Source organism: Lactuca serriola, chromosome 4 (assembly GCF_051521515.1).
Source record: "Lactuca serriola cultivar US96UC23 chromosome 4, Lser_US96UC23_V15, whole genome shotgun sequence".
NCBI classification, from domain to species: Eukaryota; Viridiplantae; Streptophyta; class Magnoliopsida; order Asterales; family Asteraceae; genus Lactuca; species Lactuca serriola.
Window position 1 is genome coordinate 355,275,796 of NC_136411.1, and position 72,089 is coordinate 355,347,884.

Here is a 72,089-nt window from a genome sequence, read left to right on the forward strand (position 1 = left end):
CACAAGCTCAGACTCCATATCTATGTCTACAACCTCATTTTCCTCTCCTCAACCTCAACCTCATTCTCAATAACCTCAACCTCAGTTTCCTTTACCTCAAGTCCAAACTCCATGTCCATATACATAGCCTTATTCTATTTCTCCTCAACCTCAACCATATTCACCTCAACCACAAGCTCTTTCACCTAAATCTAAGTCATTTTATCATCAACTTAAGGTGTATTCATTAAGATGTCATTAATGAATTCTTCACAAGTAATGGAAACATCTTCTAGCAACACCTTTTACTCCCCCTAATTGACTTTCAACTTTATTCTTTTCTTAGGAGTAACTAAGATCCTTTTATTAGCCACAACCTCCCCCCCCCTTCATCTTGCATATGTTGACTCCCCATATTCTCCCCTTCATCTTGCATATTGGGAGTACCCAATTTATGAAGGTTTTTGAGCATTCTAACACTCTTATGGTGTACGTGTAACCCTAGAAACCTTGGATCTATGTTTTCTCTATTATACATGCAAATTCGATTTTTTCAAGGTTCTCAACCTAACTAGCATGTTATGGGGTACTTGTAACATGAAATCTAGTAGAAGAACATACCTTTGGCTTGTGGTTGATTGGATGGAGTTTTGAGAGCCTAGAACCAATAATGTGGATGCCTCAAGTGGAATCAAAAATCACCATATCAACTTGGAAGACTTTGACAGAATAATATGCACACTACAAATCGCTCCACTCTTGTTCACTTACACACTAGTGCAATTTCATGTGCCAAAGACCTCTTTATATAGTATGGTGGGGTTATATCCATGTAAACCCTAATACCCATGACCTTTCATTTCCATAGGATCCATGGGTTAAAAACCCCACGGACTATCCATGCAAGCTTAGCCCATACTAAATGAACATTGGCCCATTCTCTCTCTCTCTCTCTCTCTCTCTATATATATATATATATATATATATATATATATATATATATATATATATATATATATATAAGGGTCCATATTTAATTAGTTTATTTTGATCACTAAATTAATTCCAAATTAATTCTTGATCAATACTAATTAAATAATATGATTTCATATTAATATATTATAACTTATAATATATTAATATATGATTTCATAAATATACTATTCTCAAAAGATTATCCATACAAATTGTTTCAGTGAAGTGCAACTCAAATGGACAATACCGGGTCAGGTCAAGTACATACCAAATATAGTTACGGACTAAGACACCTTATCCAAAAGTCTCCCACTTGGATAAGTCTGATAACTATAGTTGCAAGTATGAATTCAGGAGCCGACCAATAATCGTAGATCTTAAAACTATGTTGAACTATGAAGTAACATTATAGATAAGTGATCATATAATCCTCCATTCTAGATATCAGCCGGAAAAATACATGGAACAATGTCATACTTATTGTCCAACAGTTTGTTTCCCAATTTCCGATTTGTTTGACATAGACCTAAACTAAACACATCAATTTGGTTTTGACCGGGCTCGACACATAGGTCAAAACAAAATCATCGAGGGGCCCATATATTGCTTTTAATCCTACAAGGATTAAAAGGAACAGATAAACTTTGTCTCATATGCTTGTACTACTACTTGCTGAATCATACACAAAGGCATGTTTTATAACATCAAGTTACTGATGCGTTTTCGTGCAATCAATGCACAACCAACTCATAGTCAACAACTCATATCTCTAGGTTTGAAGACTTATATGATTTTACCGTCTCACGATCACTCGAGATAAATTCCATGAAGTGATACAAGTGAGCGTGGGTTTAAGCAAATACTCAGAACATATGAGCACTCATGAATAATGTAGCAACTTTTGCTATGTCTAACACCTTAGACATCTACAAGCCCAATTCATGACAGTCTTCATTCATACCTACTTCCAAAGTACGACTGACTGTGGAGAGTTTGAATAAAATAATTATTCTGGAAGTCAAAAGATGCAAAGCTGAAACAATAGTAAACGATTGACACAAGATAGAAACACCTTATTTATAAATAAACAACAACTTCTATTTAATAATCAAATGTCAATTACATTTTACATGTTTCAGAAATAGCTATCTAATCTGTAAAACTAATATCGTCCATCAGCCCGATGCGCCTCGCATACTACAAATGCCTAACCCTAGGCAGTCCCTTCGTTAGGGATCTGCTGGGTTCTCTTATGATGATACCCTCTTTGCCACGAGGAGTCCTTCTATCTTGTGTCTTGTGAAAATTTCTATCAATGTTTCTGGATCTGCCAAGATCGCTGGGTTCCATAGATAAGGCAACCGCACTATTACTGTCACAGAAAATCTCCAGAGGCCCCTTTATAGCTAGTACAACTCCAAGGTCTCTGATGAAGTTCCTCAACCATATCGCCTCCTTCGCTGCTTCACTCGCTGCTATGTACTCTGATTCACACGTTGAATCAGCTACCATCTCTCGCTTGAAACTTTTCCAAGTGAGCGCTCCTCCATTCATGGTAAAGACCCAACCCAACTGAGAGCGGAAATTATCCCTATCAGTCTGAAATCTAGCATCACTATACCCCACTACTCTCAAGTCATCACTCCCACAAAGGGTAAGGACCCAGTCCTTAGTCCTCCGCAGGTACTTGAGAATGTTCTTTACCGCAGTCCAGTGAGCCTTGCCAGGATTCCCGTGATATCTGCTGACCATGATCAAGGCAAAGGCCACATCAGGGCGGGTACAAGTCATAGCATACATGATCGAGCCAAAAATGGAAGCATATGGTAATCGACTCATCTCAGCTATCTCAACCTCTGTACTTAGACTCTGAGCCTTGATCAATTTGGCATTGCTTTGGATCGGTAAATCACCTTTCTTGGAATTCTACATGTCGAACCTTTTCAATGCCTTATCCAAGTAGGTATTAGTCTTTTACTCCTATCTCTCAATATCCTTCTCCCTAGGATATGGGCAGCTTCTCCAAGGTCCTTCATAGCGAAATACTTCCCAAGCTAGGACTTAATCTCCTGCAAAGTTGGGATTGTTGGGTTTTGAGCATTCTAACACTCCTAAGTGTACATGCAACCCTAAATACCTTGGATCTATGTTTTCTCTATTATACATGCAAATAAGAACTTCCAAGGTATTATCCTAATCTAGCATACAAAAAACAATGAATGTAACAAGATAGAATACATACCTCTTGATGTAGAAAGTCTTCATGAAGCTTGAGTGCCTAGTGCCCCAAGTGTGACACCTCAAATGGAATCACAATCATCAAAATACTTAGAATAACTTGAGAGAATTCTACAACTCATGAAATCGGCTAGCCCTCTCTAGAATGATACTAGTCGCCAATTTTGTCAAGAATAAGATCTTTATATAGTGTTACAATTAGGGCAAACCCTAATTGTCATGACTTTCCATTTCCTTGGATCCATGGGTTCAAATACACCATGGAGCATCCATGGACCATCCTATGGGTTTTAGCCCAACTTGATTATCCATAGAGCATTAGCCCACTATACAAGTATGGATGATTTACACAATCAACCCATATATTTAATTAGTCTTCTTTTGATCACTTAATTAATCCTAGATTAATTCTTGATCAATACTAATTAAATAATCTTATTATTCTTATTATTAATATACTAGAACTTATAATATATTAATAACCATAAGTGTCTTATTTCTCTCATTATAGTCTATCCAAGTGCATGATGGTATGCAACCCAAATGGACCATGCCGGGTCGGGTCAAGTCTTACCAATTATAGTTATGGACTTAGACATTAATCCAACAGGGATGTCATTACCTATGAGTAGTTTGTCATCCATATACAGTAACTATACTCCCACTAGCTCTAACATATACACAAGACTCATCTTCGCTTCTCGAAAAACCGCTCTTTGACTTTCTCATCAAAACAAAGATTCCAACTGTGAGATGCTTGTTTCAATCCATAAATGGATTTCTCAAGCTTGCACACTCTATCAGGGTACTCTGCATTGACAAAACCCTCTAACTGACTCATGTAAACTTCCTCAGCCAACTTTCCATTAAGGAAAGCGGTTTTCACATCCATTTGCCATATTTCATAATCATGAAATGCAACAATGGATAGCATAACTCTAATAGACTTAATTTTTGCTATTGGTGACAAGGTTTCATCATACTCAACTCCTTGAGTTTGAGTGAAGCCCTTCGCAACCTGTCGCGTCTTATAAGTGTGCACTTTCCCATCCATGTCGGTCTTCTTCTTGAAGATCCATTTGCACCCGACTATCTTACGACCCGATAGATTGTCAAACAAATTCAAAACATGATTGTCATACATGGACTGAATCTCGCTATCCATAGCTTCTTTCCATTTAGTAGACTCGGGGCCTGCCATGGCTTCCTTATAGCTGTTAGGTTCATCCAAATTTACCAGTGTACTATCAATGATAAATGTATCACCTTCCGTAGTAATATGGAAACCATAATAATGCTCATGTGGTTTCCTAACTCTAGTTGAATGCCTCAGAGGTACAGACTTGTCAGTTGGTTCAACAGGAGTTTCTTCCTCAGGTTGATTGTTAGGGTTTGAGGTTCCTTCACCACTTGCCTCTTGAATCTCTTCAATGTTAATTTTCCTCCTATTGTTTCCTTGGCTTATAAATTCTCTCTTGCGAAAGACCCCGACCTATGAAAACCCGAAATTTTTTTGCTTTGAAAGCTCATTCAGTTAACTCAACTCAGTGACACACTCACTCCTGCTTTCATTTAGCACAATTTGGAGCCTTTTTGAGTGTTTTGAGCCTAATACACTTAAGGAATAAGTGTTAGTAAGTTCCTGCTAGAACCACAGTGTAGCAAATCAAACCATAACCTCATCAAATTGAGTTCACAGCCACAAGACCATGAGTTTATAGTTGTAAATTCACGTGGCCATAAACTCAAGGGTATATAGATGATACTTGGTCATTTTTCTCATTCTTTCCTTCGTTGGCCAATTTTCCTTCAAATCCTCTCAAGTATCATCAAGACTTTCTTCCTAGATCTTCAAAAGATGTAAGTATTCTTCCTAGATTTGTTGATACATCTCTTAATCTAGTATCCTTCCATGATTTCATCCATAGAAATCACTCTTTTCTTAGATCTTCAAGTTTCACCAAGAACACCAAGAACACATACTAGTGTTCTTGGCCAAAACCGACCATTTCAAGCTTCTAGATAGTAAGTACTCTTCCCTATACTTCATATCTAGTTAGGACTCATGCTTATAGACTTGAAAACATCAAGAACACAAGGACAAAAGGAGTTTACGGCCAAGCCATCTCCCATGGCCGTAAACCCTTTAAAGGGTGCCATTTTGGCCATCAACCCTCCTAGATGCAAGGCTTGTGACCGAGAACCCTTCATTGATGATTGTAGGACCTTAAACTACTCTCATAAACATAAATGGTCATGAGTTTATGGATGTAAAATCCTTCGGGCCATAGACTCATCAAAAGCCTCATTAGAAGTGGTATTTCTCATACTAGTGTAAAGCAAAAGTCCCTAAAGCTTCCCTAGCCTTCAAACTTACACTTATACATGAGAGTCCATGAGTTTATAGCCGTAAATTCACTTTGGCCATAAACACATGGCCGAAAACTCATGTTGGTGTCATTCTACTCTCGTTTGATGAATCACATGTGATTCCAACACTTCATCAAAGTGTTTCCTAGTCCCAGAAGGCGTTTCCTTTCATATAGTTGCTTATAAACACTATGTTCATGCCAATATGTGTCATTATATGTCATTTAGTACTTGTTGTGTCTCGCAACTTTATTCGTGGAACTTCTCATCCTTACACACATACCCGTTTGAATCACCCACATCAGGTGAGTTCATACCCCGTAATGAATCTTTTAACTATTTTAAATGCTTTTAAAGGAAGGGGGGGGGGGAATACAAGTTGAGCACAATGATAATTGTGTAAGTGTTTGTTATATATACTTTGCTTATGTCTTCTATAAGTGATCAAAGCATTTCAAAAACTCTTTTAAAGTTATGTTACTTCATAGTTTAACAAAACTCCATTTTTAAAGTACAAGCATAACTTGGTAGTAAAATGAGTCTTTTCAATAACAGTCCAAGTAGAATACTATAACAAGAATATACTAAGATTGTATAATGAGAAAATACTAAGATACTATAGCAGAACGATCATACTAAGATGCTATAGCATGGAACACTTACAGGATCTAACTATACCAATAATCACTAACACATTGTTCTAAACAAAAGGTGATAACTTATTGGGTATACATGATCATATAACGTTAAAGTGAATTTAAACGACCTAGCAATTTGTTTGCGTAAGTCGCGTTTGGTCCCTAAAATCTCTTGTAGGGAGGGCGTATAGTATGGGTACTATTCATCAAATTATGACCTTAATAAATATCCACGTTTTAACGTAATCTGTATGTCAGGATGTCAATTCAAAAGACAACCGGGTACTTACACTTTCCCATTACTTTCATATTGTGACAGTACCACTTGAAAGTGAATGCAAACTATTTTCGAGATAAGATTGTTATAAACTAGAAAAAATTTACATTTTACAAACGACAAACATAACAGTCGGGTCTAGTACATTCAGTAGAAAAGGACCATAATGCTAACCTTATGATTCTTTAATGTATACATCAAGATATATATATATATATATATATATATATATATATATATATATATATATATATTAATAGGATCCGACAGGTAATAAGATGTGTGCTTTCCACTTCAGTTCCTGTTCCTTGTTTGGTTGTGGGCTTGGAGAAGATTCACCCAACCTATTATCTATTCAATCTTACTTATATATATATATATATATATATATATATATATATATATATATATATATATATATATATATATGTTCCGTATACATTAAGTCATCATAAGGGGTACTAGGTATGTGTGAAGTCATAGGACACTAATTCAATGCACAGTTTCTAGTACAAAGCATACTTTTCAAATCAGAACTTACAAAACTAGAAACTTACCAGTAAAGGGTTTAATCCATTTTATTAAACTAGTATAAACTTAAAGGAGTTTAGGTGATTGACTCTAGTTATATATCATTAATACCCAACAGGTAGTTGGATGTGTGCATTCCGCCTTATTTCCTGTTCCTTGTTTGGTTGTGGGCTTAGGGCAGATTCATCCAATCAACTATCTATTCGATCTTAGATTATATATAGCCAGTATAAGCTAAGGGATTATAGAAGTAATCACTATGGTCACTATTTTATTATAAGAAATAAGGATTTTCTTAAGGGATCTTTTCATTAAATATAAAGGAACTATTACAATTAACTCCATGAGTAACAAGTGAATACACCAGGGTTATATACAACGAGGACCTAACAAACAATGGGATGTGTGCTATCCGCCTTACCTCCTGTTCCTTGTTTGGTTGTGGACATATGGCAGATGCGCATAATCGATTGTTTATTTACTCAGAGTTTTATATAACATGTATCTACTTAGTATTCATAGAAAGGATTGTAGGATCATTTTTACGTATCTTTCATCAAATTAAGAAATATAGGATTTTCTAGAGGAACTGGCAAACTTTTCTAAAAACAGAACTTATAACTTACTACGTTCGAACTACATTTTTCAACAACTTCTACAACTTATATACATCACTAAAATCTTATGAACTCACCAGCTTAATTGCTGATAAACTCTTTCAAATAACTTGTATTCTCAGGAGACTAGTAGACAGGTACTCGCTCTGGGAATTCAGAAGATGGAGCAGTATAGCGTCAAGTCTTGTTTTGTTATTTGCTTATGTATTCTATGTTTTGTGAACACATATTTTGTAAACACTTTCTTTCTAATGAAATGGTTGTTCATTACTCGCTTACTATGATACATGTCTTGTGATACTAAACATGATGTCCTCCACCCCCGAACGTTTCCGCCGTTCCGGTTTTAGGGTGTGACAGATTGGGATCAAAGCATTGTTTATAGTGAACTAAGTATATCAACCGATAAAAGATATACAACTATAAATACAATGGGGCTTAAGTGCTCAGGATAATGATATATTTTAAGAGTATAACGATAAGTTATAAAAATATACCTACTTGCTTATACACGTATGCATACTAGAAGGAGTATCACAAGAAGAACAGAACTAAAGTATTTAAAGGTTGAACACTGTCGTCAAACCTGAACAGTTATGTAATCATAGCTAGGATCAATACATCCTGATCACATATATTCATTCGAGATGTGACCGACATGTGTTTGGGAGTGATGTAGTGTTGCAACAGTCTTAAAACTTACGAAATACTAAGTCAACAGAATACTAGAACAAGTACATAGAGTTAGAATACTATAGGAGTATTCTATGATACTATAACACGATAACAAGTTTGAAACATACTAAATACGTTACAGTGAGATACTATAGGAGTATTTTAGGCTCAATATAAATAATTTATGTGATAACTTTTAAAGACCCTTACGAATAGGTCTATAATCTTGCAATGTATACTCCCAAGGTTATATATAATTGGGGTTTTATAGACTTAGAATTTGTGATCTATGCTTCATTACCTATTCCTTGTTTGGTTGTGGTTTTGGAGTAGGATCACTTATTCGAAGGTCTATTTAATCTTGAATTATATACAACTTTTATACATTGTAGAATTATAGAAGGACTCTGTAAGGATCACCCCATAAAGTTACCCTAAAACTCATAAGATTCTTTAGTCACTTCCATTCTCACATGACAAGCACAGATAGATGTAACCACTTCCTAATAGTAGACAACAGAAGAGTCCAGGAGGAACAAGAGCAAGTTCATGAGAAGCTTTCAAAAAAGGATCAACATAAGTAACCAAAACGTCTTACACGTCACACTAATAAATAATAATCTTGTTAACTTAATGAGCGAGTGGAGACACTGCTCACATTATATGTTAGGGTTATTTTCTTAGATGCAGCTAGTAACAATTATTCAGGCAGCATATATTCATTCGAGGATAGCCATTTCGTATTCATAGAGTTTATTAGGTATAGACTCTTTTATGATTTGTTTCTAGAACCCTGTGGAAGACAGGACCCAATACACCCAAAATTAGGATACTCTTGTCTTTTCAGCTTTCGAATTGTGTCCATTGCTTTAGACTTATTTCGTCCAATCTTTATATTCTTTTAGCAAATATGCCTCCTTGCAAATCAAACAGACGCACTACTCCGATAACTCCAACGACACCTTCTCCACAAATCGATGCGACAACTCTAAATGTTGTAGTAGCTGCGGCTATGGCAATAGCCATGGCTCAATATCATCCTACCAGTTCCAGCAGAGGTGGAACACCTGTTCATGCTACTCACAGTGAGGTCCCTGTGCGCTCGATAAAGTGCTCCTACAAGGACTTCATCAACTTCAAACCCCTTTCCTTTAACGCAAATGGTGGATTCATCGCTCTGATGCGATGGTTCGAGAAAACAGATTCGGTCTTTGAAATCTGTTCGTGCCCAAAAGGGAGCAAAGTGAAGTTTGCTACCTGCACCTTCTCCAACAGAGCCCTTACATGGTGGAACATCCATGTTAAGTCAATGACCCTATTAGTGGCTAACTCAATAGGTTGGGAAAATCTAAAAGAGTTAATCCTAGAAGAGTACTACCCAAGGGGCGAAGTACAAAAGCTAGAACAAGAACTATGGGAACTTAAGACTGTCACCTCAGACATAGTGACCTACACTGATAGGTTTTGCGACCTGGCAGCACTATGCCCTGGGATGGTTACACCGGAGAGCATTAAGATAGAAAGATACATCTGGGGTCTTGCTGACCCGATCCAAGGAGATTTATTGTCTTCTAACCCAACCACATTTGGTAGTGCCAAACGTTTGGCCCAACGAGTCACTGACCATGGAGTCCACCATGGTGTAGAAGTCCTCGTTCCCGAACCATCAAAGGGAAAGGAATATAATCAGAAGTTGGGGAACAAGAAGAAGAGGAAGCGAACAACCCAGGAAACCTTGCATGAGCAACAAGCGAGTACTATGTACGCCGCTATAATGCCTGCGAATCCAGAACCTGCCAGTCGATATGCTGGAACCCTCCTGAAGCGTGGAAAGTGAAACTACCACCACACCGGAGTATGTCGGGAAATGCAGTGACAACCCGAAACTTTTATCTTGTGCAATTGGTCCACATATCAATATTAAACTCGAATTTATCATCTTTTAATGAAATTGTGGGTCCATATGAGTGCTCTAGGCTTAGTATAACCTAGATATGAGTCTTAAGAAGGGTTAGAAAGTGTGTAACATCACAAAATCAGGCCAAACACACCAAAGAAGGTGTGTGCGGCCATACACCCGCGTGTGCGGGCAGCCAGCCGCACACCCAGCTGCACACACCCTACAGCCTCACACCCGACCCTATATATTGGAGGAGACCCCCCTTCATTCACTCTTTTCTTCTTTTGGCTGCACTCTACTCTCTCTACTTTCTCTCTCTAGAAACATCATCCAAGAACACTCTAAGGGCCTCAAGAACATGAACCACCCCATCAATCAACTTGTTATACTAGTAAAACCCCTGAATCTAAGCTTAAAACTCATAGTGTTCTTTGTGTTCTTCATCTTTTGAAGGTGTACGACCGCAAACCTTCATAAGGTGACCGCACACACACTAAAACTCTCCAAAGTGAAGAGTTTGGCCTCCATATACTAGATAGACTTGGTATTAGCACTAAAACACCTTAAAATCGACATTTCGGGCACAAATGAGGAGTGTACAACCGCACACACACTCTGTACGGCCGCACACTCCTGTGTGCAGCCGCACACACAGTCTGGCCTCACACTCACTCTAATGGCCATACACCTCCCTTATTTGATCATATAGGGTCCCGGCAAGCACTTCCAAGTCTTTAGGGTGGTTTCCCATCATGTTTAGTCATAAAATACCCCAATCTAATATATATATATATATATATATATATATATATATATATATATATATATATATATGTGTGTGTGTGTGTGTGTGTGTGTTATCATATGCTAATAGGGTCCACTTGCATACGAAACATCGGTTGACACTCAACATTCGTAACCGATCATACACCCAGATCCTGCGTCAAACCGTGAGTTCATACCCCTACAGTTTTCCGAGTTTTTCATGTTTTCAAGTGGGGGAATACAAGCTAAACATAAAAGTTTTCCTAACTTAAAAACTGATGCAATTACAACGGTTTTCTATCAAACATTTAGATACAATTATCCATTTTGTAATATTCGGAGCATAAGGGATGTTTTCTAATCATAATTGCATAGTCCTCAAAACCATACATGAACGTAACAAAACCATTCAAACTATAATAGGTATAGTTTGGTATTTCGTTACCAGTCTTACAGATTCAAACTTCATACAAAGTCAAACACATAAACTATGTCAGATTTAGTTTATCCATTACCACGAATACAAAACAAGAGTATTTTGCTAAATAATTATTTTATGTATAATTATGTATACTCTACACCGTTATGAACGATTCCGAACTCGAGAAGAACCGAACATATGTAAACTAGTTAATACAAGATTATGAGACTTATCTTCGTTATGCCCTTTGGGGTACCAATAAATCCTCTCCGGTAGTATAACCAGAGTCTCTTGGAGGGAGAGCATGAAATTTGTGAATAGATCTATTCGGGATTGACAATCCTACACCTGAACTGTTACCTACAGTTAGGCAAGCATGCCTGGGCCGACAAATATTGGTAAACGTGCGACGCCTGGAGAAACGTCAAGGAGGAGGTCACCAGTCAGATTAGTATGGCTATACGAACTCACAATAGTATCAACTAACCTTATACATGGGATTTCTTTCTTCTATAAGTTTTATTTTAAGTAATAAAACTACTATCCATACTGGTGGTTGCCAGGGCTTTCAAACAGAACATACTTTTCATAATATAAACCAAAAAACATATTAGAAAATATTGGATTTTCTTGGCATGCATGCATACATATTTCAAAACCTGATAATAATGGATTTGATACAAACGACATTTACTTATAATGAAAAGAAACCATTTGTACAAATTCAGTGACTAGCTTTTAATACACAAAAACATGCTTATGAACTCACCAGCTTTATGCTGATACGTTTTCAAAACCGCTTGTATATTCAGGACAACGATAGACAGGTACCTTGCCAGCTTTTGGGAGTAGACAGAGCATTTTTGGAGTCTCGTCTTTATCTTTTGCTATACACTGATATGTATAAATCATGCTTTTGAACAATGTATATATTCATATTATAATATAATGGTTGTGTTTACTTCGCTTACTATGATACAGCTGTTGTGATACTACGCATGACGTCCTCCGCCCCGAAATGTTTCCGCCGTCGGTTTCGGGGCGTGACAGATTGGTATCAGAGCTTTTTTTTTTATAGTGAACTAAGTATACCGAACCTTACATGGTATACAACTATAAACACTAGGGGGCCGAAGTGCTCTGAACTCAAAGTATACTTTAAAATATAAGTATTTTGCAAGAAGTATACAAGTATACCTATATACCAGAAACAATAACCACAAGTAGAACAAAACAAAAGTAATTGGATGTTGGACATTATGGTTAAACCTGGGCAGTTATGTAATCATTTCTAGGGTCAATATAGCCTGATCAACTATATTCAATCGAGACATGACCAACATGTGCTTGGGAGTGACTGTGGTGTGCAACAGGCCTAAAACTTACCAAATATCCATACAACAAGATGTCGGTACAAAAAAACATAAAATACTATAGGAGTATCTTGTTAGAGTCAAATTCTTTCTAAAGACACACTTCCAAATGTTGCTACTCATTCTTCTTGCGATAAATTCTTTGCATTAGTAGTTTTTCCTTGTTTAGCGCTTAGTAGAACACTCTAGCTATCATACTGAGATATTTCTTGTTTCATATCTCTTGATTCAACTCAGAGGACTTACCATCCTCTTCTTCCTGATCATTTATAGAGCAAGATGCCTCCAAAGAAGAGACCCAGTGCAAAGAACAACAATCCCCCGCCGCCACCTCCTCAGTTCGATCCTGTTATGTTTCAGGCAGTCGTTACTGCCGTTGTGGCTAGCGCAATGTCACAGATGAATCCTGGCGGTTTTGGTCGGTCGGGAGGTGGTACCCATCTCCAAAATCAGGAAGGTAGCCAGGGACACCAGAAGGAGTGATCCTATAAAGACTTCATGAACGCGAAACCCGACATCTTTCAACGGCACTGGAGGTGTTATTGCCTTGACTCGATGGTTCAAGAAGATCGAATCAATCTTTTAAATTTGTTCCTGTTCGGAAGCCAACAAGGTGAAATTCGCTGCTTTCACTTTCACTAACAGAGCATTGACTTGGTGGATTAGTCAGGTCAAATCCCTAACCATTCCAGTAGCAAATGCTATGGGTTGGGAGAGCTTGAAAGAGATCATGCTCGCTGAGTACTGCCCACGAGGCAAAATGCAGAAATTGGAGCACGAACTCTGGAACCTAAAGATGAAGGGTTTCGATATTGTTGCCTACACTTCTAGGTTTGAAGACCTAGCACTTCTTTGCCCGGGAACGGTCACCTTGAAAATCAAGAAGATAGAGAGATACATTTGGGGATTGACGCCCCCAACTCAAGGAAATGTCTTGGCTGCTAGGCCAATCACTTTTGATAGCGCCAAATGCCTGGCGCAAACCTTTATAGATCATGGGGTTGATCTGGATAAAGTAACAGTTACTCATGAACCAGCAAAGGAGAGTTGTGAGAATAAAAAGAAATTCTGGAACAAGTGAAAGGGTCAGAGTTCACAAGGGTCCTCCAAGAAACAACAAACAGTGGTAGTCTACGCTGTTACTACTCCTACTGCTACCCCCACCACTCAAGCACCTATCGGTAGGTATCCTGGTACCCTTCCTCAGTGCGAAAAGTGTAATTTTCATCATCATGGGCAGTGCTGTGAGATGTTGTGCAAAACCTATGGCAAGAGGGGGCACACAACTCGATTATGTAGAACGCCAGCCCCACCAACCAATCAGATGCCTGGGGCAGGTGTCGGTCAAGCCTGTTATGGTTGCGGAGAAGTCGGGCATTACAAGAGAGATTTCCCCAACGCAACGATAGCTAGCAACACTAGGAGAGTGCTAACAATGGGTTAGGAGGAAGTAGTTGCAGATCCCACCGTTGTTACGGGTACGTTCCTCCTTGACAACTCTTATGCATGCATTCTTTTCGATTATGGTGCGGAAAGATGTTTTGTTAGCCATTCATTCAAACATCTTCTTAAACATAAACCTCAACCATTAACCGAAACATTTACCGTCGAAATGGATAACGGTGAGAAAGAGAGCACTAACGATATATTCTGCGGATGTACCCTTACCCTAAACGATCATTCTTTTCCCATTGACCTTATGTCAGTCTCCATAAAAAGCTTCGATGTCATCGTTGGCATGGATTGGTTAAGCCCCAATCATGCTGATATCCTTTTGTTACGAAAAAACTATCCGTCTTAATCTCCTCTCTGGCGAAACCCTCATGATCTATGGTGATAAACTTAGCTCCAGTCTTCGAATCATCTCATGCATCAAAGTCCAGAAACTTCTACGAAAAGAGTGCCATGCATTCCTAACCCATGTGATAAATGAGAAACAGGAAGTTAAGGACCTCGAGAGCATCCCTGAAGTCTGTAATTTTCCTGATCTCTTTCCCGAAGAGCTTCCGGGGATTCCTCCCGAGCGCCAAGTCGAGTTTCGCATTGGCTTAATTCCCGGAGCTAACCCCGTAGCTAAGTCCCCATATCGCTTAGCACCAGCAGAAATGCAAGAGTTATCCAGTCAGCTCAATGACCTGCTCAACAAAGGATTCATCAGACCGAGTTCCTCACCCTGGGGAGCCCTAGTTTTATTTGTGAAAAAGAAGGATGGATCTTTTCGGATGTGCATTGAATGCCGCAAGTTGAACAAGCTCACCATCAAAAACCGTTATCCTCTTCCTCGGATCGATGACCTTTCCGACCAACTTCAAGGAGCCAGCTATTTCTCCAAAATAGACCTCAGATCAGGGTACCATTAGCTACGAGTCCACGAGGATGATATTCCTAAAACAGCATTCCGGACTTGATATGATCACTACGAATTCGTAGTAATGCCCTTTGGCCTAACCAATGCACCTGCAGTATTCATGGACCTGATGAATGGGGTATGCCGTCCTTTCTTGGAAAAGTTTGTTATCATGTTCATAGACGATATACTTGTCTATTCCAGAAGCTAGGAAGATCACAAACAACACTTGATATTAGTGCTGGAAACTTTAAGGACAGAGAGGCTGTAAGCGAAATTCTCCAAGTGTGAAATTTGGATTCGAAAAGTAACCTTCTTAGGTCACGTGGTAAGCGAGGAAGGCATACACGTGCACCCGTCCAAAATCAAAGCGATAGAGAATTGGTCAGCACCGAAGACACCCACAGAAATCCGTCAGTTCTTGGGTCTTGCTGGCTATTATCATAGATTCATCCAGAATTTCTCCAGAATTGTCAAACCCCTAACCACTCTGACTCAGAAAGGTGTACCCTTTTGTTGGAATGAAAAGCAAGACACTCCATTCCAAACAATAAAGCGAGCCTTGTGCAACTCACTTATCCTGTCTCTGCCCGAAGGGACGGAGGACTTCGTTGTCTACTGCGACGCATCAAACCAAGGCTTAGGCTGTGCGCTTATGCAACGAGGAAAGGTTATTGCTTATGCCTAGAGGTAGCTGAAAGCACACGAAGTCAATTATACAACTCATGACCTGGAGTTAGGAGTAGTGGTCTTCGCACTAAAGATTTGGAGACATTACCTCTACGGAGCCAAGTGCACGATCTTCACTGACCATAAATGCCTGCAACACATCCTCGATCAAAAGGAGTTGAACATGAGACAACGGTGATGGTAGAGCTACTCAGCGATTATGAGTGTGAAATACGCTACCATCCCGGCAAGGCCAATGTGGTAGCAGATGCCCTCAGCCGGAAGGAATACTCAGGTCGCAGTGTGAAAGCACTTACCATGAGCATCCATTCCCACTTATCCGCACAAATTAGAGAGGCTCAGTTGGAAGCCTTAAGGGGGATGGAGAAAAAATTAGAGATCAAGGGAGACAGAGTCTACTATTTCATGAACCGGATCTGGACCCTAAAGTTTGGTGGATATAGAGAGGTTGTCATGAACGAAGCTCACAAGTCTAGATACTCCGTTCACCCAGGATCGGATAAGATGTACCTTGATCTCAAGAAACTATATTGGTGGTTAAATATGAAAGTAGAGATCACTACCTTCGTGGGCAAGTGTCTGACTTGCGCCAAGGTGAAAGTCGAATATCAGAAGCCCTTGGGTCTGCTTCAACAGCCGGAGATACCTTAGTGGAAGTAGGAGAGAATTACCATGGATTTCATTACCAAATTACCCAAATCTCCGAGTGGGTACGACACCATCTGGGTAATAGTCGACCGGTTGACGAAATCCGCTCACTTCCTACCAATCAAAGAAACTTTCAAGATGGAAAAACTCACACGAATCTACATCCAAGAGATAGTTCGACTGTACGGTGTACCTGTACCCATTATATCCGATCGAGATTGCAGGTTCACTTCTAGATTTTGGCAGTCCCTGCAGAAGGCTCTTGGAACTAAGCTAGATATGAGTACAACTTATCATCCTCAGACAGATGGACAGAGTAAGAGAACCTCCAGACCTTGGAAGACATGTTGAGAGCATGTGTCATCGACTTCGGTAAATTGTGGGACACCCATTTTCCCTTGGTTGAATTCTCCTACCATAATAGTTATCATACCAGTATCAAGGCTGCGCCTTTTGAAGTCCTCTATGGCCGCAAGTGCAGATCCCCTCTGTGTTGGGCTGAGGTGGGCGACACGTAGCTAGCCAAGGGGAAAGTCCCTCATAGCACTCTCACTGGTCCAGAAATCTTCCGCGAAACCACCGAGAAGATCGTACAAATCCGAGAACGACTAAAGGCTTCACGAGATCGACAAAAGAGCTACGCTGATAAACGACGAAGACCCTTGGAATTCCAGGTTGGGGACCGTGTTCTACTGAAGGTCTCGCCCTGGAAAGGCATGATACGCTTTGGAAAACGTGGAAAGCTAAATCCGAGGTACATAGGACCATTCAAAATCCTTGCTAGGATTGTTCCCGTAGCCTACAAACTCTGATTACCTCAAGAGCTTAGTAACATTCATCTAGTCTTCCACGTCTCGAATATTAAGAAATGTGTGTCCGATAAAACCCTTACAATTCCTCTCGATGAGATTGAAATCAACGAGAACCTGAATTTCGTGGAAGAACCAGTCAAAATCATGGATAGAGAGGTCAAACGAACAAAGCAAAGTCGCATCCCTATAGTGAAGGTTCGCTGGAATGCCAAGCGGGGACCTGAATTCACTTGGGAGCGTGAGGATTCAATGAAACAGAAGTGCCCTCATCTTTTTCCAAATCCATGATTTGTATCTTTATTCTTGAATTTCAGGAAAAAATTCCCTCTAACGAGGGGATGATGTGACAACCCGAAACTTTTATCTTGTGCAATTGGTTTGCATATCAATGTTAAACTCTAATTTATCATCTTTTAACGAAATTGTGGGTCCATATGAGTGCTGTAGGCTTAGTATAACCAAGATATGAGACTTAAGAAGGGTAAGAAAGTGTGTAGCATCACAAAATCGGGCCAAACACACCAAAGAAGGTGTGTGCGGCCAGCCAGCCGCACACCCAGCCGCACACACCCTCCAGCCTCACAACCGACCCGATATATTGGAGGAGACCCCCCTTCATTCACTCTTTTCTTCTTTTGGTTGCACTCTACTCTCTCTCTCTCTCTCTCTCTCTCTCTCTTTCTCTACTTTCTCTCTATAGAAACATCATCCAAGAACACTCTAAGGGCCTCAAGAACGTGAACCACCCCATCAATCAGCTTGTTATACTGGTAAAACCCCTGAATCTAAGCTTAAAACTCATAGTGTTCTTCGTGTTCTTCATCCTTTTAAGGTGTATGGCCACACACCTTCATAAGATGGCCACACACACACTAAAGCTCTCCAAAGTGAAGAGTTTGGCCTCCATATACTAGATAGACTTAATATTAGCATTAAAATACCTCAAAATCGACATTTTGGGGACACACGTGGAGTGTACGGCCACACACTCCTGTGTATGGCCGCACACACTCTGTACGGTTGCACACTCCTGTGTGCAGCCGCACACACAGTCTAGCCGCACACTCACGCTAATGGCCATACACCTCCCTTATTTGATCATATAGGGTCCCGACTAGCATTTCCAAGTCTTTAGGGTGGTTTCCCATCATGTTTAGTCATGAAATACCCCAATATAATACATATATGTGTTATCATATGCTAATAGGGTCCAGTTGCATACGAAACATCAGTTGACACTCAACATTCGTAGCAAATCATACACCCAGATTCTGCGTCAAACTTTGAGTTCATACCCCTACACTTTTCCGAGTTTTTCATGTTTTCAAGCGGGGAATACAAGGTAAACATAAAAGTTTTCATAACTTAAAAACTGATGTAATTACAACGGTTTTCTATCAAACATTTAGATACAATTATCCCTTTTGTAATATGCGGAGCATCAGGGATGTTTACTAATCATAATTGCATAGTCCTCAAAACCATACATGAACGTAACAAACCATTCAAACTATAATAGTTAGAGTTTGGCATTTCATTACCAATCTTACAGATTCAAACTTCATACAAAGTCAAACACATAAACTACGTCAGATTTAGTTTATCCATTACTACAAATACAACACAAGCGTATTTTGCTAAATAATTATTTTATGTATAATTATTTATACTCTACACCGTTACGAATGATTTCGAACTTGAGAATAACCAAACAATACATAAACTAGTTCATACAGGATTGTGAGACTTATCTTCGTTATGCCCCTTGGGGTACCAATAAATCCTCTCCGGTAGTATAACCAGAATCTCCTGGAGGGAGAGCGTGAAATTTGTGAATAGATCTATTCGGGACTGACAATCCCACACCTGAACTGTTAGCTACAGTTAGGCGGGCATGTCTGGGGTGACAAATTTTAGTAAACGTGCAACACCTGGAGAAACGTCAAGGAGGTCATCAGTCATATTAGTATGGTTATACGAACTCACAATAGTATCAACTAACCTTGTACACGGGATTTCTTTCTTCTATAAGTTTTATTTTAAGTAATAAAACTACTATACATACTGGTGGTTGCCAGGGCTTTCAAACAGAACATACTTTTCATAATATAAACCAAAAAACATATTAGAAAATATTGGATTTTCTTGGCATGCATGCATACATATTTCAAAACCTGATAATAATGGATTTGATACAAACGACATTTACTTATAATGAAAAGAAACCATTTGTACAAATTCAGTGACTAGTTTTAATACACAAAAACATGCTTATGAACTCACCAACTTTATGCTGATACGTTTTCAAAACCGCTTGTATATTCAGGACAACGATAGACAGGTACCTTGCCAGCTTTTGGGAGAAGACGGAGCATTTTTGGAGTCTCATCCTTATCTTTTGCTATATACTAATATGTATAAATGATGATTTTGAACAATGTATATATTCATATTATAATGTAATGGTTGTGATTACTTCACTTACTATGATACAACTGTTATGATAATACGCATGACGTCCTCCGCCCCGAAATGTTTCCGCCGTTGGTTTCAGGGTGTGACAAATTAAGTGTTTGAACTGCCACAGAAAGGGGCACACAGTCCGTTTCTGCAGGGCACCGACTCAATCGATCTCCCAAGTCCCCGATGTTGAAGAAAACCTAGCATGCTATGGCTGTGGTGAGACTGGACACTATTAGAGGGACTGCCCGATAAAAATGAACTCAGGCGCGGACGGACAAATCCTGATGATCACTGCAGGAGAATCAACCCCAGAGTCGTCAACGAGCAGCGGTACGTCTTCGATCTAGTAATTACTTTAAAAGTAATTTATATTTATATAAGATTAAAACTAAGGGGAATACACTTAAAAGTAATCTTAATCACTCACATATTGAAATAGGTCACGATATCCAAGAGAACTAAAAGATCTGTTTAGAGAAGCTACGATGGTTTAGCATATACATCAAGGTTGTGCATAACTAAGATGTTGCAGACTTAGAGTGAGTGATTCCACCTTAATTCATGTTCCTTGTTTGGTTGTGGATTTGAGGCAGAGTTACTCAGTCAACTGTCTTATTCATCTTAGATATTCATAACTTGTATATGACAGGCGATCGTAGTGGTACCAAGGAGGATCATGATATTAAGTATCATCACCAGTTATCAAAGAACTTTCATTTGTATGTATACACACATAGCAGTACGATATGTCACACCCCAAAACCAAGAACGGCGGAAACGTTCTGGGGCGGAGGACGTCATGTACAGTATCACAACACAGTAAATGTAAATAAGCAAACAACATCATCCATTTCATTAAATATATAATTTTAATACAAGTGTGTTCTGTACAGTTTTAGACACCAAAATATAAGATAAATCAAAATAATAATATGATGAGCCTTGAATGCGCTCCATCTTCTCAAAAGCTGGCATCGGTACCTGTCTACTGATGACCTGAGAATACAAGTTATTTTGAAAGAGTTTATCAACATTAAGCTGGTGAGTTCATAAGTATTTTAGTGTCGGTGTTTGTTATCAAAACGTTTGAACCTGTCACAAGTATAAGTTGTAAAATGTATGTAAGTGTTTGTAAAAGTTTGAATCTCTCAGAAAATCCTATATTTTCTATTAAAGTAGCCTTCTACCAAGGCTTAGCTGTTTGTATGCTCGTTTGTTGTAAAAGTGTGTAATTTCCCCAAGTGTAACTATCATTAATTAAAATATAGTTTGTACATTAATGTTTAAGTGAGGTATTCACTAAAAATATGTAATGGGTAAATCAATGTAGTACTGTAGTTTTGTATTATAGGAACTACTGCTGTACTAACTACCTTAAACCGGATTTATATTAAGGTATAATGTGATAATTGCACCATGCTATCGACTGGTAACAACGACATACGAATGGTCGTAATAATGGAATGACGTTTGGCACCCGCAGACCTGGAGGTCCCGCTGTAGCTAGCAGCAAGGTGTAGGATAGTCAATCCAGTATAGATCTATACACAAACTCACGCTCTCCCTCCAAGAGAATTCTGGCTACAACTCAGGACATGACATTTAAGGCATGCTCCGATACAGTGGATCACAATTGTTAACGTATTCTCGTATATGTAATGTAATGTTTCTTGTTCTAGTATAGTTGTATATGTTCTCCTCCTAGTATAGTTGTATACGTTCTCGTAGTATAGTTGTATGTGTTCTCGTAGTATAGTTGTATATGTATGATCCTGTGTTACCCCGATGGTAACTAACTAGTGATGTGTCTAGTACGTATTAATATGGAAGTACTTTTATGTCTATATATCTATATTTGATATATAATTAATATTGAAACGACCTTCGGATGGTCACCCGAAATCCCACCAGACCACATCCAAATCGAGAAAAAGGAAATAGGGCGGATGGCCTTCCTAAGCCCTTTAAACATTATTTATATATCTATACATATATGGGCATGCAATTTATAAGAAGTAAAAGCATAAATAAGTTTTTATAAGACAATTGTAACATAAATATTATTTCAAGAAAAGATCGACTTGATGTCAATCTATAAAACAATTTGAAGGCATAAGTTTAATAAAACAGTTTAAGTATAAGGAACATTTGTTTGAATCACAGTTGTAAATGAGTTTGAAAAGTAAAAGAGTTTGTAAAACATTCAAAGTAAAGCAGTTTGATAAACAGTTTGAACAATGATAAAATCATTGGTTTCCTAGTTATTAATCACATGTGATTAAATGCAATCACATGTGATTGAAGCAATAACTATAAGTGTTTGACTTGTATTCCCCCCCCCCCCCAATAAAGTATTTAAAACATTTAAAATCATTTCAAAGGTTGATTAAAGGGGTATGAACTCACTTGTGGTGAGCTGTTTGAATTGTAGTGTCGGATACCATGCTATCATATAATATAAGTTGGGAACTCACTTGTGGTGAGCTGTTTGAACTCACTTGTTTACACGCACGAGCCTAGTTATCATATAATAAGCATATATATAACTAATTAGCCAAATAATAACTTAATAAAATAAGTTGGGACACTTAGGAACATGAAAACACTTTGTATAAATGTTATAGGTCCTAAGGGTTGCATCTAAGTCGATACGGGACAAGGCAAAAGGGTTTGAAGCTTCCAAAGACCTTGTATAAGAGTTCACCACCCAACAAACCCCACCTTTGGAGTTTACGGCCGTGAACTCCTCACTTGGTGGTTTTGGGTGTTTTGAAGTGTTATCTTAATCCTAGAATTAGCCTAGCATTGTTTGAATAATCCTTGAAGTAGTTTAAGGCCCTAGAATGCTCCATAGAGGAGTTTACGGCCTAAAGACCATATCCCCTAGAGTTTACGGCCGTAAACTCCTATGGGGTGTTGGTTTTAGTTCTTTTTGGTCACTTGCACATGTAGGATAGCTTCTATGTTTTTATCTAAGGCTAAAGGGGACATTAGGCACACATTTGTGCCTTTACTTGGAGTTTACGGCCCAAGTGATGTTCCTTGGCCGTAAAATCCCTTTAAGGGATGATTTTTGTGAAGTTTAATCCCCATTCAAGTCCTATGTATTCAAGGGTAATTGTCTCAAAGCATTATGAGTGATTTAGGGCACTTATAGCCCTTAAAAAGGGGTTTACGGCCCAAGAGATATCCTTGGCCGTAAACTCCTAAAACCTTATGATTTTGAAGTGTTTTGGTGTCCAAATTAGCTACAAGCATTAGAGGGTAAATGTCTTAAGCCTTAGGGGTGATTTAGGGCTCACTTTGGCCCTTGGAAAATGGTGTTTACGGTCCAAGAACTCTTGGGCCGTAAACTCCAATAACTTTGTGATCTTGGATGATTTATAGCCTCAAATGTTTATACATTAAGTCCTTAACTAGTTGTCTAACAAGGAAACGGGACTAGGTAGCCTTAAAGCTCCATTTTGGAGTTTACTCCCCAAGAACGTTCTAGGGCGGTAAACTCCCGGATCTTGCATTTTAGACATGTAATCTATGTTATAAAGCATATAACAAGTATTAAAACACATCTAGGAAAGTAGACTCACAATCTGGGATGAAAACCCGAAGATCCGTCAGAGAGAAAATGGCTTTTCTCTAGTTGGATTTGTGAATAATGAATTAATTAATTCAGAAATCTATTTATAGTCCTGAAATATTTTGGCAGAAAATATTTTTATTCGGGAGATTGGACTATGACATTATGAAACTTGGAATGTTCAAGTTTCACCAATCCAGGAGCATCCACTCTCCTGATATCTCCTGAAACATAAACCCTAATGTACACAAACTTGATCGGAAAAGTCTGAAAATCACTGAAACTGGACTGGCTTCTATTGAATAGATATTGTTCGTACCAAATGGAAATTTCGGGTTGTCACATCATCCCCCCGTTAGAAGGAATTTCGTCCCGAAATTAGAATTTAAGCAAATAAGAAGTTACAAATAATTAAGCGAAAAGATAAGGGTATTTCAGTTTCACATTATGACCTTAATAAAACACACACATTTTAAGGTAATCACTATGTCAGGATGTCAGTTCAAAAGACAACTTGGTACTTACACTTTCCCATTACTTTCATATTGTGACATTACCACTTGAACGTTAATGCAAACTATTTTCGAGATAAGATAGTTATAAACTAGGGAAAATTTACATTTTACAAACGGCAAACAGAACAGTTGGGTCTAGTACATTCAGTAGAAAGGGACCATAATGCTAACCTTATGATTCTTTAATGTATACATCAAGGGATATATATATATATATATATATATATATATATATATATATATATATATATATATATATATATATATATATTACTAGGATCCGACAGGTAATAAGATGTGTGCTTTCCACTTCATTTCCTGTTCCTTGTTTGGTTGTGGGCTTAGAGCAGATTCACCCAACCTATTATCTATTCGATCTTAGTTATATATATGTTCCGTATGCATTAAGTCATCATAAGGGGTACCAGGTATGGGTCAAGTAATAGGACACTAATTCAATGCACAGTTTCTAGTACAAAGCACCCTTTTCAAATCAGAACTTTTGGTATACAAAACTAGAAACTTACCAGGAAAGGTTTAATCCATGTTATTAAACCATTATAAACTTAAAGGACTTTAGGTGATTGACTATATAATACCTTAGTTTATACATCATAGTTATATATCATTAATATCCAACAGGTAGTTGGATGTGTGCATTCCGCCTTATTTCCCGTTCCTTGTTTGGTTGTGGGCTTAGGGCAGATTCATCCAATCACTATCTATTCAATATTAGATTATATATAGCTACTCTAAGCTAAGTGATTATAGAAGTAATCACTGTGATCGCTATTTTATTATAAGAAATAAGGGTTCTCTTAAGGGATCTTTTCATTAAATATAAAGGAACTATTACAATTAACTCCATGAGTAACAAGTGAATACACGATGGTTATATACAACGAGGACCTAACAAACAATGGGATGTGTGCTATCCGCATTACCTCTTATTCCTAGTTTGGTTGTGGACTTATGGCAGATGCACACAATCGATTGTTTGTTTACTCTGAGTTTTATATAACTTGTATGTACTTAGTACTCATAGAAAGGATTGTAGGATCATTTTTACGTATCTTTCATCAAATTAGGAAATATATGATTTTCTAGAGGAACTGGCAAACTTTTCTAAAAGCAGAACTTTTAACTTACTACGTCCCAACTACATTTTTCAACAACTTCTACAACTTATATACATCACTAAAATCTTATGAACTCACCAACTTAATTGCTAATAAACTCTTTCAAATAACTTGTATTCTCAGGAGACTAGTAGACAGGTACTCGCTCTAGGAATTCAGAAGATGGAGCAGTATAGCTTCAAGTCTTGTTTTGTTATTTGCTTATGTACTCTATGTTTTGTGAACACATATTTTGTAAACACTTTCTTTCAAATGAAATGGTTGTTCATTAATCGCTTACTATGATACATGTCTTGTGATACTAAACATGACGTCCTCCTCCCCCGAACGTGTCCGCCGTTCCGGTTTTAGGGTGTGACACTATCCTTGCCACAAAGACCATAGTATCACTGGGTTTGTAGAAGAGGTAACCAATGGATTTTTGTGGGTAGCCAATGAAAATACATCGCTCACTTCGAGGTTCGAGCTTGTCGTGAGTCTCGCGCCTCACGAAAGCATCGCAACCCCAAATCTTGATGTGGTTTAAATTGGGAACTTTCCCAGTCCACATCCCGTGAGGTGTTAGACAACCTTTTTGGTAGGGACTAGATTAAGGATATTGGCAGCAATCTCTAAGGCATACCCCCAAAATGAGATTTGTAATGAGGCTCGAGTCATCATGGAAAGAACCATGTCCAACAAGGTTCGATTGCGCCTCTCAGCTACACCATTAAGCTATGGTGTTCTGGGAGGTGTCTTTTGTGAAATAATTCCACATTCCTTAAGATATTCAAGGAACTCTGCACTAAGATACTCTCCACCTCGATCGGATCGAAGCATCTTAATGTTCCTGCTCAGCTGATTCTACAATTCATGTTTAAACTCTTCGAACTTTTCAAAGTTTTTGACTTATGCTTGATTAAGTAGACATGACCATATCTATTCTAATCATTAGTAAAAGTCACATAGAAGCGGTTAGCATCCCTTGTGGCGGTTCTGAAGGGTCCAAACACATCTGTATGTATGAGGTCCAACAAACCTTCACCCCTAGCACAAGTACTAGTGAAGGGTGACTTAGTCATTTTTCCAAGTAACCAAGATTCGAAACTATCATCCGACCTTAAGTCAAATGACTCCAAGACTCCAGCCTTTTGGAGTTGGCCTATGCGCTTCTTGTTGACATGTCCAAGACGACAATGCCACAAGGATGCCTTATTGAAACTAGTGGAAGAATCGATATACAACACATTATTTCCTATGTTGTCTACAACTGACACAGTTTCATATACACCATCATAAGGTAATGCTTTAAAATAAAGAACATTAGTATGAAAAGCATTATTACCATGACATTCATTATCAAATGAAAAAGTAAATCCTTGTTTGTACAAATTGTGAAAAGAAATAATATTTCTCGCCATTTCAGACGAGTAACAACATTTATTCAAATCTAATATTAAACCACTACTCAGCAACAAATAATAAACACCAATCTTGGTGACAGGTGAAGCTTTCCTATTCGCATGATCAAGTTTATCTTTCTGTGCTCCACATCCTCACTTCTTCTTAGGCCCTGCAAATCAGAACATATATGTATACCACAACCTGTATTAAGGACCCAAGAATTAGTATGATGCGAGTTATTAGATAATTTAGTGTAAATACCTGCATGGGTAGGCTTAACCTTCCCATCCTTAACATCTTGCAGGTACTTGGGGAAGTTTCGTTTCCAGTGCCCCTTATCATGGCAATAGAAGCATTCAACTTCTTTTGGGTTGGAAGAGGGAGTGACAGAACCACCTTTGGTTCCACTTGAGGAGGAGCCATCAAGAGACTTTCCTTGGTACCGTTCTAAGGGGTCTTCCTCTTTTTCCCTCTGCTTTTCCCGATTGCTAAAACAGGGGCGGTGTTAGGAGTAGGAGTAGTAACAACCAATTTACCTTTGAGACAACTTTCATCGGTCTTCAAAAGTCCTTGAAACTTGCTGAGTGTGACCTCATCCTTGTTCATATGATAGGTCATTCAGAACTGGTCATAACAAGTAGGTAAGGAGTTCAGTATGATGTCAATAGCCAACTCCTCAGGGAAGTTCACATTCAACTTCAGCAAACGGTCCACAAACCTTTGCATTTTCTTCATGTGGCCCGTGATGGGTTCACCATCCTTCATTCTAGTTGCTATCATGGAAGAGATGATTTCATACCTCTCTTGACGAGCACTCTGATGGTATCTGTCAATTTGGTCCACGTGCATGTCAAAAGGGTAAAATTCCTCATAAGACTGTTGGAGCTCAATATTGTAGCCAACATGATACATGCCACCTTGGTGGCATCTCTCTCATGAGTCTTAAAGTCAGCGATCTCTTGTGGAATAGCAGTAGACTCATCGATCTCCTTCAGCTCCTTGTCGAGGGTATATTCCTTGTCCTCGTAACGCGCGAGCATCCTGATGTTCCTGATCCAATCATTAAAGTTGGAACCATCAAAGATGACTCTCCCACAAAGATTCATGAGAGAGAAGGTGCCTGTAGGGTTTAAGCTAGAAACAACATTGTTGGAAGACACCTGAAAAAGAAGAAAGACAAGTTTATATTATATATAGAATCCTGAATAAGACACCCAAATGTAATATTAAGGTTACGACACAACACAATATTTTATAACTTGGAAGAGGGATGCCGTAATCTAAGCTATAAAATATTTGAAGGTAGCAAATGACGATTCACCAATTTCCACCATGAAAAACGAAATAGGTAATAGGTTTTAATTGGATTGAAACTCCTAGATCTTTTGAGATTCATTGAGCTTTTCAGTGGCATGTTTAAATCTAGATTGTGCCCTCTCAAGTTTGTGACTGTGACACCGAGGATCACAAACCAGGTGTGAATAACGATGCAAGTTAACTTGGTACCCTTAATTTTTTGTCACCTAATCAATGTATCAATTAACCACACGCGATCTACCGATCTATGATAAAAATTAAATCACCCTTTTCCACTCCTACTAGTCCATGTTAGTGTGTCGATTAACCACACACGCTGCACCAATGACTTGGTAAGGTACAGAGTGTAATTTCATGGGTTAGCACCAAATTCACATTTTCCTAAAGTAACTAAGATTGGGAATTTATAAAAGTTTTAGTTACTTTATCGTCATCATTATACTTTTAATGAGAATTATAGTCCTTGTTCTACCCGTCAGCTAACGACTCTCCATTAATCAAGGAAGAGGTGGGTGAGAGTGGACACCCATTAAGCTGCCAATTTAAAGTGTGTATGAGACCTTACAAATTCCAAAACTTGAGGGCAAGTTTTTAAACTATTCAAAAACTTTTCATTTCTATGACTTATGAGTTTTAATGGTTTTAAAGAAAAGACTTTTGGAATTCCATAACTTGAGGAGAAGTTATGGAGTCCATTAATTGGAATTTAGATGAAGAATTACACTAGAAACCAATTTGCAAACAATTCCTATGATCTACTAAAACTTATAAGCATGAACATTCATATCAAAAATTTCAAGAATCATATAAACATATATAAAACTTGAAACTTTGATAATAACCTTTGAAATGGATTAGCATAATCATTACCACATCAAAAACATATTTTATATGTCCAAAACAATTTAGGGTAATGATTCTATCCCATTTCCACCAAAAAAAACTCGAAAATCAGCACTCTGGGCCTCCTACTTGCTGAGTGCAAGAACCTACTCGACGAGTTGGATGAAGTTTCACTTGGACTCGTCGAGTCCCCCAATGGACTCGGCGAGTCCACTAAATATTGATCAGATTTTCGACATTTTCAAGCAATTTGCATCAAGTATAATGAAAACAAGCCTAGGCTCTGATACCACTGAAGGGTTTTGAGCATTCTAACACTCTTATGGTGTACATGCAACCCTATAAACCTTGGATCTATGTTTTCTCTATTATACATGCAAATTTGATTTTTCCAAGGTTCTCAACCTAACAAGCATGTTATGGGGTACTTGTAACATAAAATCTAGTAGAAAAACATACCTTTTTCTTGTTTTTGATTGCTTGGAGTTTTGAGAGCCTGGCACCAATAATGTGGATGCCTCAAGTGGAATCACAAATCACCAAATCAACTTGGAAGACTTTGAGAGAATAGTATGCACACTAGAAATCGGCCCACTCTTGTTCACTCACACAGGTGCCATTTCATGTGCCAAAGACCTCTGTATATATAGTATGGTGGATTAGGGTTACATCTATGTAAACCCTAATACCCATGACCTTTCATTTCCATAGGATCCATGGGTTAAAAACCCCATGGACTATCCATGCAAGCTTAGCCCATCTTAAATGAACATTGGCCCATTCTATATATATATATATATATATATATATATATATATATATATATATATATATAGGAGTCCATATTTAATTAGTTTTTTTGATCACTAAATTAATTCCAAATCAATATCAATACTAATTAAATAATATGATTTCATATTAATATATTATAACTTATAATATATTAATAAATCACAAGATACTTTTATCAGAAGATTATCCATACAGATTGTTTCGGTGAAGTGCAACCCAAATGGATCATGTCGGGTCGGGTCAAGTACATACCAGATATAGTTATGGACTTAGACACCTTATCCAACACTTTATCCCCTACATTTTCACCAATTTTAGTAGCGATACTACCCCCTAGATTTTGAGTAGTTTGAACATCTTCATGTTGGACATTATTAGTGCTTGTCTATTTACCATCCATCCTAGTTCAGGACCTTCTAGGTGGGAAGTGGTCTAATTATGGTTGACTGGTTCCATCTTTTCCTTTGTCTTCTAATCTTCATTTTTGAATAGTATCTTTAGGGGCTTCATTATTCTAGCAAGAACTCTTGTTATGCCTAAGTTGTTGACATCTTCCATATCTTATAGTCCTAGGTACCTTTGTCCTCTAATTTGGATATTTAGAGTCTTAAGATTCGGATGCATGCTTCCTTCTATATACTTTAGGTCTCCTAAGCATTCTCCTCACAAGGGGTGGTAGTGGCTTGATGAAATTAGTCCTTTGCCACATATTACTTCCACCAACAGGCAAGGCATTCTCCATATATGTTGGAATCAACTTGTCCTTACGGAACCAAGGGGAAATAAATTCAATGAGATTTTTGTGCACAGAGTTGGTTGCCACTTGACCATGAACACACGGTATTCCAGACACCATCCACAGTTTACATGTGCATGTATGATGATATAAATCCACTTTGTAACCATCATATTCATACTTTATCTCAAAAAATGACACCTAGTTGGTATTACCTTCCACAATCTACAAGAAACATCAGTTCATTAGTGACCACTTATGGCTAATTATATCCAATTAAAAAAAACTAATGTGTTAACATTTTACCTCATATATTTCCCAAATTCTATCATTTTTTCGAGGATATTTGGTCTATAGTCACGTCTCTATTGGTTGTGAAAATCTCCTTGATGATAAAACCTCACCATCAGGTTAATCCAGATTTCCTTAAGCATTGCACATAGCGGTTTCTTCCTCATGTGTCGTATCATAGAATTGAAGTATTCTGAAATACCATTCTCTACAACCTCATATGCAAATCATGTAGTGAAGAAGGTCTTGCAACTAGTCTTTGGTTGTCTTTCCATGAGATATTTATAATCTGAAATTGTGATGTTCATGATCTTCTTCATTGTAGCTATAGAGTCCCCTTCCACTATACTTTTAGTAGCCTCCCAAAATATATTCTTTAGTTCCAATCCTATGTATCTTTTCCTAAAATTTGCAAATATATGTCTTGCAGATTGTCTGTGTTCAACATGTGGAAGGAATTGCAACATAGTCTGCAACAATCCATGTAATATGATACCAAATTAATAAGTATAAAATTTGTACAACTTTTTACACAAAGGAATAATAGACATACCTTGTGTTAGTCTGAAATAATAACTAGCCCATTATCACCACCAAGAACCAGATCATCCACTATTAACTCAATAAACCAAGAGGAATTGAATTTATTCGCAATTGTAACCATTATGCATGCTATTGGGTAGACATGGTTATATGTATCTATACCAATAGTTGTCAGTAACTCACTCTACCTGCCCCTTCAAGAAACATCCATCTAAACATATCATTTTTATGCATCCTCTTTTCCATCCATCGTTGAAATCCTGGAAGCATACATAAAACCTCTTTAAATAGTTTATTCCACCATGATGGGCATCTAGCCAGAACTTACATGTGCTCCCTAGATTAGACCTAAGGATTTCATCTGCGTAGTCCTACACCCTACCATAGTGTTCCTCTAACTTCCCTTCTATCATCTCCCTAGCATGTGGCCGTTTTCTTTGACATTTCCCCTTGGATATATACACTGAAAACCTCCTCTAAACATCTTTCATCTCATCCAAAGTCATTTTGGGCTTCCTGATGAAATCTTGCAAGTACTGCTTGGCTCACCCATATGAGTCTTAACAATGGATTTAATTTGGAATGTACTCTAATGATACTTCCAACCAGGTGCTACACTAAAAGGACATGGCCTTTGATAATTAGAATTGTTGCCAGATCTAGCAATAACCGTAAATCTATCAGTCTTCTCAATGTAAATTTTGTATCTATCATTAATTGCATAGTTTATTAATGCATACCTAAGTTGAGAAGGGGAATCATAAAACTCACCATATTCATGCTTCATTTCTCTCCAAACTTGGTTTGGATTATGGACCCTATACTGCACACCAATTTCTTCATCATTTACCTGTGGTATGTAGCCATGCTTAGCCTCATTGACACCATGTCGATTTTGATCATCTCCCAAGGGTTGCTTTGTAATTAATAATTAGTTAAACAAGAGAGAGATTCTAGAAACCTTCGTGCTTGAATGGTTTTGTTACCCTATTAGGGTTATCTAGAATGCTTTAAATGGATAATTAGGAAACTAGATAATTACCTATTTATGGGTTGTCATTATCTAGGGTTTCTTAGGGATATCCAAAAGCTATATAAAGACACTTTGGGCTAGAACTTTCGTATGAATCGTTCTAAGAGGCATATAAACGAAAATCTTAGTCTCTTATCTCTCCCCTCTTCATTATAGGGTTTCTAGGGTCTTGGGGTGTGAGCCATTAGAGGCACGAGATTTCTGCTGCTTGCTTTCCAATGATTTCCATAAGGAGTTTGAAGTGATTTGTTTGCTACAAAAAATCAAAGGTATTTAACTCTAATTCTAGTATTTGATTATACTAGGTAGTTATTAGGGTTCAAATTATTTTGTTGTACATAGCATGTTACATTCAAAGTGTTGAAGACATATATCCTTTAGGTTGCATGTGCCCTTAAATGTCAAGTGAAATTCCGCAAGCATATAGTTATTGTAATCTACAAAACCAATCAGTAGTATAAGAGCCTTGGTATGTCTAACATTGTTTGTACATAGGATGAACTTGAACAAAACATTTTTTTTTCAATCCGACTGATCTCACGACGTGAGATTTAATGTTCACGACATGAGCACAGTAAATTAAGAATTTTTAGATTTTCTTGCCTAATTTTATTTATATTTTTGTTATTAGTAACTGTCTCTTATAATATCTACCAAATCTAAATTTTGCTTATATTAGATAATTAAATAAAACCCTAAATGATAGGAGATAATCTTAGACTAAATAATGATTGATTATAAGATTAGTTAATATTATCCTTATGGATCTTCTTATTGATTTAATTAAATGATTTATTAAAAGATAATTAACAAATCCATAAGTTGGTTTAAATTTAATTCAATAAAAAGTTTAACTTATAAAAGATTAAACCTTGCAGTTTTTAAATGCTTAAAAATAAACCTTATACTATATATAGTTAAAAGTTTAAATTATTATATGTATAAGGCAAGTCAGCCAAATCGCTAGTACGCCTCATTAATGAAGCCATGCTATAAGGGGAGTTTAAGAAGAAGCCTTTAATATGACCGATATTAGGTATCCATTCTTACCCACCGCTCTTTTAATTGGTGGATTGTCGTTAGCCCCATGGATTTGATTAGGACACAATCTCATTAATAAGTATAATTATATAAAAGTAACTAAACATTTCTTTATAAAATCCCAGTCATAGTTACTTTAGAAAAAATGTGAAAAGTATGTAAATCCATGAAAAACGCAAATCATGCTTTATATGTCGTTAGTGGAGCGTGTGTGGTTAACCGGCACATCAATGTGAGATGATAAATGACATCAAGGTTGTCAAGTGGGTTTGCATGGTTATTCACATTTTGTTTAAGATCCTCAACATCCCAGTCATAAAAGTGAGAGCGTAATATGAGATTAAACATGTTATTGATAAGATTCAATGAATCTCAAAAGATCTAGGAGTTTCATAAGATTGAAATTGGTAAAGGCCTTACCTACCTAAAATAGATTCAAATTTGATTACGGCATCCCTCTTCAAAGTTCGAATCGAAAATATGGATCCTACCCTTAATTTAATTTTTAGGTTAATAATTAAGGATTAAACTCAACTAACGTGAATTATCTCCATTCTAAATTTTAGATGTCTTAGGAAGATAAAAAAAATGGTCTCTCTCATTCTTATGGAAATGTTTTTCGTGATCTTCAAGAGATGGTCGTCCAATTTCAAGTCAAGGTGAAATTGTCTTTCCTTTCCTTAGGAAGATGATGGAAATGAATATCATCTCTCTTCAACTCTTCCACCTCCTCCTTTAGTGACTCTCCCAACGACACGTTTTCCTTTAGATAAAAGATACAAAACTACTTGAACATTATTGGCTTATCACATCAAGATGGAAATTTTGTATGTGCGTATATTTTGAAAAAGGAAATCGTACATTGACAAGTTGGATATAATGGATGTCGTTTTTGCCAAGTAGGCAAGCCATTGAATTGATTATTCTTTTGCTTCCAAAGTAATATGACCAATTTATTTAGAACTTTTATATGAGGAATATTGACATGAAACTAATTGAACTGACCCAAATGTTGATAGTTTTCGAAGGATAAATGCTTAAGAGCACACCTAAAGCAGAGATAATTATTGGGTCTGATTCCAAGGTTTCCATGGACATTGTCAATCATGAGCTAGTCCAAATAAGCTACAACGAGTGGATGCAGATTCTTGAGATCATCAACAAGAATAAAAGTTTTCATGCCCAAGAAGTGAAGTTGGAAATCCAACAACTTCTCAAAAAATTGGAGAAACTAAACCTGGTACCATCTGCTGGTCCATTAGCGAGTTCATATAGATCAACCTCATCAGGATTGTGACAACCGTCAAATTTCGAGTCGGTTGTAGATTTGAATAAACTTTTTTGCACATATAGGCACGACACATAATAGACTTAGTAACTAGAAGCTAAGTTATAACCTACTAGAAACTTGGAAACAAGTATGATCGAATGATAGTGTACTTAGATTTCACATTGATATGTGAATTCAACTACTACTTGACTATAGTGACTATCCATATTTGGGCCACTCTTTGACTCGAACACCATTTCATGAATCATAAACACACATCATGCACTTGACCTAGTAGTAGAAATTAGGTCAAAGTCTCATAGAAACTTAAGTCAAAGTTGAAGACTAGGACTAGTATACTTGATTCCTCAATTTCGCTTGAATCTCAGAATCAGTACATAGAATGCCAATAAACTGATAAAAATAAATTACAAACATTATTTATAACTATAAAAGAGTTATAATACCATAAGATAATTTAAAGTCTCAAATATTCTATTTATTTTGATATCCAAAGATTTACAAACTCTCACAAACCCTAAAAACCATAAAACTTAAATTTTATAAAGTTTAACCTCAAGAATTCTATAAAAATAGTTATGAAACTTATAATATTATCTTAAAATAATCAAGTTGGGAAATATAGTCAAGGAAATCATAGTTTAATGTACCAACATCTATCCTTATTTTATAAGTGGAAAATCAAGGATTTTATAAAACAATGTAAAGCTTAAGCATATTTTATAAAAACTTTATAAATTTATAAAAATTGGAAGAAATGATTTGAATGGGATTTAGGAGAGAGAAATCCTTTCTCCTCCTCCCAAAAATCGGACCCATCCCCCCAATACACCATTTTCCCATGTCATTAATCAATTTCACTCATTCACGCTACCTCTCATTCTCTCTCACATTCTTCATCACCACCACTCCATTTCTCCTCTTTACCTCTCACAAACCCACGAAATTTATGGAAAAATAAGATCAAATAACACCTATAATCATGAAATCTTCATCATCTTAAAGTATTCTTAAAGGTAAACCCGAAAATCCTTCAATCTCCTTCACTTTTCTTTCTAGTTTTAAAGGTTTTTCTTACACTTTCTCCTTCTTCTAGTCCATTCTATAGTAAAATCATGAAAATTTTCTCAAACTCATGGTTTTGATGATGATGGTGGTAGGATTTCACCCAAAAACAACATCCATGTTGTAAATGGTGTAATCCAAGGACCAAAACCTAAGTCGAAATTAACATAATGCACTTTTTCTACAAGTTTTGGGTGAAAAACACCACATGCATCTAAAGTTTTCTATCAAAAATAATTTTTGAACATTTCAAACTCATGAATGGTCTTTAAACAAACATACATGTGATGATCTTCAAGCTTAGATGCTAGATCATCAAAGAATGTTGTTAAAAGCTTTCAAATATGTTCATGAAGGATTTATTTCCAAATAGATATCTAAAACTCATTTTCTGACCAAATCCGATTTTTCCCAGATTCCCATCAACAAAACGAGATGTTCAACAAATTTTCAGAAAATAATTCATTTTTATCGAATTATTATAACTATTGAAATAAAATAGGGCAATAAATCATATAAAATATTTTATGAGGTCTATAAATCCTAGGTAAATTCATGAATAACCCCAATGACAAATAATGACCTTTCATTAAGTTTCATCGATTTTTGATACTTTTTAGTGTAGTTTTGAATTCTCTTTTTTTTTAGTCCCAATAAATCATAAAAACACTTTAGAAAATGTGAAAATGATATATAACAATTTTTGCAGCTGCTACCTGAGGTATAAGACTCATAAAACTATTTTCTAAGTTTTTCATAATGCATTCCTATTTTTCCTCGATTTTTGTATTTATAATGGCCTAAAAATAGAAAAAAACAGTTCTGCTCATCCAAAATTCATGAATTTACCACAACACATTGTATTACATTAGGATGCTACATAAAAATGTTGATGATTTTTCTCTTCTGTATACTATTTTTCTCCTATTTTCTAAGATTAAACACACTTAAATACACAAAATCGGATTTTAGTAGATAAAAACCGTCTTTGGGATTTCTACCAGATTATTTACACTGTAAATGAACTTTAAATTTTTGTTGGTAATTTACTTTAACTGTTTATTAATTATTCTCCAATTAATGATTATTTAAGAGGATAAAACAATGAAAAATATAAAGACTAATTGAAAAATATGTTTTATATTTTTCACAGTTTCTACATGTATAATAACGGTGTTACAAAAATTTTGGGCAATTTTGGAACCTGTTTTCTATTTATTTCAAGTTTTATTAGAATAAATGCACAAAAATCATAAAATCGGGTTAAACAGTTTATAATCCCATTATTATATTTTTCCCAACTTAATATTCTTTAATAACAATAATAAAAAAAAGTTTGGGTAATTTTGGAAACTGTTTTCTATTTATTTCAATTTTTATTAGAAACCTATTTTTATATTTTTCTCAGCTTAATTATGTGTAATGGTTATTTAAGAAACTAAATGTTTAGTATTTTTCATGATTTTATGGTTATTCAAGAAACTAAATGGTGACAAATAGTTAGACAAATCAAAAATTCAAGAAAATTTATCTTGAGGTCTTTGACTTCAATTAAAACTGAAATTCAAAGTTTGGGAAATTTTAGAGCTTAATTGAATTAGTTTTTGAATGTTTAATCATTGGAACACCTCTTAAAATGTTAAATATTAGCATTTCAATAATGAGAATTTTCCACAGAAATTGTTATATAACAATTGATTCATTGAAATTAAATTTTCATAGAAAAATGTTTGTAACTTAACAATATCAAATTTTGACACATTATTGGCATAATTCTATTGTAGTAGTAAGTATACTAGTATTAGATTTCAATTAGAGACTCACTAGCGAATACCATTATTGTAGGAATCGATAGTGGTACGAGTGGAACGTAGTTCAAGGCACCATTTGCATCGTCTCAATGCATATTGTGAGTATTCACGCACTCCCTTATTTTCAATTTTTATGTTTTGGGGTGGAAAATCATATCCGAAAAACTATTTATTTGTTCGTTGTATTTAAATTGATTTGTATCAAACATGATTGCTATTTTATTGCTATATCTCTCTATGTATGTCTATGCAACACGAAACATGAGAAATTATCGTCTTAAGTCCCTTCCCTTATACTTTATTCAAACCATTAACTCTTTGAGTCAATGGTCATTGTGGCTAGCGCTATTAGAAACCGACAACTCCTGACTCGCCCGATTGCTGGAGTGCATGATACCATATAATCTATGAAACGATAAGCATAGATCTTGATAGGGCATCAGTCATAGGCTTGGTTGGGAACTCATTGTTTGCTCATACACATACAAACTCGTTACTTATTATAGCAATAAACTTTGTATCTCATTATAACAATGAACTTTTGTTGCTAAATACTTATTTACTTGTTTTAGCAACAAACTTGGTTGCTTCTTATAGTAACAAACTTGTTTGCTCCTTGTAGCAATGAAAGTTGTTTACTCATTTTAGTAACAAACTTTATTTCTGTAACACCTGTGTTTATGGGCTTGTCATTAATGTTGATATAATAGTCTAGGTTAACCTTTGTAACCCGTTTTGAAATAATAGAAGTGTATTATTTGAGTATTATCTGTTTTGTGCTTAATTGTGTGTCTTAATGTAATTGAGAATAAAAATAAGCGTCAAAATAAAATGTTAGATAAAGCCGATATCTTTGTATAATGTTGTAGTAATTGGAACGAGGTTTCCGAATATATAAAGAATGTCGAAATCCGTGTTATAACGAAGAAGTTATGATCTGTCGAAGTTTCGCGACAGTTGCGGCAATGTTGAATGACGTAAAAAGTGAAATTTACGTTAGAGCCATATTTAGCCCTAGTGATCTAAATGAATGTCGTAGAATTCGTTAAACCGAGAGTGTGCATAAAGAGAACGCCCAAATCTGACTTCGTGTGAGGAAGTTATGATTTTCTGAAGTTTCGACTTAGTAGTATGCAGCTCGAATACTCGATTTGAGACCGAGCGGTTTTTAGCCGAAACAATCTAAACAAGAATCGAAGATCTCGTTAATTATAGTAAAACAATAAAAAGATAGGCGAAAACGGACGTCGATAGTTGATGTGTGATAAACAAATGAGAGGCTTTGATGTTGTTGTTGTTGATCTAGTTATTCAGCGGAGTATGGATAACGACCACAGACTCTTTCTAGACAGTCCTGTGGAACGCTAGCAGGCTCATAACCTATAGGTGTTGTGAACGATGTGTTCACCGGTGTACTCTATCCCCCTCATGGTTGCCTTTAGGACATCTATTGTCAAGGAAACCCCTTTACAGTAATGTCCGTCCCGATGAAAATCCTAGATTAGGTCCCTTGAGATAGATGTTGTTTTAGGGACGTAAAGTGAGGATAACGGGAATGGGTAATCAGGTTATTGTTGGTTGGTGAAATTAAATATAATTATTTAACGTGGGTTGAAAACCTTATATGCTCACCAGGCTACCAAGCCTGACCCACTCAGGTTTATTTATATTACAGGAAGTGGCGCAAGGGCGTAAGATGGATGAATCATCGAGTTGTTTTGTTTACAAGTCTGTATATGTATATATTTGTTGAATGACTTGTAATGTTATCGTTTATGCTTTATGGTCTGTATCGGAACATGACATCCCGAGTTTTTATTATATAATGAAAATGCATCTCTTGATGAAATGCTTTGATAAATATTATTTTATCATATTTTGTTTCTGGGAACAAATTCTGCAACTCTTTTAAATCAGAAGGATTTACTCTGAAATTATTTTAAAAAACATAAATGAAATCGGTCTTTTTTGGCTGTGATTTTGGGGATGTCACAATTTCCCATGAGGATATGAACATTGCATCTCTTTTGGGCAACATACTTTATTTCTCATGATGACAACGAACTTTGTTTACACCAACTTATTTACTCATTTTAGCAATATATTTTTATCTATGAAAACTTATATCAAAATTTTGATTTCGATTCATGAAACCAATATTATTTTTAACTTGTGAACTCACCAAGTATTTTATAGTTAACGCTCGTTATAAATCCTTTTTCAAGAATCATCGAATAAGTGGCACTTAGGGAAACTTCACTGTTAGGAGGATTCACATGTGTTGTATTTCAATTTATATTGTAATTTCTTTTAAAATTAGTTCAAACCCATTGTAAATTTGTAATGATTTTTAATACTATGGTTGGTGTTGACTTTTAACGTCTGCTATGGAACCCTTTATACTGCCACGCCTCGTGTTTCCGTTTTAGTGGTGTGACAAGGAATAACAGGCGCTCCCGGGCAATCCAAGAATACCAAGTTTCTTCTTCCTTATGGTATCATATACATCAATAATGCATTATCAGCTAGTGTTGAACCTTTTCAGCATATGTTTATTCAAGAACCAGAGCACATGGCCTTCTATCTCGACAGTCAAAATCAGCTGTGCTTTTAACGCACTGATGAACTTCCTTCTGCTCCTACTGGGCACTTGTTTCATCTTCGCTTGGAAGGAATAGGTCGCTAAGAGCTGGAAAGAGGATATTGATGGGTTTTATGCGTAAGAACAATCCTATGTGCTCATACAAACCCTAATGCTTGCATCTAGATTTCTCTATTGTACATGCAATGAATCCAAGACCTACAAACCCTGAACTAGCATACATATTTCCTAATTTAACATATAGAATCAGATCTAGATGTTTACCTCTTCAGTGGAAGCTTGAATCTTCTTTCTTGGAGCTTAGAGTCACAATTGTAACTCCTCTAATGGCTTATAAACACCACTAGCAAGACTACAACTATGAGAGAGGAGGGAGGATGCTTAATTTCAGCCTAGGGTTTCTCTTGGGAAGCAAGTGGCCAAAAATTGAAGGCTATGGGTCTTATTTACACTGTAGGCTGCTAGGGTTTCAGTCTAAACCCTAATGGATATCTTAGTCACCAAACAGCCCAAGGAGCCTTCTGGAATAGGGCCTTGGACAAAAATATGATGATCCTTCTGTTGGATTAATGTCTAAGTCCATAACTATATTTGGTAAGACTTGACCCGACCCGGCATGGTCCATTTGGGTTGCATACCATCATGCACTTGAATGAGAGAAATAAGACACTTATGGTTATTAATATATTATAAGTTCTAGTATATTAATAATAAGAATAATAAGATTATTTAATTAGTATTGATCAAGAATTAATCTAGGATTAATTAAGTGATCAAAAGAAGACTAATTAAATATATGGGTTGATAGTGTAAATCATCCATACTTGTATAGTGGGCTAATGCTCCATGGATAATCAAGTTGGGCTAAAACCCATAGGATGGTCCATGGATGCTCCATGGTGTATTTGTACCCATGGATCCAAGGAAATGGAAAGCCATGACAATTAAGAGTTTACCCTAATTGTGTAACTATATAAGCATCTTATTATTGAGGAAAAATTGGCCACTAGTAGTATTCAAGAAAGGGCTAGCCGATTTTGGTGAGTGTAGAATTCTCTCAAGTCATTCTAAGTGTTTTGATGATTGTGATTCCATTTGAGGTGTCACACTTGGGGCACTAGGCACTCAAACTTCATGAAGACATTCTACACCAAAGAGGTATGTATTCTATCTTGCTATAGTCATTGTTATGTATGCTAGATTAGGATAATACCTTGGAAGTTCTTATTTGCATGTATAATAGAGAAAACATAGATCCAAGGTATTTAGGGTTGCATGTACACTTAGGAAGTGTTAGAATGCTCAAAACCCATCAGTGGTATCAGAGCCACGGGTTGTTTTCTGTTATATTGATGCAAATATTTTATTTTCAAAGTTGAAAAAAAAAATGAAAAAAAAAACATGAAGTTTGTCAAATTTTAAGATAATTACTTGTTCTTGTGAAAAACTAATTATTTGTAAAATTTGAATAATGTGCTTTATGAGTTGAATTAGGTCAAATTTAATAAAAGATAAAATAATATGATTATTTTATTAGTTTTAAAAGTTTGATCTAAAGAGTTTTATTTTTTTTTTGAAACCTCCATAAGTTATGGATATGAAAAGGTTTTTAAAAAAAAATTGATTCAAAGTTTTATGGAGTTACAAAAAATTTGGTGTTAATGTTTTAAAGGATTCCATAACTTAAGAATAAGTTATGGATCACCAAAAGTTTTTGTGTTACCTTATTTTATGAGTGAATTTAGATTAATGAATAAAATTATGTGATAGTTGGTTTTAATCCAAATTAATCTAAAAGAAGTTCATAAAATGTGTTTATGTAACTTATAAGTCACATTTATGAATCTTAAAACTCATAAAAGTTGGCAAAGGTTACAAAAATGAAGAGTCTAGTTCTAATTAAATGGCTTTATGACTCCATAACTTGTCCTCAAGTTATGGAGGACCAAGAGTCTCTTCATTTAATAAAATAAAATAAAAAAAAAAGTGTAACCTTAATTAATTCCATAAGTTATAAAATAAAGAAAAGTTAATTCTTTTATTAGTTTAAAGTCTTCCATAACTTGTCCTCAAGTTATGGAACTTGAAGAGTTTTTGGATTAAAACTACTTTAAACACATAAGTTATGGAATTAATTAGTTTTGAATAGTTTCAAAACTTGCCCTCAAGTTTTGGAATTTGTAAAGTTTTCACTTATGAATACTTTAATTCCAAGTTAGCCCTTAGAATTTTAAAAGTTAAAATTCAACCCTTATACTTTATAATATTATAAGTTAATAATATATATATGTATAAGAGTAAAGTCAGTCTTACCGCTAGTACGCCTCATTCACGAAGCCGGTCTATAAGGTGGGTATAAGGTTGTTGCCTATAAAATGGCAACTTAATGGGTGTCCACTCTCACCCACCGCTTGCTTGACTGGTGGAGGGTCGTTAGCCGAACGGGTTTGACAGGACTAGAATTCTCCCTTCATTAAAAGTATTAATGATAATACTAAGTAACTAAACTCTTAATAATACCCAATCTTAGTTACTTAGGAAAATGTGAATAAGGTGCTAATCCATGAAATTACACTTTACACTTTGTTTAAGTCGTTAGTGGAGCGTGTGTGGTTAACCGGCACACTAACTTGGACTTAACAAGGTAGGTAAAGGGTGACTTAATATTTATCATAGTATCGATGGAGCGTGTGTGGTTAACCGGCACATCGATTGAGGGGTAATTTATTAAGGGTACCAAGTGATTTGCATGGTTACTTCACACCTTGTTTTGTGATCCTCGGCATCCCAGTCACAAAACCTGAAGGGCACACTCGAGATTGAAACATGCCTTTGAAAAGTTCAATGAATCTCAAAGATCTAGGAGTTTCAAAACCAATTAAAACCTAATAATACATTTCGTTTATCTTGGTGGAAATTGGTGAATCGTCATTCACCTACCTTCAAATATTTTATAGCTTGGATTACGGCATACCTCTTCTAAGTTATAAAATAGTTTGTTGGGTCCTAGCCTTAATATTTCATATTGGGTGTCATATTAAGGACTTTAAATCAACTATCTTGAATATCTCCCAAAAGATGTCTGGTTTAGACACCTATGATCTTCCCAAATCTCTTGAAACAAGGTTTCCTAATGAAGATGATGTCCCATGGATATCATACTTCTTCACCTCTTCAAATTATTCTCCCTAACCCACAAGTTCTTGAAAAGTTTAAGGTCACTCAGGCCCTATTAGGCAAGGCAAGGTCTAGGTGTGGTCACATCTTGGAGATGTAGTCACATATTGACAAGCCGGGAGAGTTGGGTGTCAAAGTCTTGAGAAAGTTGGTGGTTCAACTACTTTCTAAGTCACATAGTGAGTTCTTTTGGAACACCTATTAAAAAGACTATGACAAGACCCTTAATGATCTTATCTATTTGTTAAGATCAACTTCCTAAAACTTTATGGACATTGACAATGATGACATTGGATATCCAGTAAAGCATTCTCTACCCAATGGAAAGGGATCGGCTATAGTCAACTCGGTTGACCAAATGGTAAAGAGAAAAGCTAAGTCTGTGATAGTCCTGTGTACCATTATCAAAGGGTCCATATGTTTGTATTGCCAAAGAAAGGGCATTGGTTGCGAAGCTGCCAAATTTACCTAAGGATGTTAAAGTCAATAAGTTTGACTCTACTTCAGGTAAATTCCACTATCTAACTCTGTTAAGTTTCTATTCTGAGATTCTTGATACATGATGTGACTGGGTCACATGGAGATGTTTTAAGAATCAAAGGAAAAAAAGTGAAGAAACTTAAAGAAAGAATATGCTGAATCTGATCGCGTAGATGGATTTCTATCGCATAGTTTGAAAAATCGGATTCTTGAGCTACTTCTTAGGAGTTATGAGATATTGCCTAGGAATAGATAACAACAAGTTCTCATATGGATTGTAAGGATAAGTTTTTTCCGCAAAGTTTTAAAATAAAAGAGAATTTTTTGATTTTATTTATTTTAAAATATCCTTACGATGGCATTTGAGGAAAAATTGTTGCTTATATAATTCCGTTAAGAGCAAGAGTGGAAATATGAAATTGATTCTTTCATTTGTGGTAATGTCTAAATTTACCAAATAAGGAAAGATTCTCATCATCCAAGGTTCAATTGGACCGGAACTTGGAATCATGCAAGTTGTATAGCATGATGAATGAGAACTTTCAAGTTTTGGAAAATTAAGACTAATTACTTGTTCACATGGATGTGTGAATCAAGTAAAGGACTAAGGGATCGAGTACACATTCTTGTGCACTGGTCAAGTCCACCACAAAAAGTTTGATAAGACTATTCGTCATGATTTACTTAAGTTCAGTAAATATGATTATACTTACAAGCTTAAGTGTAACTCTGAGACATTGGAAAAGGTTCCAATGTAAGGCAGAGCGAATAAGAAGAATCAAATTAGGCAGAAGGATAAAAGTTTCTCAAATCTGAAAAGATGGGAGAGTACTTTAGTATCAGTTTTGTGATCATCTTAATGATTAAGAAACCATATCAAAATTAGTTCTCTAAGGAGAGGAACTTGAATTGTTGAAATGGTTAAATCAAGAAGATGAGTCATACTTCGTTCCAATACAAGTCTTAGAGTCATACTCCAAGATTGTCATTTGAGTGACATGTCTTAAAGAAGGTTTAAAACACTTGTCAAATGTAAGAGTAAAATTTTTCTACTCTTGTACATTTGAAATTGGTAAGTTGTGATGTTTTGGATAAAACAAAGACCAACTTAGGCCAATTGGGTAAAGTGTTTTTCTTGATTAGAATCTGCACTATCTCTTGGATGTTTGACAAGGGAGTCTTATAGGTCAAGAGGACAGTGGGAGTCTTAAAGGTCTTGAAAGTCTCAAGAACTAATCAAGAATAAAACCTAAAGTTCTTCTCTAGCACACAATTTGAGGTTTATAATCTATTGTGTTGACATATTCTGTGCCCATTCCAGTTAAAGTTGGTTTTGCATATGAGTTCTTAGAGTTCTCAATTTGTTGCACAACAACTTGGAAGCAATGGCAGGCCCTTGAGCTGCCAGGTGGCAAGAAGTTAAGATTGAGTTCAATCCATATGGTTTTGGAGTTGTCATTATCTTTGTCTTATGATTATGGTTTTGACAAATTCATATGGGTAGGAACTCATACACCATATAAATCTAAGTGTCATAAGGTTTCTCTCCGATTCATGAAAATGATGGTGAGGAAACACTTTCACTAAGTAGATTTTAGCTAGATAGCAATTGTGATATTTGCATTCTCAAAGTCGTTAGTGGAGCGCGTGTGGTTAACCGGCACACTAACCTGGACTTGTGAGAAGTGGCAAAAAGGTCTAAACATTATGATTACGGCATCCCTCTTCATAATTGTTTAGATACACAAGTGTGCTATCTAAGGGAAGGTGTATGATTTTGATAAAGACTTATCAAAACAATCTAGTATCAGAAATCTGAACTTTGGTAAGAAAGTCAGCTGATTTCTGAGTACATGTCAAAGCTAGTGGGAGCATAAGTGTTATGCTAATAATCACCATGTTAGTGGGAGCATGATAATTATGATAAGTATTGCAAGTTAGCAATGTTAATTATAGAAAACAAAAATTTTAATTGGGAAAAAGTTGTTTTGCTATAATTAAGGGAGAGGAAATTATACTTCATATCAAATCTATAAGGTTTAGATCTGAGGTTTTAATCATTTAGTCAAGGATATATATGAATTTCATGTTGGAATGGCTCAACATAAGGAAATTCTGTATATGGGTCCATTATTTGCGTTCTAAAATTCGATTATGATTACGGCATCCCTTTTCATAATCTGAATTATGAGAACTTGGCAAATTGAAATGGAAATATTATAGCAAAAGACTGGTTTAGTCTTTATGTAAGACATCATGAATCGTGTCCCATATGCTTCGGATATAGGATCGATTACATGTGCTATAATCATCCGTTCTAAAATTTTCCAAATGCCTGGGGCATTAAGAAGGGAAAAGGTTTAGAACTGGATATGACTAAAAGGATTAAACAATTGTCGAGGACAATCTAAGGTTTACCAAAGATTGGTTGCTCAAGGACAGTTGGAAGTATAGTGATAATTCTGGAAGGACCATATTGACATAATCTGTAAGGAGGCAACTCTTGTTCAGAAGTGATAGTCAAAATGGAATCTGGAAATGTTTCAAAGTTAGAATTTTCACTCTGTGTAAGATTAAGGAAACTTAATGCAAGAAGGATGGTTCCAAGGAGTTGATCTCCTTTGGAATGATCTGTAATGTTTGTTGTCAAGTCTTTATGACTTTGTGCATAATCATTACAAGAGGATCAATGCACATAAGTTTAGAATCTGACAGATTCCAGTAAATGGCATGAATTTGGAATTCTTGCATTTGCAGTAAGGATTTGGGAGTGTGAAAAGAGAATCATTGAAGTTATGTTCAATGGATCTAGTTCACAAAGTAAAGATCATAGACAAACATAGTATGCATACTTAGTGTGTGGCATGACTAGTGTTTTGAAAAAAACATAGTGTACATGCTTGGAGCATGGGACAACTATTGTTTTAAATTCAAGAATAAAGTTGATAGCTGAAACAGTATACAATGAATAATGTGTAATCATATGGTGATAAATAAAAGGTGTTTATTTATGTTCAAAGAGTTGATACCATATTGGATTCAATTATTATTGTGTTTCACTTTGCATGTTTTGACTTCCCGAATAAACTGGGTTATTCTTTCGGAATGACTAAGTTATTCAAACTATCCACAGTCGGTCATATGTTGGAAGTAGATATGAATTAAGACTGTCATGATGGGTTGTAGAGGTCTAAGGTGTTGGACAAGGCTACAACAATCATGAGTGCTCATAAGTTCTGAGTATTGGATTCAACCCGCGCTCATTGGAATCACTTCATGGATTTTATCACGAGTGATCATGAGACGATAATATCTTATATTCTTCAAACCTAGAGATATGAGTTGTTACTATGAGTTGATAGTACATTGATAGCACGAAAACGCATTTGGTAACTCGGTGCTATAAAACGTGCCTTTGTGTATGATTCAACAAGTAGTAGAACAAGCCATATGAGTCGAAGTTTATCCGTTCCTTTTACCTTCGGGATAAAAGCGATATCTGTGGGCCCCTCGATGATTTGATGATGACAAATGGAAGTGCTCGGCCGGGCCAGGACTGATTTGATTTGTTCAATTAGTCAGTTGTCATAAATCGGAAATCGGGAAACAACAAATGGACAGAGAGAATGATTATAATCCATGTCTCAGTCCATATGATATCTAGAATGGAGGAATATATGATCCCTTATCTAATGGACAAGTCACTGACAAAGGTCAGAGTTCATCTACAAGGTCAGAGTTCGACAGAAGCTTTTGAGAGCTACGATTGCCGGTTGGTTCCTGAAGTCATACGCAATAATAGTTTTAGACTTATCCAAGTGGGAGACTGTTGGATTAATGTCTAAGTCCATAACTATATTTGGTAAGACTTGAACCGACCCGGCATGGTCCATTTGGGTTGCATACCATCATGCACTTGAATGAGAGAAATAAGACACTTATGGTTATTAATATATTATAAGTTCTAGTATATTAATAATAAGAATAATAAGATTATTTAATTAGTATTGATCAAGAATTAATCTAGGATTAATTAAGTGATCAAAAGAAGACTAATTAAATATATGGGTTGATAGTGTAAATCATCCATACTTGTATAGTGGGCTAATGCTCCATGGATAATCAAGTTGGGCTAAAACCCATAGGATGGTCCATGGATGCTCCATGGTGTATTTGTACCCATGGATCCAAGGAAATGGAAAGCCATGACAATTAAGAGTTTACCCTAATTGTGTAACTATATAAGCATCTTATTATTGAGGAAAAATTGGCCACTAGTAGTATTCAAGAAAGGGCTAGCCGATTTTGGTGAGTGTAGAATTCTCTCAAGTCATTCTAAGTGTTTTGATGATTGTGATTCCATTTGAGGTGTCACACTTGGGGCACTAGGCACTCAAAATTCATGAAGACATTCTACACCAAAGAGGTATGTATTCTATCTTGCTATAGTCATTGTTATGTATGCTAGATTAGGATAATACCTTGGAAGTTCTTATTTGCATGTATAATAGAGAAAACATAGATCCAAGGTATTTAAGGTTGCATGTACACTTAGGAAGTGTTAGAATGCTCAAAACCCATCACCTTCATCATAATTTCGTTCCCCCTTAGTCCATTAGGTTTCCCAGCACAAAACTCAACTATCATACATTTGACAGTTTATGCCCCTTTATTTAATTAATCTCTTTTAGTCACCAAATTAATTCCTAATGAATTTATGACTAATACTAACTAAATAAATATGATTTCTCATTTAATATATTACTCTTATAATATATTAATAAATTATATTATCATCTCTCTCTCTCTCTCATCAAATTACCTTGTCAAGTTGCTTTGGTGAAGGCTACCTAAAAGGACCGTGCACAACCGGATCAAGTACATACCAAATATAGTTACGAGCTTAGACACTAGTCTAACAGTCTCCCACTTGGATAAGTCTAGTAAATATATCTCACATATGTCTTTAGGATCCGATTAGCAATCGTAGCTCTTATACATTGTTGTCACCTCTGATCAAAATCTTGTCCTTCAGATAAGTGACCGTATAATCCTCTGTTCTAGATATCATGCTAACAATACTTATTATCTAACATTTTGTTCCTCGATTTCAGATTTATTCGACATAGAATTTAGTTGAACACATCAACTTCATCCTGACCGGGCCCAACACATAAGTCAAACCAAATCATCGAGTGGCGAGATATCACTTTTATCCTCTTAGAATAAAAGGAACATAAAAACTTCGACTTATATGCTTTTATCATTCACTAGTTAAGTCAAAAACAATAATCCATTTGATAACATCAAGTTATGGATGCGTTTTCACATTATTAATGTATAATCAACTAGCGAACAATAACCATATCTCTAGGTTTATAGATTATATGATTTTATCATCTTGCGATCCGTGATACTTCTCATGAAGTGATACCAGCAAGCGCATGTTTACTCTAATGCTCAAATCATATTTCATAAGCACTCATGAACTTTGTAGCAATCCTTTGCTATGTCTAAAACCTTTCAGACAATCTACAAAAAAATTCATGACAATCTTCCTTCATATCTACTTCCAACATATAAACATTTGTGGACTGTTTGAATAATCTTATTATTCAGGAAGTCAAAACATGCAAAATAGAAACAATAGATAAATAATCAACACAAGATAGTAACCTTTCTTATAAATAATACACCTTTATTTAATCATCAAATGTTGAATACAAAATTATCTATTACAAGTTTCCTACCTATCTAATCTAAACTAATATCGTCCTTTAGCCCAACGCTCCTAGCATGCTGCAAATGCTTGACCCTATTTAGTCCACTTGTAAGGGGATCTGCTAGGTTATCTTCTGACGGTACCCTCATCACAACGAGGACTCCCTCTTCTAACTGATGTCAAATAAAATGGTATTTTCTGTTGATATGTCGAGATCTGCCATGATCCCTTGGTTCCCTGGTTAAGGTAATCGCTCCTTCATTATCACAGAAAATTTCCATGGGCTCCTTTATGGATGGCACGACTCCAAGGTCTCCAATGAAGTTCTTCAACCATATACCCTCTTTCGACGCTTCGCTTGCCGCAATGTACTCTGATTCGCACGTTCAATTATCCACGGTCTCTAGCTTGGAACTTTTCCAAGTCACTACTCCTCCATTCAGGGTAAAGACCCAGCCCCACTGCGATCGGTAATTATCCCGATCTGTCTGATAACTAGCGTCACTGTACCCTCGTACCCTTAAGTCATCACTCCCACCAAGGACTAGAAACCATTCCTTGGTCCTTCGTAGGTACTTAAGAATATTCTTGAAAGCAATCCAATGTGCTCTACCAGGTTTCCCTTGATATCTGCTGACAAGGCTCAAAGAGAAGACTACATCAGGGCGAGTATAAGTCATAGCGTACATGATAGAGCCAACCGCGGAAGCGTAAGATACTCGGCTCATATCATCTATTTCTACCTCTGTACTCGGACATTGAGTCTTACTCAACTTGGTGTTGATTTGGATTGGCAAGTCACCTTTCTTCAAATTTTCCATACTAAAACGCTTTAGTACCTTATCCAAGTATGTATCTTAACTGAGTCCTATCAGTCTCTTACTCCTGTTTCTTATTATCCTTATTCCCAGAATATACGCAGCCTCTCTGAGGTCCTTCATAGCGAAACACTTCCCAAGCCAGGACAAGACCTCCTGCAAGGTTCAGATGTCATTTCCTATGAGTAGTATGTCATCGACATACAATACGAGGAAGTTCACTATACTCCCACTGGACTTGACATACACACATGACTCATCTTCACTTCGCAGAAAGCCAAACTCTCTGACCTTCTTGTCAAAACAAAGATTCCATCTGCGAGATGTTTGCTTCAATCCATAAATGGATTTCTCAAGCTTACACACTCTATTTGGATGCTTCACATTGACAAAACCCTCTGGCTGATTCATGTAAACATCCTTAGCCAACTTTCCATTAAGAAAAGCAGTTTTCACGTCCATCTGCCATATTTCATAATAATGAAACGTAGCTATTGCGAGCATCACCCAAATAGACTTTATCTTGGCAACTGGCGAGAAGGTCTCATCATAGTCAACTCCAGGAGTTTAAGTAAAGCCCTTCACAACCAATCGCGCTTTATAAGTGTGCACATTCCCATCCATGTCTGTCTTCTTCTTGGAGATCCACTTGCACCCGACTATCTTACAACCCGACACATTATCAACCAAATTCCAAACTTGGTTGTCGTACATGGACTGAATCTCGCTGTCGATTGCCTCTTTCCACTTAGCAGACTCCGGGCCTGCCATGGCTTCCTTGTAGCTGCTAGGTTCGTCCAAATTTACTAGTGTACTATCACTAATAAATGAATCCCCTTCAGTAGTAATATGGAATCCATACAACTGGGGTGGAACACTAGCCCTACTGGAACGTCTAAGAGGTAAGGACTTGTCAACAAGTTCAACAGGAGTTTCCTCCTCAGGTTAAGTGCCAGTGTTAGAAGTGCCTTCATCGCTTTGCTCTTGATTCTCTTCAAGATCAATTTGCCTCCCACTGTCCTCTTGGCTTATAAGTTCCCTTTCTCAAAAAACCCCTCTCCTCACAACGAAGACAATGTTGTCACTCGGTCTGTAGAAGAGATAGCTAAAGGACTTCTGTGGATAGCTGATGAAATAACACTTCTCACTACGAGGTTCGAGCTTGTCGAGATTCTCTCGTCTTACAAAAGCCTCGCAACCCCAAACCTTGATATGCGCCAACGAGGGACATCTTAGTCACCAAGCAGCCCAAGGAACCTTCTGGAATAGGGCCTTGGACGAAAATATGATGATCCTTCATCATAATTTCGTTCCCCCTTAGTCCATTAGGTATCCCAGCCCAAAACTCAACTATTATACATTTGACAGTTTATGCCCCTTTATTTAATTAATCTCTTTTAGTCACCAACTTAATTCCTAATTAATTTATGACTAATACTAACTAAATGAACATGATTTATCCTTTAATATATTATTCTTATAATATATTAATAAATCATATTATCCTCTCTCTCTCTCTCATCAAAACCTTGTCAAGTTGCTTTGGTGAAGGCAACTCAAAAGGACCATGCACAACCGGGTCAAGTACATATCAAATATAGTTATGGGCTTAGACACTAATCCAACGGATATTGTGTGCTAATATCACTGGTGTTGAATAGAAGACTGGATGAGCTAAAACTTGATCAATTCAGATGGGTAAATCCTGAAGTCTTGAAAGAACTTGACAAGTTCTATAATGGATCTTTTGACGATTCTGAAGAAGAAGATTATTTTTGACATCGTCAAATAGGGGGATATTATAAGGTTACACCTTACGATCTGATGAATCAAACACATAACATGCTGATCCATTAGCGTCAACGTCAAGAAGTAGATAACACCATTGCCAGCTTCACAAGTTCAATAGTGTTAGCTTATAGTATAGTTTTCTGATTGTAATCTTTTATATATTCGGCTGTTATTATAGAAAAATATAACATAGATGTTAGATCTCGTATTTTTATAATAAGATCGATTCTTAGTATAGATTGTATATAATCACGTCAATCAAGGGATATACATGTATAGATTAGTATATATACTACATTAGGGAAAACCCTAATATTGAAAGGTCGAGTTGTTTTGTTCGTGGATTTGTGTTAATTGTATTGGTGACAAACCCCTCTTCAGGGTGAAGACAAAACCTCTTTTTTGGTGAAATGAAAATTTGGAGAACTTCTATGCTATTTACTTTTTGTTGATTATTTCTGTAACAACCCGTTATTTCCGGGCATTATAAATCGAGTCTTGTAACCTCTTTGGAATGTAATAGGAATATCATCGATAAATGAATTATTCAAAAGCTCTGATTGGAGTACTTTATGTAGTAGATATCGTCTTAAGGTTTCCAAATATATAAAGAACACTAAAATCCGAGTTATGACGAAGAAGTTATGACCATTCTAAGATTTCCGACAAAACCGACAACACCGATTAAACGGAAAACGCAAAGTTTCAATATGATAGCATTTAGCCTTAGGTATCTAAATGAAAGTTATAGATAACATTAAACCGTGAGCGTACACAAAAAGAACATCCAAATCTGACTTCGTATGAGGAAGTTACGATTTTTCCAAGATCCGAATATAGCAGTAGACAGCTAAAAACTCGAATCGGAGATCGAGCGACTTTTGGCCGGAATGACCTAAACGAGAATCGAAGGTCTCGACAATGGTATTTCAGCGGTAAAAAGTCTGGCAAAAACCGACATCAGATAAAGAAGTTATGAATTTTCAAAGAAATTCCTTAAACACGTTGAGTTATAAAATAAATAATAAAAATAATTTCGGAATTTGCCAACGGAGTCTAAACGAAAGTTGTAGAGCGTAGTCTCACCTACGCGTGGATATAAAGACCATCGAAAACGGAATTCGTATGAAGAAGATATGAATTTTTGAAGTTTATTAAATAAATTATATATTTATTTAAATCAAAATTTCGGACCTTATCCGAAGAGGAGTCAGCATCCTCATCCGGGTACGCGCTGCGTATCCCTGTACGCCCCGCGTACCCGAGAGACTTGGCCTCTGATCGTCCACGTCGCCTTATCCGAGCCATCCGACCCGTCCGACCCGTCCGAAGTACCCGACCCGTCCGACCCGTTGTCCCGTCCGACCCGCCGTCCCATCCGACCCGCGTACCCAGCAACCCGTCCCATCCGAAGCCGAGGTAGTCGAGGCTTCGGTCATGCATGACGTACGCGTACGCGCTGCGTACGGGCGTACGCCCCGCGTTCGGAGGCGGTTCAGCCTTCCTATAATTAGGATGCGAGGGCTTCCGAGAAAAATGCTCATTTCTCTCCTCTCTCTCACAATCTTTCCTCGTTTTCCGTGCCCGTTCAAACCCGAAGCTCTGGTCTTTTTGCTCAAGTCCCGAGGGTCGATTTTACTCCCGAGATTCCCGAGAATCCTGAGGAAAATCCGTTTCCCGAGACGAAACTCTGTCCGGTTTTCCATCTCGCTATCTTCAAACTATCAGGTGAGTTCATACCCCTGCAAGCACACTTTAAATGCGTTTTTAAATGCTTTTTATACTCTTTTAGGGGGTAATACAAGTAAACACACGACTAAAATCGTGTGAAACATCGATCTTTTCATATACTTTTCATACTGTTGCTTTAACTGTCTTATGAAGTCATTATCATGCAAAACGCCTCACAACACAACTTTACCCTCTTGGGATACAATATGTTTATAAATAGAAATATGTTTTATTTATACGTTTGCATACAAATACATCATATCAAGGGTAACATTCTTTACTAAATCATTTTATGCATTCAAAGAACTTATGATTTATGCTTTGTCAAACATTGTGAAAAAGGATAAACTTTGCATACAAACTACTACTTTAATACAGACTTAGTTGAAAATCCATGAGACGTGTACATCTTCAAACACTGCCTTTTTGATAAAAGGTATCGCTACAAGTCCTGTCTATAACCAGAGTCTCCCGTTCGGAGAACGTGTCAAATGTGTATAGATCTATACGGGAAGTCATGATCCCGCGCCCTGACTGTTAGCTACAGTCCGTCTTTTGGGGTGACAGTTGTCATAACGCTACGACGCCTGAAGAACGTCGCTAAAAGCATATTATGTTTAGTATGGTTATAAAACTCATCGGATATACAATTATTATGGTATTATGCTTTTATGAACGAGTAGCTATTAAAACTATTCTTCATCTAACAAGTGCGATCTTCGTATAGCTTTACTATGTAAAACTATGACACAACTTACAAGCACGTCGTTTGGTTGCGATTTTCGGTCTTAGAGACTGCCAGTTATGTCAGGAAAATAAGGGTTTTTCCTGTATACAAACCAAACAACTAATAGGAAAATAAGGGATTTTCTCGGTACAATTAGTTGCAACTTATATCACGAACATTCATATGCATTTCATACTTTTATAAGAAAATAAGGGTTTTTCTTGGAAAACACAACAAATCATATCTCAACTATTAGGGAAAATATGGGATTTTCTGGATCTAATACATTCATTTTCAACACACAAATCATAACGCATTACAATTGAAATACTACATTTTCTGGAAAACATACAAACACTTTCGAATGGCATACATTTTCTCAAATCACCACTTATGAACTCACCAACTTAAATGTTGACACTTTTTCTTTGAAATAACTTGTATTCTCAGGAAACCGCTAGACCAGGTAGCAACTACTTCTGAAGACTAACGCGCTGGCGTTAGTAACATATTTTGGATCACCATTTTGTATTTGATTCCTTTTGCAAACATGTAACATATACAATCATGTAAACTTTTCAAATATATTTATATTATGGTGGTGTGTACTTTCCTTTCTATGAACTGTTATGATACAGAATATGACGTCCTCCGCCCCCGAACGTTTCCGCCGTTCTGGTTTGGGGGTGTGACAGATTGGTATCAGAGCATCGTTTATAGTGAATTAAGTATATCAAAACCATTTTTGGTATACAACTATAAACTCAACTGGGCAAAAACACTCTGAGAAGAGTCATACTTTTGAAATTAAATTTATTTAGTTTTTGTAAAGTAAGCATGCATTCATTTCGTACTAATAACAGTTTCACATCGGACTATCTTAGAAGTATTATAAATAAGTTGTGCAGTGCAGGTACGCCTTGGGACATATAATCGGAACTGGGAAGGATATAGCCTGATCAACTATATTTGTCCGAGAGCCGACTAACGTGTGCCGAGGGGTGTCTGCAGTGGACAACAAATTTTAAAACTTACCAAACCGTTACTAGAATCCAACACAAGAATTTAAATACTATAGGAGTATTTGATATCTAAACTAATTTAACTTACATGTTTTGCATGTTTCGACTTTAAAAGCATGCTAAAACCAATACCACAATCATTAAGTGAACCGTTCATAGTAGAAATGGCCAACGGGAAAACCGAAGGCACTAAGGAGATATATTTAAACTGCACCCTAACTCTAAATGATAACCTCTTTCAAATCAACCTCATGCCAGTCTCGATTAGGAGTTTCGATGTCATCATTGGCATGGATTGGCTGAGTTCCCATCGTGCGGACATCCTATGTTACGATAAGGCCGTTCGCCTTAATCTGCCATCCGGCGAAACCTTCCTTGTTTTGGGCGACAAACCTAGTACCTCTCTTAGTATCATCTCAAGTATCCAAGCTCAGAAGTGCCTACGCAAGGAGTGTCACGCATTTTTAGCGCATGTTGTAGACGTGAAACGCGAAGTCCGGGACATCAAGGATGTGCCCGACGTATGCGATTTTCCCGACGTGTTTCCCGAGGACCTTCCAGGGATACCACCCGTAAGACAAGTCGAATTCAGAATCGATCTGATTCCCGGAGCTACCCCGGTAGCCAAAGCGCCCTATCGATTAGCCCCGGCAGAGATGCAGGAGCTGTCCAGCCAACTGAATGAACTACTTGGAAAAGGATTCATCAGGCCGAGCTTCTCACCTTGGGGAGCACCCGTGTTGTTTGTGAAAAAGAAAGATGGATCGTTCAGAATGTGCATCGACTACCGAGAACTCAACAAACTTACCATCAAGAACCGATACCCCCTACCCCGAATCGACGACTTATTCGATCAACTCCAAGGAGCCAACTACTTTTCCAAGATCGATCTGAGGTCGGGATATCACCAGCTGCGAGTCCTAGAGAGTGATGTTCCCAAGACGGCCTTCCGGACGAGGTACGGACATTACGAGTTCGTAGTGATGCCGTTCGGACTAACCAATGCCCCGGCCGTATTCATGGATCTAATGAATCGGGTATGTCGTCCATTCTTGGATAAATTTATGATAGTATTCATAGACGACATACTCATTTATTCAAGGAATAAAGAAGAACATAGTCAACAGCTGAGACAAGTCTTAAAGACGTTACGGACTGAGAGACTGTATGCAAAATTCTCAAAGTGTGAGTTTTGGATTATAAAGGTGGACTTCCTCGGTCACGTGGTCAGCAAGGAAGGAATCCACGTGGACCCCTCGAAAATCAAGGCTATCGAAAACTGGTCTGCACCAACTACACCAACAAAAATTCGCCAATTTCTAGGTCTTGCTGGTTATTACCGAAGGTTCATCCAAAATTTCTCCAGCATCGCAAAGCCTCTTACCGCTTTAACCCAGAAAGGTGTGACCTACAACTGGGGAGAAAAGCAAGATGTTGCATTTCAAACCTTGAAACAAGCCCTTTGCAGTGCACCTATCCTTTCTCTTCCGGAAGGGACCGAAGATTTCGTGGTGTATTGCGACGCTTCAAAGCAAGGGCTGGGTTGTGTACTAATGCAGAGGGGAAAGGTGATTGCATATGCCTCACGACAACTGAAAGTGCATGAGGTCAATTACACCACTCATGACTTAGAACTTGGAGCAGTGGTCTTCGCTCTTAAAATCTGGAGGCACTACCTTTACGGTACCAAGTGCACAGTCTTTACAGACCACAAGAGCCTCCAACACATCTTCGACCAGAATGAATTAAACATGAGACAACGATGTTGGGTCGAATTGCTCAACGACTACGAATGTGAGATTCGCTATCATCCGGGAAAGGCAAACGTCGTAGCCGATGCCCTTAGTCGAAAGGAGTACTCAGGCCGGAGAGTGAAGTCATTAGCTATGTCGATCCATTCGCACCTATCAACGCAAGTCAAGGAAGCTCAAATAGAGGCCTTGAAACCCGAAAACGTGGCAGGTGAGGCCCTTAGGGGGAATGGACAAGAACTTAGAAATCAAGAGTGATGGAGCACGCTACCTCATGAACCGGATCTGGACACCCAAGTTTGATGGATTGAGAGAGGTAGTTATGAGCGAGGCACACAGGACCCCATACTCCGTACACCCAGGGTCAGACAAGATGTATCTAGATCTCAAGCAACTCTACTGGTGGCCAAACATGAAAGCGGAGATCGCTACGTATGTGAGCAAGTGTTTAACTTGCGCCAAAATAAAAATAGAACACCAAAAACCCTCAGGTCTTCTCCAACAACCTGAAATACCTGAGTGGAAATAGGAGCAGATTTCCATGGACTTCATAATCAAACTTCCCAAAACTCAGAGTGGCCAAGATACTATTTGGGTAATCGTCGACAGATTAACCAAGTCAGCCCATTTCTTACCGATCAAGGAAACCGATAGGATGGAAAAACTATCAAGAACCTACATCCGGGAGATCGTACGACTTCATGGAGTACCGATGTCCATCATCTCAGATAGAGACAGCAGGTTCACTTCCAGATTTTGGCAATCATTGCAAAAATCCATGGGAACAAGGTTGGACATGAGTACAGCATACCACCCTCAAACTGACGGACAGAGTGAGAGGACGATCCAAACCTTGGAAGACATGTTGCGAGCATGTGTAATCGACTTTGGCAAGGCATGGGATATTCACTTGCCTTTGGTCGAGTTCTCTTATAACAATAGTTACCATACTAGTATCAAGACCGCTCCATTCGAAGCCCTTTACGGCCGTAAGTGCAGATCACCCCTGTGCTGGACGGAAGTGGGCGACACACAATTGGCAAAAGGTCTAGTCCCTAATAGCACCCTCACTGGTCCGGAGATCATCAGAGAAACTACCGAAAAGATCGTGCAAATACGAGAACGACTGAAGTCCTCAAGGGATAGGCAAAAGAGCTATGCCGACAGGAGACGTAAACCCTTGGAATTCCAGATTGGCGACCGTGTACTACTGAAGGTCTCACCCTGGAAGGGCGTGATACGCTTTGGGAAGCGTGGAAAGCTAAATCCCAGGTACATTGGACCCTTCGAAATCATTTCGATAGTTGGTCCAGTGGCTTACAAACTCCAACTTCCAATCGAGCTTAACAAAGTGCATCCAGTATTCCACGTATCGAACCTAAAAAAGTGTTTGTCCGACGAAACACTTGTAATTCCACTTGATGAAATCGAGTTAAACGAAAATCTTAACTTTGTGGAAGAACCCGTCGAGATCATGGATAGGGAAGTTAAACGGACTAAGCAGAGTCGCATTCCAATAGTAAAAGTTCGATGGAATGCTAAGAGAGGACCCGAATTCACATGGGAACGGGAAGACCAAATGCTACAGAAGTATCCGCATCTCTTCCTCAGCCCCTAAAGCTTTTATCTTGTATTTAATTTCGGGACGAAATTCCCTCTAACGGGGGGATGATGTAACAACCCGTTATTTCCGGGCATTATAAATCGAGTCTTGTAACCTCTTTGGAATGTAATAGGAATATCATCGATAAATGAATTATTCAAAAGCTCTGATTGGAGTACTCTATGTAGTAGATATCGTCTTAAGGTTTCCAAATATATAAAGAACACTAAAATCCGAGTTATGACGAAGAAGTTATGACCATTCTAAGATTTCCGACAAAACCGAAAACACCGATTAAACGGAAAACGCAAAGTTTCAATATGATAACATTTAGCCTTAGGTATCTAAATGAAAGTTATAGATAACATTAAACCGTGAGCGTACACAAAAAGAACGTCCAAATCTGACTTCGTATGAGGAAGTTATGATTTTTCCAAGATCCGAATATAGCAGTAGACAGCTAAAAACTCGAATCGGAGATCGAGCAACTTTTGGCCGGAATGACCTAAATGAGAATCGAAGGTCTCGACAATGGAATTTGAGCGGTAAAAAGTCTGGCAAAAACCGACATCAGATAAAGAAGTTATGAATTTTCAAAGAAATTCCTTAAACACGTTGAGTTATAAAATAAATAATAAAAATAATTTCGGAATTTGCCAACGGAGTCTAAACAAAAGTTGTAGAGCGTAGTCTCACCTACGCGTGGATATAAAGACCATCGAAAACGGAGTTCGTATGAAGAAGATATGAATTTTTGAATTTTATTAAATAAATTATATATTTATTTAAATCAAAATTTCGGACCTTATCCGAAGAGGAGTCAGCGTCCTCATCCGGGTACGCGCTGCGTACCCCTGTACGCCCCACGTACCCGAGAGACTTGGCCTCTGATCGTCCACGTCGCCCTATCCGAGCCATCCGACCCGTCCGACCCGTCCGAAGTACCCGACCCGTCCGACCCGCTGTCCCGTCCGACCCGCCGTCCCGTCCGACCCGCTGTCCCATCCGACCCGCGTACCCAGCAACCCGTCCCATCCGAAGCCGAGGCAGTCGAGGCTTCGGTCATGCATGACGTACGCGTACGCGCTGCGTACGGGCGTACGCCCCGCGTTCGGAGGCGGTTCAGCCTTCCTATAATTAGGATGCGAGGGCTTCCGAGAAAAATTCTCATTTCTCTCCTCTCTCTCACAATCTTTCCTCGTTTTCCGTGCCCGTTCAAACCCGAAGCTCTGGTCTTTTTGCTCAAGTCCCGAGGGTCGATTTTACTCCCGAGATTCCCGAGAATCCTGAGGAAAATCCGTTTCCCGAGACGAAACTCTGTCCGGTTTTCCATCTCGCTATCTTCAAACTATCAGGTGAGTTCATACCCCTGCAAGCACACTTTAAATGCGTTTTTAAATGCTTTTTATACTCTTTTAGGGGGTAATACAAGTAAACACACGACTAAAATCGTGTGAAACATCGATCTTTTCATATACTTTTCATACTGTTGCTTTAACTGTCTTATGAAGTCATTATCATGCAAAACGCCTCACAACACAACTTTACCCTCTTGGGATACAATATGTTTATAAATAGAAATATGTTTTATTTATACGTTTGCATACAAATACATCATATCAAGGGTAACATTCTTTACTAAATCATTTTATGCATTCAAAGAACTTATGATTTATGCTTTGTCAAACATTGTGAAAAAGGATAAACTTTGCATACAAACTACTACTTTAATACAGACTTAGTTGAAAATCCATGAGACGTGTACATCTTCAAACACTGCCTTTTTGATAAAAGGTATCGCTACAAGTCCTGTCTATAACCAGAGTCTCCCGTTCGGAGAACGTGTCAAATGTGTATAGATCTATACGGGAAGTCATGATCCCGCGCCCTGACTGTTAGCTACAGTCCGTCTTTTGGGGTGACAGTTGTCATAACGCTACGACGCCTGAAGAACGTCGCTAAAAGCATATTATGTTTAGTATGGTTATAAAACTCATCGGATATACAATTATTATGGTATTATGCTTTTATGAACGAGTAGCTATTAAAACTATTCTTCATCTAACAAGTGCGATCTTCGTATAGCTTTACTATGTAAAACTATGACACAACTTACAAGCACGTCGTTTGGTTGCGATTTTCGGTCTTAGAGACTGCCAGTTATGTCAGGAAAATAAGGGTTTTTCCTGTATACAAACCAAACAACTAATAGGAAAATAAGGGATTTTCTCGGTACAATTAGTTGCAACTTATATCACGAACATTCATATGCATTTCATACTTTTATAAGAAAATAAGGGTTTTTCTTGGAAAACACAACAAATCATATCTCAACTATTAGGGAAAATATGGGATTTTCTGGATCTAATACATTCATTTTCAACACACGAATCATAACTCATTACAATTGAAATACTACGTTTTCTGGAAAACATACAAACACTTTCGAATGGCATACATTTTCTCAAAACACCACTTATGAACTCACCAACTTAAATGTTGACAATTTTTCTTTGAAATAACTTGTATTCTCAGGAAACCGCTAGACCAGGTGGCAACTACTTCTGAAGACTAACGCGCTGGCGTTAGTAACATATTTTGGATCACCATTTTGTATTTGATTCCTTTTGCAAACATGTAGCATATACAATCATGTAAACTTTTCAAATATATTTATATTATGGTGGTGTGTACTTTCCTTTCTATGAACTGTTATGATACTGAATATGACGTCTTCCGCCCCCGAACGTTTCCGCCGTTCTGGTTTAGGGGTGTGACAATTTCGTTTTGATTAGTTTTGCTTTTCTCGTTCCTACTTGAACTATATACGATCAAATACAAACCTTTAGATTTCATTCTAGGATATCCTGCTCTTAGAAGCAATGATTTCCTTAAGTATACTCTTAAGCTGTGCACACACTAATAATATATAGGATGGATAAGAATTATGGAAACCCTAGTCCTCTTGAATAGTAAGCACACTATTTTCAATCAAGAATCAAAATACTTTTACAACTTAACAAAGTTATATACAAAAAGTATTTTCAAAGTATAATCAAAACTTGTGAACTTGATGAGTTTTGATACAAAATATAAGTTTGTTTTTCACAAAAACCGGCAATGGAAGTCTTTAAAAATAACAAGTTTATTCATTAGTTTCTAACAAAACAGAAGCATATATGATCCATTTATAGAGGTTAGAATGAAATAAGAACAAACAATGAGTTTTTAGTATGACAACCTTTGAAGCCTTTGAACCCACTTGGTTTTGGGGTGTTGATGACAATAGAAAAAAATTAAAGAACATGATTTTGTCTATGTGTTTCCACAATCAAGAGTAAGGCACTTGGAAATGCTAGCTCCTTCTTGTATTCTTAAGTGTCTTAAGTCTTTAAGTGCTTAACTCAAATAAGCACTAAAGGAGACAACTTAAGGAAGCTTTAAACTAGCAAACTAACTTAAAAAGAGAAAGAGGATGAGAGATAGATAATTTTAAGCCACTTGTAACAAGAGGAGTATTAAGACCAAAAACTATCTCAAAAAGCATGCAAGAAGCACACCTATATAGTCCATGCAAAGTAAGGGATTTAGATTAAAATACTCTAAAGTATTTCTAGCCTTTAGAAGCATGGGAGACAAATCATGGAGGTTGACAAGAAAGCTCCACTCTTTTATACATACATATATATATATATATATATATATATATATATATATATATATATATATATAGGGAAGGGTTATTTGGAAAACAAAAAAACCCTAAAAATAATAAAAATGCATAAAAAATACTTAGAGATCGCAAGACTTTTTTTTGAATTTTTTTTTTAAAAAAATCGCAGCTTTTTATACAAAATCGGTGAAAAAAAATTTGAATTTTTTTTAGCGAATTTTAACAAAAACCTGCGATTTTTTATAAAAAAAAATTCAAAAATAAATTTGTGATCTCTAAGTATTTTTTTTATGCATTTTTATGATTTTTAGGGTTTTTTTTGTTTTCCATAGAACCTATATATATATATATATATATATATATATATATATATATATATATATATATATATATATATATATATATATATATATATATATATATATATATATATATTTGCATTAAATATACATTTTTTAAAAAATTCTTTTTTTTTTTTGTAAATCTTATTTTCGAAATATAAGGTGTATTTTCATATATTAGAAACAAATTTAATATTTTTCTTAATATTTATAATTTTTTCAAATCAAAGAAATATTACTTAATTTCCAAATTGATATTTGAAAAAAAATAAATTTAAAAAAAAAGGCATTTTTAATGAATATTCATATATTTTTTTGTGTATATGCATATATTTAAAAAAAACATTTGGATATGTTTAAAAAAAATTAATTCATATATTTACATAAGAGTAACCATATTAATAAGTATACACATAAAACAATTAAATACATATGATTATGATTATGCTTATGTATATACATATACGTAAGAATAAGTATATGAAATATTTATATGAACAACTATATATATATATATATATATATATATATATATATATATATATATATATATATATATATATACACGTATGAATATGCATATGCATAAGAAGAACCATATGACATATGCATCTGAATGAGAATAAGTATATGCATATACATATGCATATGTATATACATAGGCATATGAATAAGTATATCTATACACATAAGAATAAATATATGCATATGCCTAAGAATAATGTTAGGGTTTAGACTTTTGATTCGAAGAAGACTAAAAATGACCCTTTAATTATATATAATATTTTAATAATTTTATATTTTTATAAATATAATGGTTCAACCTAATAGAAAATAAAAATAAATAAATAAATAAAATTAAGCTAGTTAATAAAAGGAACGTTAGGCTACTAAAAACCCAATAGACTCATTAATTTAAAAATTAGACTTTCTTAACACTTACCTAACCTAATTCAGTTATTCCCACTTCATCAATCTAACATTCAAGTCTTGCGTTAAACACTTCCCATCTACCTCCCTCGTTCTAATTTCCATCCTTCACGACTTCACTGACGCATCTCAGTCCACTCAACGGTGCATCTCCATCCATATTTTGTTCCTTACGTCGTTCATTTAGAATCAGTCGTTTCAACTATTCCAAACAAGGTTCATGTGGAAGTGAAATGAGTAAGACAAAGGAAAAAGGAAAGAGGAACTCTTGGAACAGTTTCAGCCTTAAACACTTCTAGACCCTTGCTAACCCTTGGAACACTTGACCGTAAACCCTTGTATTTGTCACTTGGCCGTAAACCCTTGTATTTGTCATGTTTTGAGCCTTAAACACTTTTAGACCCTTGCTAACCCTTGTAACACTTGAACCTTTTAAAATTATTTCCTTCACATAATGACCTTAAACAAACATGTTTTAAGGTAATGAGTACATCAGGATGTCAATTCAAAAGACAACTAGGTACTTACATTTTCCAATTACTTTCATTTTGTGACAGTTCCACTTGAAACTTAATGCAAGTTATTTTCGAGTTTAGATAGTTATAAACAATGGGAAAATTACATTTTACAAACGACAAAGAGAACAGTTGAGTTTAGTACATTCAGTAGAAAGGGGGCCTATAATGCTAACTTTATGATTCCTTAGTGTATACATCAGAGATATATATTACGCGGATCCGACGTGTAGTAGGATGTGTGCTTTCCGCTTCATTTCCTGTTCCTTGTTTGGTTGTGGGCTTAGAGCAGATTCACTCAACCTACTATCTATTCGATCTTAGCTTTATATATATTCCGTATATACCAAGAAATCATAAGGAGTACCAGGTGTAGGCCAGGTCATAGTATACAAATTCAATACACCGTTTTCTAGTAGAAAACATACTTTTCAAATAGAACATTTGGTAGACAAAACTAGAAACTTACCATTAAAGGGTTTAATCCATTTTATTAAACCAGTATAAACTTAAAGGACCTTAGGTGGTTAACTCTATAATACCTTCGTTTATACATCATTATATATAATTAATACCCGATAAGAAGAATTTTACAGAGGATGGTAGATAAGCACTTATTTTCCACTGATTGCTTGGAGCACATCATCAACATAATACATCGGTGCAAGCAGAATTCAGAGGCTGACAAGAAGAATTTTACAGACATGCTTTGGTGGTACATTACATTTTGGTATCATCTTTTGGCCATCATACCGAGGGTGTTCAAGACTGTGAAGAAGTCTTCTGTTGCTAAACAAAATTGAGGTTTCGGCTCCAAAGACGTAAAGGGGGATATTGTTGAGTCCGTTTGTGTTGCGTCTTGGGCCTTACGTTTTGGATCTGGATTGGGCCTGTCCATCCGTGATTATCTAGATTAGCTAGTAGGGCTATTCTATATATATGCATGCATGTATGCATTATTAACAGTTGATTATCACGTTCATTATTTTGTAACCCTAGAACACCTCTACAGTTGAAGTTCTTAATCGAGCTATTCTGCGGTGTTGAAGCATTAATCATAGGACATATTCAAAGCCAAACTCGTGTTCTTTATTACGTTCTTAATTAATATCTTGCTTAGAATCTATCGATCCTGATAGAACTTTGTTCTAACATAGACCCTTACTAACCCTTGGAACACTTGATCCTTTGAAACTCCTTGCCTTTCTGACCCAAAATGAGACCATTTGGAGAGTTTACTGCTATATACTTTAAGGTGTGGTCGTAAACTAGTTAGTTTTTTTCATCCTTGTGTCGAGGAATGGTCCCTCAAGTTTCCCTATCATTCAAACACCCTCTTATTCACATTTTACCATGAGTATACACCATGGTCGTAAACACCATTTCTTGGCCTTAAACATCCCTTAGATGAATCACATGTGATTCTAAAACTTGGTCCAAGTGTTTCCTAGTCCCTATGGGTGTTTCCTTTCATATAGTTGGTAATAAACACTATATTCATGCCAATATATGCCATATATGTCATTTAGGACTCGTTTGTGTCTCGGGAGTTCATTCGTGGAACTTCTCATCCTTACGCGCATATTCGTTTAATCACCCGTATAAGGTGAGTTCATACCCCTTTAATGAATCTTTTAATTGTTTTAAATGCTTTTAAGGGGGGGGGGGGGGATACAAGTTAAACACAATGATAATTGTGTAAATGTTTGTTATAAACATCTTTCAAAAGATTGCTTATGTCTTTTATAATTTATCAAAACATTTCAAAAACTCTTTTAAAGTTATGTTACTTTATAGTTTAACAAAACTCCGTTTTTAAAAAGTACAAGCATAACTTAGTAGTAAATTGAGTATTTTCAATAACAGTTCAAGTAAAACATTAGTAAACTATAAGGGGTATAGTTTAGAGGTTCAGTTCATACTAGATACTAGAGCATACTATAAAGAGAAACAAGGAGGTAGATACAATACATCAGAGAGAAATACTATACACTATACATGATAACAGAAGGAACATACAAAGATACTATAACAGAACGAACATACTAAGATGCTATAGCGTGAGAACACTACATGATCTAATTATACCAATGAATCACTAACTCTTTGTTCTAAACAAAAGGTGATAGTTAAATTGGGTATACCTGATCGTATAACTTTAATGTGAATTTACATGGCCTAGCAATTGTTTGTAGAAGTCGCTTTTGGTCCCAAAATCTCTTGACAGGGAAAGCATATAGTATGGGTACTAGCCTTCACATAATGACCTAAAGCAGACATGTTTTAAGGTAATGAGTACGTCAGGATGTCAATTCAAAAGATAGTTATAAACAAGGGAAAACTTACATTTTACAAACGAAAAACATAACAGTCGAGTCTAGTACATTCAGTAGAAAGGGGGACTATAATGCAAAATTTATGATTCCTTAGTGTATACATCAGGGATATATATTAATCGGATCTGAAAGGTAGTAGGATTTGTGCTTTCCGCTTCATTTCCTATTCCTTGTTTGGTTGTGGGCTTAGAGCATATTCACTCAACCTACTATCCATTCGATCTTAGCTATATATATATATATATATATATATATATATATATATATATATATATATATATATATATATATATATATACCAAGAAATCATAAGGACTACCAGGTATGGGCAAGGTCATTATATACAAATTCAATACACCGCTTTCTAGTACAAAACATACTATTCAAATAAAACATTTGGTAGACAAAACTATAAACACTACTAGAAAAACAGCCTTTTACGACACTCATTGAGCGTCATAAAAGGCTCAGACGATGCACAAATGCGCGTCAAGGAAGACCCTGTCATAAAGAGAGACGACACGCTTTTGCGCGTCGCCTATAGACAACGTGCATTTACGACGTGCGTTTACGACACACAATGCGTATCAGGGAAGGACCTGTCATAAAGGAAGACAAAACATATTCGCATGTCGTAACCTTACGACGCACGTGTTAATGACACGCAATGGGTATCAAGAAAGCCCCTGTCAAGAAAGGCCATGTCATAAATGAAGATGACACACATTTTTGCGTATCATAATTTTAAATGTTTAAAAAAATATTATTTATAGATTTACTTATTTTCAAATTAAATTTGTATTTAATGTTTCATAATATAAAATAAAATATCATATCCGAAAAATAGAATCCATTACATAAATTTAATGTCATACAAATAATCGTTCCATGGAAAGATAAAACAAATCAATAGAAGTTGTAACAAAAATTTACAAATGAATTAGATACAAAAAATACAATCCAATGCCCCTTTGCTTATTCAAGATCAACTTGCAAGTAGCTAACTAATCTGTACAAATTCACCCTTGTTTCTAATCATTTTCTTAAATACTTTACAAACATAATTCATCCATAGTACCTGAACTATAGTTGCAGCCTTGTTTCTTCTTCTTCTGAACTCATCTCTTGCAACCATTGCTCTAAGCCTAGTCTGAATAGATACAACAACTCCTTGTCAATTATGTGAAAAATACAATACAAGATTCAATACAATACAAGATGATATGATAGAGAAAAGAGAAAAGTGAATACACACCTGAAAGTTTGCATCTTCAAAAACCGGATCAAGGGTACCAAGGTCAAGTAGCCAATCAATGAATAACTTGAAATACGGTCTGGGGTTGAATGATGTTTTCTTCTTCTTTGCATCCTTTTGAATGAATCTCACAGTCACTGCTAACGCCTGTTTGAAAAAAAATGTCAAATAATCTGCTAACACCCGTTGCAAAAAATGTCAAATAATCTACTATCCAACATATACAACTAATCACAAGTCTTTATTGTAATTCGCGATATCAACCTTTGATAGAAGAAAAAGCTTGCTTACTCCATGGTCAACAAAGGAGAACTAGCCATACAAAGAAGAAGCAATTATGTTGATGAAAAGCATATATATATATATATATATATATATATATATATATATATATATATATATATATATAGCTTTAATTTGCTTATTATAGCATCTGACTTCTAAATCAATCTATTGCAACATTGTACTTATAATTGAGTGAATTTTCATATTATAATAAGAAGAAATGAAAGTGTAATGCTATAATGAACAATAAAAAGCGAAGTGTGTTGCTATTTGGCATTACCTGATCAAGTTAAAAAGATTCCAAAGCACTCAATTCATCCTTGCCAGCTACTGAAATCTTGGCTTCAGCAAAATGCTCTATGTTCATTAAAGAAGCTCCAAGACCACTGTAATGATTGTTGAAAAAAAACTATTAAGAATACCAGTTAAACTGAGAAACAATGGTGATTTTTTTTATACTTACAATCCTCCATAGAGAACGCATATGCCAACACTGAAAATATCTCAACCTTTGACTCCTTTTGTAATGACCAAAATGCCCTCGTACCAGCTCACAAGTGCACGCCCTTGAGGATCCTTCCACAATGTCATGCAGCTCTGGAGAAAACCGGAGCCATTCCTTACACAAATCTGCAATTTAAATATCACATGTCTTGTTATAAAAAATAATTAAAAAAAGTAAAGTAAAAGTATGTTGCTATTTTTTGCAACTTACCCGGAATATAGTGGGCCATTACTAGTATCTGAACATTTCACGATGCCTGCTGTCATACACTCTTCTGTTTGTTTAAACAAGTTATGGGTGTATTAGTAATTATTCATGTCAACGTTTTTATGTCTAAGACTCCAGAAAGTGGAAATAATTAAATATTCACCTATGAAATTTAATTGTTTTTTTTCGTACTGTGATCCTATATATGATGTATACCAGTTGAATTTGGATGTAGAGCTAGTTGTGATATATCTAATCCTTTTGTTCTAACAATAACCAAGTATCTGCAAATATACAAAACATTTTATACAATAATTTACTACCATTTTTTTCAATAAAAGAAATATCTTTAAAGTAAGAATTAAATGTAAGTGTGACAATATTCCCAATAGCTAAAATTGTTTTGATGATGTACATCCACTATCTATTTTGATTTTTTGCCAACGTGCATGATTTGCTTTGGCAACCATGTCACCCTTAAAAGTCGGTGCTTTTTAAACATCATTAAAAGTTGTATATACTTAAAACAAAATAGTTTTTGCAATGCAGATGAACCAATTCTTAAGAAACCTTGACACCATACACTCACCAACTAGATGGACTAATATTAGCAATTAGAAGAAAGACTATTTTTTATAAACTCGAGATGTGCATAATATGCCTGAATTAGAATTAATTAAATACCCTAAAGTTGAAAGTGATTTGTTTATATTGGTGGCTTCTTTAAGACGTTCTCCTTTTGCACCAGAACTTTTTTCCTTCATAATAACAATATATAACAAAGATAAAGAATACTCAAAAGTTGAAGAAACAAAGGTAAAAGGTGTGTGTGTGTATGTATAAAGATTAGAGGAATAGAAAATTAGAAAAATACCAGTAATCCGCTCATAGAAAACCCAACAAGCTGGCCAATAGAGAAACTAAACCACACAAACTCTGCATATCGCCAGCAAGAGAAGGATGGCTTATGCTGTTCTCTGTCACATAGGCCTATAGTCACATCTGCTATAGCAACCCCTGCACTTGTTGTCATAAAAGACAATATTGCCCCCAACAACAATTCAATTACCTTATATTTGCATTAGAAAAATGGGCTTAAATATATTATATCAACCGATACCCCCAACAAGTAGCAGCCCAAATTGTTAAAATGAATTAAAACTAAAAGGTAACTGAAAAACCACAAGACTGGAACCGGACTAGATATTTTGACCATTTAGCTCGACCTTTTAAAAGATATAAAAAGAGTTGATTGATGCTAGAAAAAGAATTCAAATATCTCTAAAGCCACACCTGTGTAAAGAATAATTGATAAGAAAACAAAGATATGTCTACCTCGCGTATTGTTACAACATCTATTTTCAAAGATTGCACAGAAGCAATAACTTCCAAAGCATGTTGTAAGTCCAAGTTTCTATCTATTTCTACCAACACTTAGACCTAAAACAAGCACCCATCAATATTTATAAATTATAATCAATCAAAAGACAGCATATAACAGTTGACTAATTTAAATTGTAAGTTGACTTACAAGACCATATGAGATTCTTTGTAGACCAAAAGGGTCATTAGTTGAACTTGGTTGACATCCTGCTCCAAACAACCCAACTAGGCTATCTAACCTACCAAATTCATGAACAAAAAAAGAATTCAAAATCATCAATTAAAAAAATAAAAAAATAAAAAAACATTTTACCTGTCTGCAATTGACAATACAGTCCCTGCATCGGTTTCCGGGAGAATATCACCAGAAAATCGAGGGAGTGTGATCTCAAATAACGCCTCTGACACCTAAAATATTAAAAAAAAAATTAACAAATTAATGACATAAATAATGTTTGTATTATTTTTGAGAACAGATAATAAATTTAACAAATTAATGTTGAGGAGTCAGGAATGTTACATTTTAATGGAATTATTATTTTTAGGGTAGCTTTCATAGCCTGGCAAATGTATACCTGATATACCCTTGGGGATTTTTCTGAAGGAATAGAAAGCCTGGATGTCAAGTTTATTAGAATTACTGCTTGTTCTGGAAGAAGCTGAGATTGAAATAATAATAATATTAATAATAATAATAATAATAATAATAATAATAATAATAATAATTTAAGTTAGTTTTTATCAATTTAATTCATGAATTTGCTAACTTTTTATCAATTTACACCATGAATTGTCTCCCAAAGGACACGCATTATGCTCTCCCGTGATGAATAACCATGACTATCCATGGATAAGTAGGATGGGCTTCTTAATCTTATCAGCAGACATGAAAGGACTCTTCTTGATGTAAGTATCAGTGGCTTCCCAGAGGGTTCTATTCTCATTCTACTCAACAACATAATAAATTACATATGAGCAAAAACCAACCAAAGACCAAATCAAAGTCTGTTTGACTTACCTGAAACCCAAAAGGTGTAAGTGTTCTATTATAAGCTCCTGAGCGAGCAATGCTACAACTAAAAAGATGAGGGGAATGAGCCAACAGATTTGCAGTCATAAATGCCCCGTAAGAATGTCCCCCGATTGCAATTTTTCCTGGATAAGCCACCTGAACCACATACCATTTCCAGTTAATCAATCAAATATCTCACTCACTGACTCACCGAGTCAGTCAGTAGTACACTACATCATATGATATGGTGGTTCAGAATATGAATAGATTTGATTATATCGATTGCAATTTTACCTGTTGTAGCGAAGGAGATGCAGGCATGGACCCGTTGACAGGTGGCGCGTAGGTCGGCAACGGTGGTGGAGAGGAGAGATGGGTTGGAGGACAACTACCGCTGCCACCAGTCATGTCAGACACGAATACAACTTCTTCGCCATTGCGGTTGTCAAAGCCCTCGTTGCTTCACAAACATAAATCATTATCTACGGACTATAATCGTGAAGAGGCGTGGCTGAAACTAAAGGACAACCACCAGCAACGCCACCACCTCCATAGGCGGAGCAAGAGCTTGATGGTGGAGTAGAGGTAACTGGCGAGGGCTCGTTCAGATGCTGGTGGAGGCTGTTTAGGGCTGAGGGATTGAAAGAGAAGGGAGAGAGAAAGAGAGGGGGGGGGGGGGGAGACGAGCTGCTTAAAGGGTTATTAGGGTTTTTTGGTAGAGGATTTTAGAAGGAGATGCATCAGGCAGGGTGTTTAATTTTTTGGGATTTCATTTCCAACCCCCCCCCCCCCCCTAAGAACGTGCGCCTAAAAAATATAAAGGGACACATTTATACAACATGCCTTTTATGGTTAGTGCCCTCCGTGTTTTTTTTTTTGCTGGACACTAATTTAGGGCAAGCAAAAATGTGTGTCCTCTATCCTTCAAATTTTACAAAACTGACATTATTTTTTAGGACACATACAAATACGTGTCCTCTATCAACGTGTGTCATTATTTGCGCGTCATTAAAGGGCTGTTTTCTAGTAGTCGAACTTACCAGTAAAGGGTTTATTCCATTTTATTAAACCAGTATAAACTTAACGGACCTTAGGTGGTTAACTCTGTAATACCTTAGTTTATACAT